This window comes from Nesoenas mayeri (genome assembly GCF_963082525.1).
Source record: "Nesoenas mayeri genome assembly, chromosome: 24".
Taxonomy (NCBI): Eukaryota; Metazoa; Chordata; class Aves; order Columbiformes; family Columbidae; genus Nesoenas; species Nesoenas mayeri.
Window position 1 is genome coordinate 4,428,706 of NC_137546.1, and position 72,089 is coordinate 4,500,794.

General features: G+C 42.6%; 6 protein-coding genes across 6 annotated transcripts; 5 read left to right on the forward strand and 1 right to left on the reverse strand.

Moving 5' to 3' along the window:
* Positions 1-706: 706 nt before the first annotated feature.
* LOC308049231 (arylacetamide deacetylase-like 4) lies at positions 707-6,291 on the forward strand (the record flags this gene model as incomplete). The annotated part of the gene is made up of 5 exons (XM_080358771.1): positions 707-751; positions 2,040-2,231; positions 2,889-3,105; positions 3,386-3,449; positions 5,514-6,291. The coding sequence occupies 5 exons, from the start codon at positions 707-709 to the stop codon at positions 6,289-6,291; spliced, it is 1,296 nt and encodes a 431-aa protein (XP_080214897.1).
* A 5,544-nt stretch (positions 6,292-11,835) lies between these two features.
* Positions 11,836-15,935, forward strand: LOC308049328 (arylacetamide deacetylase-like 4; the record flags this gene model as incomplete). The annotated part of the gene is made up of 4 exons (XM_080358905.1): positions 11,836-12,018; positions 13,280-13,496; positions 14,757-14,820; positions 15,161-15,935. 4 exons carry the CDS (start codon positions 11,836-11,838, stop codon positions 15,933-15,935), a joined length of 1,239 nt encoding a protein of 412 aa, XP_080215031.1.
* A 1,229-nt stretch (positions 15,936-17,164) lies between these two features.
* On the forward strand, positions 17,165-21,143 carry LOC308049329 (arylacetamide deacetylase-like 4; the record flags this gene model as incomplete). Its single annotated transcript, XM_080358906.1, has 4 exons — positions 17,165-17,341; positions 19,171-19,387; positions 19,786-19,849; positions 20,369-21,143. 4 exons carry the CDS (start codon positions 17,165-17,167, stop codon positions 21,141-21,143), a joined length of 1,233 nt encoding a protein of 410 aa, XP_080215032.1.
* A 1,918-nt stretch (positions 21,144-23,061) lies between these two features.
* LOC308049232 (arylacetamide deacetylase-like 4) lies at positions 23,062-25,270 on the forward strand (the record flags this gene model as incomplete). Its single annotated transcript, XM_080358772.1, has 3 exons — positions 23,062-23,524; positions 23,798-23,861; positions 24,496-25,270. 3 exons carry the CDS (start codon positions 23,062-23,064, stop codon positions 25,268-25,270), a joined length of 1,302 nt encoding a protein of 433 aa, XP_080214898.1.
* Positions 25,271-26,767: 1,497 nt separating this feature from the next.
* On the forward strand, positions 26,768-29,877 carry LOC308049331 (arylacetamide deacetylase-like 4; the record flags this gene model as incomplete). Its single annotated transcript, XM_080358909.1, has 4 exons — positions 26,768-26,935; positions 27,931-28,147; positions 28,348-28,411; positions 29,103-29,877. The coding sequence occupies 4 exons, from the start codon at positions 26,768-26,770 to the stop codon at positions 29,875-29,877; spliced, it is 1,224 nt and encodes a 407-aa protein (XP_080215035.1).
* Positions 29,878-53,749: 23,872 nt separating this feature from the next.
* On the reverse strand, positions 53,750-62,839 carry LRRC38 (leucine rich repeat containing 38; the record flags this gene model as incomplete). Its single annotated transcript, XM_080358940.1, has 2 exons — positions 62,091-62,839; positions 53,750-54,003 (listed from the first exon to the last, which is right to left on the reverse strand). The coding sequence occupies exons 1-2, from the start codon at positions 62,716-62,718 to the stop codon at positions 53,750-53,752; spliced, it is 882 nt and encodes a 293-aa protein (XP_080215066.1). The 5' UTR covers positions 62,719-62,839.
* Positions 62,840-72,089: the final 9,250 nt, after the last annotated feature.

The window sequence follows — 72,089 nt, forward strand, 5'->3', positions numbered from 1 at the left end:
AACTAACTACCATCACCAAAACCGCTCTGCTCCATTGTTACATTGCTTATTAGGACAGATCCACCTTTGCTAAACACAGATGCCAAGGTAATTGCCATTGCACATCAAAATAGCTGCCCATGGGATGCCCAGGAGTTGTGAAATATTTCATCACTGTTCTGCAACCACCTTGCACTCCTAATACCTTTGTACACACAAGTGCAGAAAGAGGGCAGTGCGACCTTCACCCTCTGACAGACAAACTGTCCGTAGGAAGAAAACGGTGGGTTAAATTCTTCATGTTGTCACTATGTTAATTAAATATGGTGACAAGTTAGCAGTTACAAAGCTCTGGAGCAACAAGTTGTTAGTCGTGAATTCTTGTTTTCCAGTCCCTCTCAGCAAAATGAAATTATGTTTCTTTGTGCTGTTGATAAAACAGATCTTTTGTTTCATTTTTCCTTCTGCAGGTAGGAGCAACTTACTCTTCAGAGAAAGAGATTCTCCCAGGAGTAATAATAACATTATAACATGATCAAGTTGCAAATGTTCCAATGTTTGAGGATTACAGGATTTGCTGGTTGTGCAAATCAGTACCAGGATTCAGACAGACAGAGGGTTCTTGGAGTCGCCTGGAGTCACTGTGAGGGAGTATTTCACATCTGTTGTATTTCATACCTGTTGTATTTTGTATCTGTTGCAACTGGCTCAGTTTTGTCTCCCGAGCATGTGCAGATACACAACAGAGAAAAAGCTAAAGGATGCCAGCCCAGTATTGACAAGAGTTCAGGCACTGACATTTAGCTCTTCACTGCAAATTAATAAGAAAAGGAGTTCCTAGGGTAGGAGACGATGAGATTTTGTGTTTGGGAACCAGTTCCTCTGGTCTGTCCTACAGGAGCAGGAGATAAGGCAAAAAAATTGGAAGCCGGAGAGAACATAGATTTGAAAGATTATTTAGGGAATGTTCTCCATCCTGGGACACAAACAAGCTTATAAATTGCTGAATCTACACTTGGAAAGCATTATGCATTACTCTGTGTAGCTGCAATGCCTAAAGAAAACAAAACAAAACAAAACAACCAGTTTATTATTTCAGGAACCAACTGGTTTGTTTTTGTTTTGTGTAACAGCATTTCCTAATGATCTTGTCCATGCTATAAGAAAGCTGAGCCTTATACACACCCCGGTCCTGAAGGGTCTGAATTCACTGCTTCCATTTCCCAAGAGTGTCCCAACCACAGGCAACGTGCCTTTCACCAGCAGCCCCCGGCAAGCCCCCTGTATCAAGTGCCACAAGGAAGAATTAACAAAAAGAAACCTGATTTTATACTTAGCACATGAACAACCTTCTGGCAAGGGAGGGAGAGGGAATGAGGACATTGGGAAATGAAAGTCCACAAGGAGTTGTTGGATAAAATAAACAGTTTGGGCAGAGGGAGCAGAACACAGAATCAGCTTCTTCTAAGAGAGTGTTACCACCAGATTCTAAAATGAAGTTCCTTCTTGTTTATTATAAACAATTAGCGAACAGTTTCTAAAGTGAGGAATCAAGTCTGAGGTCTTCTTTTCACTAGATTTAAAGGTGCAATGGCAGAGCAGTGTACGAAATCAGTCATCAAAGGTGACGAAATGTGTTTGTACCACTGAAACCTTGATTTCACTCAAAGGCTAAAGAAGCAAGGTGTGGAGGCACAATAAATCAAGAAACAGAGCAGCTCTGAAGGCGATTACTAAGAAATCCTGTTCCATGGGAACACCCAGAAGTTCAGAAATAATACAGACTTGACTGCATCCAAGAGATAGAGACATAACAACTTTGTGTCTTCTTATAACACTGACGCTACAAATGATCTACCAAGCACTGGTTCTGTGCTGATGGGCAGAGACTCATATTAGCTGCATATAGGACAAACTGCGCACGCAAGCCTGTCTCACAACTAATTCTTACTGTCTGTTTAATTGTACAGTTTGATTGCAGTATGTCTTCATCTTCCTATTAGCATTTTCAAATCTGGGATATAAAGAGAACTGCTAATCCTGTGCCTTTACCTTTGCAGCTGGTTGCTCCCTGTGGTTCCCAGCAGCGCAGGGCAATGGAACTCTTCATAGGGACTTTTCTTGCTGGTTTGACCGTCCTTGTGGCAGTAGCATTCTACTATGAACACTCTAAGGCCAAAGTCCCTCATGGATTTAGTCAGCGCCAAAAGCTTTACTTTTTTCATTACACCTTGAACTTCACATTGGGCCTGGTAAGTAGAACTTCATTAAAGCTGGAGTTTTTAATTTAATTGCTGATAGACGGGTAATGGATTGCTGATTGTTTTTCTGGATGGTTTATGTTTAGCTTTTTAATCCTGCTGCCTCAATGCAGTGCTGGAAGGGTTAAAAAGCTTATTGCACTGTCTATGTGGAACTTTTCCATATAACACAGGGCTTATTTAGAGAGTGATCAACTAAATGGTGTCTGTGATCTTTGTTCTCTTCTATACCTGTGTCGCTCTACTTCTGAGCCATCCAAAAAACAGCTGCCACATTAATCATCTCTTGCTGTTTGCTATGTCTCTATGACTTTCTCTTTTTTGAGATAATACACACAGCCCGGTCCTGCAGCCCTCAGGGAAGCGATCACTTCTTTCCACAACCTATAGGCCAAAACCCAACACCTCACTTTAAGGGAACACATATAATAAAAAACTGGACTTGAATCAGAAAGCAAAGCAAAACCGCAAATTCTGCTGGTTCTTGTCGAACTTCCGTTCACAGGAACTGTACAATTTAAAGCAATACAATTTAAAACAACACCACCAGATTAAAATTTCATTTGCACATTAACAGAAATAACGATGAGGATTATGTGTGGTTACACTGATCACAGATGCCTGTCATAACATTCCTTTTATCAACAGGCAAAATTTCTGGAAAAAGTAGGTATCATCTCAGAGGTCTCTTTCCTGAGGACTGCAATGGAAGGAATACCACCATTAAAAGATAAACATCTTCTTATCAAGGACTTAAGCTTTGAAAGGGTTCCAGTCAGAATTTACCAGCCAAAAGCATCAACCACTGGCCGAAGAAGAGGACTTGTTTTTTTTCATGGAGGAGGTGGACAGTTTGGAAGCATTCGTGAGTAGTATGTATAGTGTGAGCTGTAAATACGAATACTATGTAGTTTCTGATCTGATATAGTATTTCTTAAATGACAAGAAGAGTTGGTAAGTTAAGCAAGATAAATAACAAAAATAATTTCAGGACAGGAATCAGGACAGCTTCATGTTAAGCTGCCTTTATGCAGGTTGTGTATCCATTAATCACAGAATAGAGATAAGAACTTCAGAATATTTTTCATTCAACTTACTTATTTTCAAAGCAAGTTCCAATTCCATTGAAATATTTTCTTTCACAGGTGCCTATGAAAGAATGTGCTGCTATTTTGCTAGAAAAAGCAATTCAGTGGTTGTGTGTGTTGGGTAAGTGGAGTCAATCCAGACAGACGATGTAACAGCCCCAGTGCCTCCCTCGAGGCTCAGTCGTATCCAAACCCCCTGAAGTTGAAAACCAGCACCGTGTTTGAAGTGTGACTGTTTCTGATAAAAGTACAGTTGGCCAGGCCACCGAATAGTCATTTTAGTAGCAGTTCTGAAAAACTGGGGAGGAATATCCACATTTAACTTGCAATCAACCTGAGATGAACATTTAAAATAGTTTTCTGAGGAGCTCTAATGCATTTTTAAAAGAATCAAATTTTAAAAGTTCAAGAAAAGAGCTGATGTCTTGGAAACTGATTAAAATTGTACTAATTACTATTTACATCCTAAAATGCTTGAAGAACAATTAACTCTTATCGATCCTGTTTATAAAGAATTCAGCTTATAGAAAACCACTGAAAATCATTCATATTTTCATTATCAATTTTCTACACTCATATTACAAAATCACAGAATCACAGCATCCCAGAATGTCAGGGATTGGAAGGGACCTCGAAAGCTCATCCAGTGCAATCTCCCCATGGAGCAGGAACACCCAGATGAGGTTACACAGGAAGGTGTCCAGGCGGGTTGGAATGTCTGCACAGAAGGAGACTCCACAACCCCCCTGGGCAGCCTGGGCCAGGCTCTGACACCCTCACCAGGAAGAAGTTTCTTCTCAAATTTAAGTGGAACCTTTTGTGTTTCAGTTTGAGCCCATTACTCCTTGTCCTACCATTGGTTGTCACTGAGAAGAGCCTGGCTCCATCCTCCTGACACTCACCCTTTAGATATCTGTAAACATTAATGAGGTCCCTCCTCAGTCTCCTCTTGTCCAGCTCCAGAGCCCCAGCTCCCTCAGCCTTTCCTCACACGGGAGATGCTCCACTCCCTGCAGCATCTTGGTTGCTGCGCTGGACTCTCTCCAGCAGTTCCCTGTCCTGCTGGAACTGAGGGGCCACAACTGGACACAAGATTCCAGGTGTGGTCTCCCCAGGGCAGAGCAGAGGGGCAGGAGAACCTCTCTGACCTACTGACCACACCCTTCTAATACACACCAGGTACCATTGGCTTCCTGGCCACAAGGGCCCAGTGCTGGCTCATGGTCACCCTGCTGTCCTCAGGATCCCCAGGTCCCTTTCCCCTACGTTGCTCTCTAATAGGTCATTCCCCAACTTACACTGGAACCTGGGGTTGTTCCTGCCCAGATATCAGACTCTACACTTGCCCTTGTTCTATTTCATTACATTTTTCCCTGCCCAGCTCTCCAGCCTGTCCAGGTCTCTGATGGCAGCACAGCTTCCAGTGTCAGCCACTCCTCCCAGCTTGGTGCCATCAGCAAACTTGCTGATAGTGCACTCTATTCCCTCATCCAAATCATTGATGAATATATTGAATAATACAGGCCCCAGCACTGCCCCCTGAGGCACTGCACTAGATCCAGGCCTCAACTGGACTCTGCCCCATTGACCACGACCCTCTGGCTTCTTCCCTTCAGCCAGTTCGCAGTCACCTCACTACCCGCTCATCCAGACCTCACTCCCTCAGTTCAGCTGTGAGGATGCTGGGCGACACTGTGTCAATGCCTCACTCAAGTCAAGGTAGATCATGTCCACCGCTCTGCCATCATCCATGCGTCTTGCTATGTCCTCATAAAAGTCAATGAGGTTGGTCAAGCACGACTTCCCCTTGGTGAAGCCGTGTTGACTGCCCCTCTAACAATTTGTTCAGGAATGTTCACTTCAACTTCTAACTAGAATTGCTGATAACTGATTCATACACACCTGCCTTGCCGCCTGATTCTACAATAAGTCAGCATGTGCCTTCTGTCACCTAAAAGATAAGTAAAGTAGTATTTTGCAAAGGTAAAATAGAGTATTGACTCTCCCAAACATTAACAATAGTAGCAAATAATACATTAAAAGCAGTAATTAAGATCAACCCTGTCACTGTAATTATAATCTCAGAATATTTTCCAGTCTTCAGAATGAAATATATGAATGACAAGATCAGAAAAGGATCATTCACTAGATATGACGATGTCAAAACACTTCCCCTGCTATTTAGGTATCGCTTGGCTCCTGAGCATCCACATCCAGCCCAATTTGAGGACTGTCTCAGTGCCACCATACACTTTATGAAGACTGCAGAAGATTACGGAGCAGACCCTTCTCGCATTGTCATCTGTGGAGACAGCAGCGGTGGGACACTCACCGCTGCTGTTGCCCAAGCACTGGTGAATAGAAGAGATCTCCCAAAGCTGAGAGCACAGATCCTAATATATCCTTTAGTACAGTATGTGGACTTTGAATTGCCTTCTTATCAGCAGAATAAGGGAATCCTTGCTTTTTCAAAGGAACGAATCCTCATTCTTAGTTTGAACTATCTTAATAAAGACCTGTCACTCATGGAAGCGATACTTAAAGGTTGTCATATTCCAGAAGATTTGCAACTGAAGTATCAGAAATGGGTGAGTCCTGACTACATCCCTCATGAGTTTAAAAAAAGAGGGTACAAGCCAAGGACAACACACCCATTCTCAAAAGAACTCTATACGCTGGTCAAGCCTCTGTTTGACTTGGCTTTCTCACCACTGCTAGCTGAAGACAGCGTTATTGCCCAGCTTCCTGAGACCTTCCTTCTAACCTGTGAATTCGATGTGCTTCGAGATGACGGACTGCTGTACAAGAAACGATTAGAGGATCACGGTATAAAAGTGACCTGGTGCCACCTGCAAGAGGGATTTCATGGAATAATATTCTTAGCTTCCCTTGGTGAGGTGACGGCTTTCCGATCTGGAAATAAAGGCCTGGAAAAGATAGTAGATTTTCTAAGACTGATGTAAAATTCCACTTCTTGCTTTCCTTTCCTGATTCCTATCTCTCATTGCTTCCAAAGGTTTTTTAAAAAAACACCATCAATTCTCCTTTTCTTAAACCACCTTCCTAAATTTCTGCATTGCATCTGTCTTATTTTTACCCAATAAATTGATTTGGTGATGGCTTTTTGCTTCATTTTCTCATATTACAAGTAAAATCAGGTGAACTTACCTTTCTTTCCTCTGCCACCTCTCCAGAGTTTTCTCCTGTACCCATAAAAGATCTGGTCCCAATGGCAAGTGTTTTGCAATGCGGTTTATCTCAATAAATTTTTGGTAATATTTATAAAAAAAACACAATTTGAGGAGAATTTGGGGCAGGTAACAGGGCGTGAATGTGCAGGGTAAGTGCATGGGAAAAAGGGGAAAGGGAAAGCAAACTGTCATATGTCATTCTGATCACCAGATGTCAGTACACAATTGAGTGTTTAATGCCAGCAGAACAACTGAATAGACTGAAATATTTTTACTGAACCTGTTGTGCCTTCATAGACTAAACTGTACGTTTACTAACAAAGCATATTTTAAATAATAACAATTGTAAAGTTAGATTACCTGTTCTAAACCAACCCAGTTAGAGCAGTTTATTACAGAAGGCTAAAACTTCAATTATCTTCTGCTTCACTATCTTTATCTTTTTGTACTACTCTAGTTAAGTCAACATATGAGTGCAAGTATTTTGAAAAATAAACAGGCAATTAGAAAACATTCCAAATGTATTAACTCTAGTATTTAAAAATACTACTACTTATTTAAAAGCATTTAACATTATTCTCTGCCTGTGATGTGCATTTTCTGTACTGCTCCTGAAAATAAATAGGCATAATCCTGCAAACTATACCTGCATTTATTCCTGTCAATCTTCTGTCTCTGATTGCCCATCACCTCAATTATTCACTGAGTTTGTTGACTCTCTCATGATAGAGGATGAACTGCTAACCTAAATATTTAGAATAATGAGTCTTGGGCAAATCTGTTAACAGCAAATTAAGGCCAGTTGCAGTTTTTATATTTACATTCAAGCTACTTATGACTTAATAAGAAAACATTTTGGTGTGGTGACCTGTCATGAAATCCCAGGTGGATGTTCTGGAGCAGCTTATTTGGACCCAATTTGTGTGGAGCAGAGTTCACCCGTTCTGAGGAACAGGACTGCACAGTTACTGAGACACATAAGCCGAGATCTCACCCCCACTTCAGAATCACAGAACCATGTTGCCACGGTCCCAGTTGCCAGCTGGGGTTAAACCACAACAGCTACATAACGGAAACCTTCTGTCAAGGAACCATTTCAAAAAAATACCTGCTCTGAACTGTGCCGCACAGGATCCGAATTTTCATTGCTGAATGCTAATACACAATATTTGTCATCATTTTAGTTTGACTTTTTTATAATACAGTACAGCTTTTTACTGTAGAATTCGTTAGCAGATGTTTAACCCAGGAGTCATTTGGAAGGCATCGACTTCAAAGAACAGCTTACAGGAAGAAAGGTTAAAAATAAAGATTTATGGCAGACCAAATGAAAGATGGATTTCAGTCATGAGTAAGAGCAAAATGCGTAGGGGGCAGCTACTCATTTGGGTGGGGAGATGGAGATAACAAAAAGGGAGGACACCAAAATATATGTAGGAGGAGAGCTAAATGAAGCAGACAGATCAAGCAAATACCTTTGAGAAACAGTATCAAAGAGCACGTACTAAGTTGTCATTTCTTAAAGCTTCCTATTGTCACCCTAAAGGGCATACTAAAGCCACCTCACAGAGCCACAGGCTTACAGCTGTGAAGAGGTCTGAGATGCTTTCAGTCATTTGTTCACATAAATACAAGAAATGTGAACGGAAGGACAGTCATTTTCTTACACACTCTACTTGGTAAAACCCAAGTTAGTTAAATTGCACTACGAAGTCCAATTGTCCTACTAAGGTACCTAGAATGAATAAATTAATAATAATTTAAAAATACGACACTACCACACACACACAAAAAAATAACCCAGACAAAAAAAACCCACCAGAGTGTTTCATTTTGAAATGTACATTAAAAACAATGTATCAGAAGCTATTACGTCTGCTTTTCATTCTTCTTTGGAATACATTATTTTTTCCTGTTTCCTTAGCTTTATGCCTTCCAGATAGTTATTAAGCCTGGCTACACTTGATAGCATTACTATCTCAGTCATTATAGCTGCTCCTTTACCATGCTTCAGCTAATTCTCATAGTATTTCCTGTGTTACACATAGCAGGTCTGCAATACCCAACTAACTGCAGGCTGTGTTTCCCAACACGGCCTACAATCAGAACTGAAATGTTTCACAATGTTTTAGAGAACGACATTACAAGAGAAACAGTAACACATGACATTGGTATAACTCATTAGCACTGACTCCCCGGACACTACTGTCTTTAGCAGTGTTTGATTTGAAGGCTGCCTGCCTCTTACGCTGATAAACAACTGATGTGAATCTGATAAGTTTTATGTATTTTCAATCTACAAGAGGTCTGGGATCTCACATCTTCACAAGCCTTACAAGAACTGACAAGCCAGGGGACAAAACAGCAAAGACCATATTTCTTTAAATAGGTATTTTTATAATTCTTTGCCTTCCCATCATGACTATGACCATTAGAAATAGCTGAAAATTGCATAAACAGTGGCTCACTGATGAGAAAATGGGAAGAATTTACTGAATTATAATCAATTCTATACTCATCATGTGATATATTAAACATGTCAGTCTCCAGCAATGCTAATGGTTTATTCCCTTTCAGGCACTCCATGAAGTGAATATCTTCCACCTTTTGTAAACAGAAACACTTCTTCTCTTTCTGGCAGTGGGAACAGTTGTGAATATGAGCATTCCTAGAAGGACCAAGTAGCCCTGAGTCCATGGGAGTTTCTTGACTCTGGGAAAACATGGAAACTGTGGTAACAGGACAGGAAGGAAGGACTGACGTGCTGACACAGCACAGTTAGAACATGCTCTCAGCATACACAGAGTATGCTCTAAGAGTAAAATATTCAAATATTAAGACTAAAATATTAAAATACTATTCTGAAACCTTACTCAACCAATGTTTCTTTAACAACAGAAAGGCTATAATGCACACCTAAAAGATTTTTTTCAGACTGTCAAGCCTGTACAACAGATTGTCACTGAAGACAATCGCCAAGGCACAACATCAAAAAGCAAAGAAAAGCTTCAAACTGTCCCTTTAAAATGTATTTCTAAAAAAAAGACAGGAAGTAAATATTCCTTCCACTCTGTCATATCCATCAAAACTTCAAAACAAAGATGGCATCTCTAAGGTGTTTTTGTTTTCATTAAAGGTGTTTAATTATTGACTCACGGAAAGCTGTGAAGAAAAGACTGCTGCCAATACGGTGTCAGCAGCAGCTTATTCAGCCACAGCAGACATACACGTCCTCTTTGGCATGAAGCTTTCATAGTCTAGACTGATCTACTCCCAATATCAGGCGTCCAGTTAAATTATCAACTGCTCTTAAAAGTTACATTTACTGCCACTGCAGTAGTAAGTGCCTTTATGAGCTTCCTATTCCTGATTACAGGTTCAGCACAGAATTTCCCTCCCCTGAGGATTCAAACACAAGAAATCATCAAGAACGCTGAAATACAATATTCAAAGCTGATCTCCATATGGTAATTTATTTCAGGATATTTTGACTGATGGCGCAGACATCAGAAATAAGCACTAAGAAAGAACTGTGTTGTTCTGCAGTTTTCCTGGGAATATATGGCAAACCAAACACTCAATAAAACCCCAGAGGCTGTGCTATAATATCACACTACACAGAAACTATTTATGGAACCAATAACCAAACCCATTAATAGAATGACCCTGCTGCGTTGCAGAAGAAGCCCTATGGATAAATGTGGATAAGTTTAGGACAGAATGAACATTGACCATGGGCATCTGGGCTTGGTATCAACACTCTACAGTCTGACATGTAACGAACTCTGTCACTGTATCAGCTGTCATGACGGCTTTGCTTCAGAGAATCCCAGAATGTCAGGGGTTGGAAGGGACCTCGAAAGCTCATCCAGTGCAATCCCCCCATGGAGCAGGAACACCCAGATGAGGTTACACAGGAAGGTGTCCAGGCGGGTTGGAATGTCTGCACAGAAGGAGACTCCACAACCCCCCTGGGCAGCCTGGGCCAGGCTCTGACACCCTCACCAGGAAGAAGTTCCTTCTCAAATTTAAGTGGAACCTTTTGTGTTCCAATTTGAACCCATTACCTCTAGTCCTATCATTGGCTGTCACCAAGAAGAGCCTGGCTCCATCCTCCTGACACTGCCCCTTTCCATATTGATCCCCAGGAATGAGTCCCCCCTCAGTGTCCTCTTGTCCAGCTCCAGAGCCCCAGCTCCCTCAGCCTTTCCTCACACGGGAGATGCTCCACTCCCTTCAGCATCTTTGTTGCCCTGCGCTGGACTCTCTGCAGCAGTTCCCTGTCCTGCTGGAACTGAGGGGCCACAACTGGACACAAGATTCCAGGTGTGGTCTCCCCAGGGCAGAGCAGAGGGGCAGAAGAACCTCTCTGACCTACTGACCATCCCCTTCTAATCCACCTCAGGTACCATTGGCCTTCCTGGCCACAAGGGTCCAGTGCTGGCTCACGGTCCCTTTCCCCTACGCTGCTCTCTAATAGGCCATTCTCCAACTAAGACTGGAAATCTGGGGTTGTTCCTGCCCAGATACAAGACTCTACACTTGCTCTTGTTATATTTCATTACGTTTTTCCCTGCCCAGCTCTCCAGCCTGTCCAGGTCTCTGATGGCAGCACAGCTTCCAGTGTCAGCCACTCCTCCCAGCTTGGTGTCATCACCAAACTTGCTGATAGTGCACTCTATTCCCTCCTCCAAATCACTGATGAATATATTGAATAATACAGGCCCTAGCACTGCCCCCTGAGGCACTGCACTAGATCCAGGCCTCAACTGGACTCTGCCCCATTGACCACGACCCTCTGGCTTCTTCCCTTCAGCCAGTTCACAGTCACCTCACTATCCGCTCATCCAGACCGCACTCCCTCAGTTCAGCTGTGAGGATGCTGTGGGATTCTGTGTCAAATGCCTCACTCAAGTCACATCACATCCACCGCTCTGCCATCATCCATCCATCTTGCTATGTCCTCATAAAAGTCAATGAGGTTGGTCAAGCATGACTTCCCCTTGGTGAAGCCATGTTGACTGCCCCTAATGACCCTCTTACCCCTGGTATGCCTTGAGATGGCACCAAGAAGTCATTCCATCAGTTTCCCAGGGATAGAGATGATGCCGACCTCCCTCTTTTTTTAGTATAATAAAGTGTTGCCAGTAGTACCATTAGCAAAAGAGGGGTGGAGAAAATTAGTGTATTGCAACATTAATATATATGTCTGCTTAAGAACAAGTGATTAGTCTCCTGTGCCGTCATCTCAGAAACACCTGAGAACAAAACTTAAGACCATGTAGTTTATTTAGCATTCACTTCCATTGAAGTGAAATGGCATCTGTTTATACAACTTTAGCAATAATAGGAATATTTTTCATTTCTCCTTTTATAATACCAGCACTAGTTTTTTTGGGGTTACTTTATGATTTTTTGAAGTCTGAACTGCCACCCGGAATTGAGCAACCTCTAAAGCTTCGTGTGTTCAATTCATTGCTGGTTACAATCATGATCTTGGTAAGTTGATTCACTTTTATTGCGGTAGGATATTCGGGAGCTGGACGATAATGGCTTTAAGAAAAAAAAAGCAATTCACCCCTTGAAGCCTGTAAGCATTGTTATCTGAACCAAATCATGTTAAATTGACTCCTAAAACTGATATGACTAATCTAAAAAGCGTATTTAGATTGTTCAGAGCCTCTGTCAAGCTGCAGCCACTTTACATTGGAAAACTGTTTTACATAAAAACTAAAATAAAAACTATATGTCTACTGTAGCTATTTGATCTGCATGTACACATAATAATGCTACCCATTCAGAGGCAAGCCTATATTACTCCTTTTTACATTTGCTTCATTCTATCCTTATTATCCGCAATCAGACCTATATATTCATGGATTTATACATGCAGTGTAGTGTGAAAAACAAAATAAATACAAATAAAAATGGATAGGAATGGCGAGGTGTTTCTTCTGGTGTGGCTGGCTCCAAAAGTAAGGTAGAGGTATATTTAATAATGTGTATAGGTTTTGCTGCTGCTTTAAAAATGCCTGTGTGTTTGTACATTTATTCGCATGACAGTAAATATAATTCCAATATATCAATTTTCATTAACTCCCTAACATAGAGACCAATGAAAAATGTTTCAAATGGGAAGTAGAAATAAATTATTATGGAAAAAAAAGGCGATATTTTCAGTTTCAAAAGATTTGCCTATTTTTCCAAGTTCAGGACAATAACAAACCCACTGCTTTTCACAAAATTATGGGGTCATTTCTCAAATGCAAGTGTTACAAAATTAAGAAGCTACCAAGCTGGGACTTGTTCCTTCCACCTCTGAAGTTGTACGCTACTGTCAGAAACTTAGCACAGATGTGTTAGTCTTACAACATTAATTTCCTTGGGCTAAAAGTGACCACTGAATTCTGTCCCTTACAAATAGCAAACTATTTTGATATTGGACTTCAAACCAGTTGATTTTAAAGTTAACGCTTTATGGCACAGCTCTTCTTCTTATTTTTCGATACATAAAAATACACAATGAGCAAGAGGACAACTGTCTACGCAGAATAGGGTTGATGTGTTATTTTGTGGCAATCTTCAACATTTAATTCTATCAAAACTGTTCAATGACTTCTCAACTATCCCCGTAACTCCACTGAAGCACTGTCTCCAGTATCTCCTGAAATACAACACACTAAAATTAACCCAGGATTTTTTTTAAAGAGAGTTGGAACCCTTTGCACTAATCACTTGCCGAATTCTTTCTTTCCAATAGGGCAAGATCTTGAAGAAGCTGGGGATCTGCAGTGATTTAAGCTTATTGCGAGTTGCGCTAGATGGAATACCACCATGGAGAGATTCAAAACTTCTTATCAAAGATCTCAAAGTAGATGAGGTACCGTTGAGGATTTATCAGCCTAAAGGGCCACCTACTGGCAAAAGAAGAGGAATACTTTATTTTCACGGAGGCGCTGGCACGTTTGGGAGCATTAGTAAGAAACTAGAAAGTTTTCTTTTTAAATTCCAATCTAAACCTTTACATTTGTACCTTCAGACACGTGTCAGTTAATATCTCACCTGTCCTTCCTAAGCACAATAGTCTTTGCAGTCTCAATACCAACTGCAAAGCTCCTTGTGGAATTAAGTCTAGTGCACAATTAAGCGTCACCACATTTCTGTCTCCTTTGGGCACCAGGTAAAGCTGATGAAAGCAGCTCTTAGCAGATCTGAGGCTGCTAAATGCAGAACTGTGGTCCAGAAGATTCAGTTTGCTGGGGATAGAGCATGAAAAGAAAACACATGTGCTCAGGTCACTGTGAGGGAAGTTCAGCTCAGAGGATGCTCTCGTACCTTAATTAACTGCTAGCTGAAAATAAGGTATAGCAACGGTCCTGGAGCAAGGGCTGGAATCCATGTCTCTTCCCTCCTTCTTCTCTGTACTCCATCTTTTCTGGAAATATAACTTAAAATCCTTTTAGGCTGATAGGAACTCAGCATAGCTTACTTTCTGGAATAATCACAGCATCGTGAAAATGGCAATGCTGTTGCCAAAACCAATACAACCTGGCTTCACTCTTTGGAACAATGCCTGCGTTACTTCCCAAGGAGAAATGTTTAGTTTGGGATCTCAACTGGACTAAAGTGTTTTGTGTAAGCTTGGATAGGGCCTCACAGTCTAGAATTTAAGGTATAACTCTGCCTAGCACTCAACTTTTGTGTAGAAACACTATAAAAGTCAGTGTTTCTCAGCTTGCAGTCCAGGCATCAAAGGAAGTCTAAAAGACATAAGAGCATGGTCCAGGAAAGAATTTAAAGACCACATTAACCTCCCCCATAAATATATTCCCATTCATGCAAAGAAGGAATCAAAATGAAGGAAAATACAAATAACAAATGAGCATTAAAAATAGAATCAACATAGAGGAGTTTGATTCTCGTGGTGGAGACGTAAAGAATGCTTTATTTCTTTTTCAGAAAGGGAGACAAGCCTTTGATTGTCTCAGTAGCTGCTGGCTGTTCTGATCTCTTTCTGAGCAACCACGTCTAGTGTGCTTTGTCTGGAAGCCAAGGCACCTAACACGCAAATCTAGAGTTCATTGCAGGGGTCAGACAGGGAAGTTTGTGGGTTTTGAATCCTTCACTGTTCCAAAGGGTGAGAAAAGTGCTTCTGTACAGAGAATAAGTGACTGGACTACAACTCTTCAGTCTGGAAAAGATTTTAAAATGTCATTTCTGATAAACTTTCTCTTTAGGAGCCTTTGAAAGAATATGCCGCCATATCGCCAAAAAATGCAACGCAGTGGTTGTGTCTGTTGGGTAAGTGCTACTTTGGTGCAGAAGTATTTATGGTTAATTCAGTTCACAGTCGACACATTTCTGAATAATATGCTGAATATATTTGCTATTTTAGACTGTGCTCCCTATTTTTTGCTTTAGCCTTTAATTTGATTTAAGAATGTGCTTGTGGGCAAAGTATTCTAAAATAATTATAACACCATTAGTTTGTCTTTCCAACCCATACTAGTTAAAAAGAAATATAATCTTTAAAATTTAGAAAAAAAGCCCTACATAACTACCATACCAGTCAATCATGAAAAACACAAATTAGATTTTTGTAATTACATTTATAATAACCACACTATGTTTGACATTTCAGTTATCGTTTGGCTCCTGAACACCCATACCCAGGGCAATATTTTGATTGCCTCAATGCCACCTTATACTTTATGAGGAATTTAGAAGAGTATCATGTGGATCCTGCTCTCATCATCATTAGCGGTGACAGCTGTGGAGCTAATTTTGCCACGGTTATTTGCCAAATACTGCTGAATAAAAGAGATCTCCCAAAAGTACGTGCTCAGGTCTTACTTTATCCAGGACTCCAGGCGCTAGATTTCCATTTGCCTTCCTATCAGCAGAATGCTTCAGTCCCCATATTGTTTCGGAAGCTAGTTATCTACTTCTGTTTTCGTTACCTTAATAAAGAACCAGCCGTTTTGGAAGATGTCCTACAAAACTGCCATGTTCCTGAGAGTATGAAACAGAAGTATAAAAAATGGATAAGTGCTGACAATATTCCTGATGAATTTAAGATTAGAGGCTACGCACCACAGAAACCCACTTCATTTAAACCTGAAGTCCATGAAGCAATCAAAGAAATTTTAACAGGAACATTTTCCCCACTTTTAGCTGAAGACTCCATTATTTGCCAGATGCCTGAATCCTACATTGTGACCTGTGAGTTTGATGTGCTTAGAGACGATGGACTGTTATACAAGAAGCGATTAGAGGACAACGGCGTTAAAGTAACCTGGTATCATTCTGAGAGTGGTTTCCATGGAATTGTATCTTTCTTTGGTTATGGGATTTTTTCCTTCTTATCTGCAAAAAAGATAATGGATAATACTGTGAATTTCATAAACAGTTTATAAAGCTATTTTTCAGAACAAAGATGCTAGTCTTACATTATCCTTGGCAAAGAATGTAAACATTGTTGATCTATGTTTTGGATTTTGACTGGATTTTGTACTTTCTAATTTCTCCTTCTGCAATGACTCTCAATTATTTAAAGCACCACCATTCTAGAAAACATTATAAAACCATATCAGCATGATGGAGATGCAGCAGCGAGGCACCTGGCACATACTGTTTCAGCTCAGCTCTAGCATCTCGGCGTGGCTGGCACACGTTCCAGGCAAGCGGCAAGAACATCTCTTCCTGAAGATTCTTCAGCTGTCCAGAAATGCTGAAGACAACAACTGGGGTCAAATTCAGCCCCTGGGAGAGACTGGAGATGGTTTGGGTACCAGATGGAGAGCCCAAGAACTCAGGTTCTGGGAAGTCTTATGTCAGGTAGTGAATTTGCAGCTCTGCATTTTAATTTCTAGGGTTAGTTTGCACAAAGGCTACACTTCTCTTGAAAAAGTGTAGTCAAAAGAAAGGCTTCTGGAGCAGAAGTGCTAAACCGGAGCTAGTGTGGGTTTGATGTTGTCTGGAATCTGATAAATGATGGTTCATTTTGGAACTTGATTCTTAAACTGGAATTCCTAAACTTTAATGAGAGGTAAACTGAGCATGAATCTAAATTCAGCCTCCTGTGTTGTTTTTTAACCACGTTCTTCTTTTAGAGGAAAACACGAATGCAAAAAACCCCTGATATTGAGGTGATGAGATAATTTCATAAGTGCACCTTTCCAAAAAAACATTGATGACAATATATTTGGCCCTTTAGAGTGATAATCATCATATCCAGGCTCCTACCTTTGCACAGCCCTAGAGAACCTCTTCTGAATAATGTTTCATCAAGTCACAAACTCAAAGCACACAGATGCCCTGTGTCCATTTTCCATCTCTAATTAAAGATTAACATGGTTTATTCCTAACAATCTTCTTCCGGGTAAGGATTGGTTTCTTGCCAAAAAAATGGTATGATGCTAGCATGGATTTTTTAATCCATTTTGGACTTTGACCTTTCGTCAAATAAAGGGAAAGACAAGAGAGTGGGAGAGGGAAAAATACCAACTAATGTGTTTGTAAAAAGGAGGGGAAAGGTTTTCACTAGAGCAACCTTCTAACGAACAAAGAATCAGGAAGTAGGAAGCCAAAGATATCAGGGAAAGTTATATCAAAGACATTTCAGGTCACTTTGCCGCTCAGCAAAATGGCAGTTGCTTACATACTGCTGGTGTTATTCTTAGCAGTTTTTGTTGCCGGATTTATATTACTGGTCTTGGGGGCAATTAATTTTGATTTATCCAACTCGGACATTCCTTCTGGAGTGGATCGGCCTGTAAAGCTCCGAATCGTTCACATATCTATAATATGCACAGCTGTGGTGGTAAGTGAACCTTGTGTGATTTCTTGGGGAAGAATGGTGTACCTGTAGATTTTAAACTTAATGCAACGCTAGAGTCCTGCTTGGAATTAATTTTCAGAGAGAGAAGTGGGCATAACTCTCATGCTACATGTTGAATATAGAAGCTGAGCTTTACTTAAGAAACTTTTACCAGGTTTTTTGCACTACACCGCATGATTACAATCCTGCCTAGCTCTTACATTAGGCAGTATGAAAATGGTGCCTCACACAAGCATTTGAAAGCCTGACTGTGCTTCTACAATGAATTGTGCTAACCTAGCAATAATTTGATTAAGAACACTTATACAGGTTGGATCATTTCTATTTCTAGGTTCAGAATGTATCAGATGTCTTTGGGCTGTGGTTTCAAGCTTTTCGTGGACTTGGGGATGAGGAGTCACATATTTATTTTGAAGACAAAATTAGAAACTGACCATTTCAAAGCTGGTTTTGGGAAGGGGGAGTTTTTGTCACACCAGTGACAAAATGAGGTAATGATGCCCAAGAGGAGCTGAAGGAATCCCATCTCTCCCGAGCACTTTTATAACTCCTGCAGCAGCTAAGCATGGAATTGATGGGAACTATCCCAGCCAGCCCGACTTCTCTTGCCTTACCAGCATCCAACCTCAGGTGATCTCTGCTGACAAAGATCTTGCCAAATCAGAGGGATTTCCATGTGATGACAGATGTATAGATGCTGTCATGATGGAAGATATTAAAAACACATGAGAGAGCAGAGGTTGTAGATATACTTAATAAATTACTTACACACCTCCAGGAAGGGCAAACTATTTAAAACGAAATATATATATATATATATAATCTGTCAGAAATAATCTAGATTATAGTAGATTACAGTAATGAATTCTAGATATATAGTCTCATGCTTTGGCTGTGCACACATTGCAATCAGAAAGAGATTACTTAAGCAGCTGGACAAGCCAGTTCTCTTTTTATCATCTATACTCTACCCATTAGTACCAATAATCAGAATTGTACGCTGCAATGTAAACAACACAGGATGAAAGAAACAGAGCAAGCTGAATGTAAAGGGGAGACTATTCTTGAAAGTTTTTCCCTGTCTGCTTGGAAAATAGCAAATACAATAGAATAAATCACTTTATCATGTTCGTATACAATCAGAGACACTAAGACTAGCTTCTATAATTAATTAAAATCAGTATGTTGCAAAATGTATTAGCTTCTTCAGTCTCAAAATCAGACATAAGAGAACATCATAAACAGCTGATGTCACTGAACAAAAGGTCTTTCATAGGTAAAGATATTGAGAGTCATAACACTGTACTGACAATCCATTCAAATCTGGTGGTCTAATGAAAAATATTCATAACAAAATAGTGAATATTAAGAGCTTGATCCAAATCTTCATAAAGACTGAAGTACTGGTTTGGCCTGACTGAATAATATATTTCAAAAGAGATGTTATACTTTTTTTGTTTGGTTGGTTTTGCAAAGCTATGTTGGACCAGTAGCTCTCATTTGCATTTTTTTCAGAATAGCCAGTGAAAACCAAACTTGTTTTCAATGTTAGAAAGCTGAGAAAGCAAAAGAATATTATTTCACTAGTCTTTGTTAATGCTGCATTGATTTGGGATTGTGTTCTTCAGTGAACACTGCTCTTGATGAGACTTCTCATGAGGCTACTGTTCCTTGTTCAGTTGTACTACACCTGTACACCTACTCCACTAAAATATACAACTTAGACATCACATGTGTACTGCACATACAGTGCCTTTGCTTTGGAAAATAAAGTCTTGAGTGAACTCCCTATTCTATTTGTCTTTGAACAGGGAAAGATTTTGGAAAAAATTGGCATCTGCAGTCAGTTTAGCTTTATGCGGTACATACAAGATCGAACGCCTGTAGGAGTGGACCCAAAGCTCCTCATCAAGAACCTGTGGTTTGATAAGGTGCCTATAAGGATCTATCAGCCCAAGGTTCCATCTGCCAGCCAAAGGAGAGGAGTTATGTTCTTCCATGGAGGAGGATGGGTAGTCGGAAGTCTTGGTAAGATATCTAACAGCAAAAATATTACAATTTAGTTAAAGATGTATCTGCTTCATAAATGGTAAAGTTGATTATCATTTGATGTGTAGCAGTTACGAAGTTGGAGTGTAACCAGAGGTGCACTCTAAGTCTTGCTGTCGGAAGAAAGCATCTGCTGTGCACCATGTGCATTTTTCTTAAAGACAAGGACAATGAGATATGAGGAGAAAAATACAGTGAGCAAATACTGCAATAGGAAGATGAGGGTGTACAGGTCTGAGGAGCTATGTAGGAAGGGACAGAGAAAGGTAGATAGTATTTTCTTCTTGCAATTCTTTGACTTATGCAATATATAACATTAGTACTCTGGCGAAAAAACCCAAACCAAAACCAAACCCCACCAAATATGTTTCTTTCAGAGGTCTATGAAAACATATGCCGCTTTATCGCCAGAGAAAGTGAATCAGTGGTTGTATCTGTTGGGTGAGTCTTTTCTCATGCTGTATTTTAGAGATTATTTCCCATAGTGTGAGCATCACCTTACAGCTTCCCTGATCAGAGCAACAACCATTCCCAGATAAATGTTCCTGTGGGACTTTTCAAGCTTGTGATTTACAAATTCACTCTGCTCTTGTCTGGAGCCACTGGAGACTGACTCAGTTTTCATTGTCTATGCCACAAATAGAAAATTAAGTTTTCAATCAATGTTTTCCAATTCCAAACTCAAAATTGATAATAAACAAATAGTAAGCCATATATTCTACTTAATTCTTATTCAAGGAAACTCTGGTTGATGCTTACAGAAGCACTACCTGAATGACAACCTAATATCATTATCAATATACAGACGTAATGATTTGGATTATGAGGATATAGTTGCACTGTAACAAAGACATAAAAAAGAAATATTCTTATTTGTATTCAACCCATAGAAAGGTAAAGCATAAACCAACTACACAGCTCAATAAAACCTAGACAGAATTGTCTCTTTTTGTATATTAGGTATCGTTTAGCCCCTGAACACAAATACCCTGCTGCGTATGAAGACTGTCTCAATGCCACCATACACTTCATGAAGAATAGTGAGCACTACGGCGTGGATCCTGCCAATGTCATTGTCTGTGGGGACAGTGCTGGGGGCAATCTGGCAGCTGCTGTTTGCCAGACCCTCGCAGGTAGATCAGACCTCCCCAAACTACGTGCTCAGATCTTGATCTACCCAGGTCTTCAGGCACTGGACTTCAATTTACCATCTTACCAGCAGAATCGAGCAGTCCCTCTCTTATACCGAGAACATGCCGCTTTCTATGTGTTACAGTACCTAAATGGGAATTTATTGCACATGCAAGAGGTCTTGGAGGGCTCTCATATCCCTATAGATATTAAATTAAAATATAGGAAGTGGGTAAGTCCAGATAACATCCCTGAAAAATTTAAGATCAGAGGCTACAAACCACACGTGCTACTAGACTGGACACCTGAAGTTTTTGACAAAGTTAAACGATTCTGTGAGCCCACCCTGTGCCCACTGTTGGCCGAAGACGCTGTTATTCGGCAGCTGCCCGAGTCTTTCATCCTGACCTGTGAGTACGACGTGCTGCGGGACGACGGCTTGCTTTACAAGAAGAGACTGGAGGACAACGGTGTTCCAGTGACCTGGTGCCACCTCGAGGACGGAGTCCATGGCATCATAAGCTTATTTGATAAATATGTTTTGTCATTTCCAGCTGCAAAAAGGGGTGCTGACAATATTGTCAGCTTTCTAAAAAGCTTATAGAAACTATTTTCTTTCTTTCTACTGCCAATTTTCTGTGGTCTTTTATGCTTATAAACCCCATGTGAGAGGTTTTAGTAGGACAATCTGTTAACAATCAATTATGTCAATGTGATCACTGCAAAATATATTTTAAGAATGCTATGCAAGTTTCTTTTAGTGCTGTTTGAAGTATTCTATGTGTAGTCTGCCTATTTTAATGATCTATTTGGAGCAGACACTTGCTATTCTCTCAGTAAATATTAAAGATGCAGTAAAACTTAAAACAACATCTGGTCTGACCCATTTTGTTTAATTATGATCTATGGTTTCATTCTTCCTAGAAGATGGTATTTTGGTAAAGGAGAAGTTGCTGATATTACACTGCTATTCAATGCCTGTGTCTAAGATTCCCAGTCACTGACTTGCACAAGATTTCTACGGGCTGGGTAATTGGTATTTTGGACCTGAAAAAATGAAGTCAAAGCTGCAACTGTGCCCAACAAAGATACTCTATTAACAGCTTTGTGTAAATGTTTTCCTATGTTTATTAAAAATATGGGTACGCTGAAAAACTTGCTCCTGTGCTTAAATACTCTAACAGCAAAGCAAGACTGATGCATTTACTTTTGAAGAGCACATATTCGTTAGCTTTTTTTATCATGTTAGTTCCCGTTTTATTTTCTAAATGTCCTTGTTAAAACTATATATTCAAAACTACTTAACAAATGTCACGACTGAGGAAACAATATGTTGTGCCTGCAGATCAGATGCAAGAGGTAATTTAACCTCTGCGGTAGCTGCCTCTCCTTGTAAACAGCAACCCATCAGAAACTAGAAATTCATTCAGCACTTAACTCCTGTCTCTGAGCTGCCATTCATAACATCTGCAACCCGAAAACACCATGCAAAATAACAGGCCATGCACCAGTCCCACAATTAAGGTGAAGCTAAACAGGAAATTAATCACACTCTGCCACATCTCCAATATGATGTGTGCTGGCACCTTACGCAACATTTCCAAACACTTTTAAAGCCAGCAACACCCGAGAGATCTGTTCGAACTTGGACTGCTCTGAGGTTTACTATTATCTCTAAAAGCTAAAACAAATACACTTGTGAAGACACCTCACCTTTGGTTAAGTGAAATGGCATTCATTTATATATTGCCAGTGATACTGCTGGTGATTTTTACCGCTTCATTCATCCTACCAATTATAGGAACAATTCGATCTGAGTATTCCAACACATGCATCCCTCCTGGTGTGAATCATCCTGGAAAGCTCCGAATTGTCCATGCTTCTATGGTTATGACATCTGCTCTGGTGAGTTATTCTGCCATGTTTTCTGCCAGAAACGTGGTTTCAGTGTTATTTTTGTAAGGTCGTATATGTATATACTAGAATCCTGCTGGCTTCATAAAGACTTAAATGAGTCTTTCCTTTTTGGGGGGCTGATTTTAGAGGGTGATATTTGTAAAATCATTCTGTCAGACCTCACATAGTTTCAGTCAGGTTTTCCCTATTACACAGGGATGAAGCCAACCACAAGAGTCTAAGCTTTATCAGCTGTGCTTCCCTAATTCAGTTTAAATTAATTATTTATCGAAAGCGAGATTGCTTTGATGTCCATTTCAGCTAAGCGCAGATGATGTTTTCAGGCCATTCTTGGGGCCTTCCAGTAACACTGAGGGAAAGCCGGGTGCTTTTAAGCGGATAAAACCAGACTCACAGGGAACTTGAGAGGCACAACACCTGTGTTGTGAGCCTTTAAGTGGCACGAAGCTGGTGCGAAACCCAAGGATTGATGACTCTGAGAAAAAAAACACCTATTTTTATTCCTCCCCCAAGACATTTTGCCTGTCAGAGCGTGAGTGGAACGCACGGGCCTACCTGCTCAGGCGCACGGTGCCAAGGCGACCAGCAGCCTCACAGGGGCCACCATGGCCCTGGGACCACCACGGCTCCGTCTTCTGGGCCGGCTTTCTGGCGAGGCCCGGGCCGGAGCGGCAGAGGCTCTGGAGCAGGCTGACCCGCCAACACGAAGCCCGGGTGTCCCCTCGGCAGCCGCGGGCAGGCGGGCGCGGGGTCTCCTCACAGCAACCTGTGGTGTCCGGAGCCTCCCCTGGGGCGGCCCGCGGGGAGGCCGCGCTCCGCTCAGCCGGGCTCTCCTCTCTCTCTTCCAACAGGGGAAGATTTTGGAGAAGATCAGGGTGTGCAGCGAGTTCGCCTTCGCCCGCTACGTGCTGTCCGGGAGGAGGCTGGGGCCGGAGCCGCGGCTCTGGCTGGAGGACGCCGAGTTGGGCCGGGTGCCGGTGCGGGTGTACCGGCCCCGCGCGCCACCTGCCGGCCCGCGGGCGGCCGCCATCTTCTTCCACGGCGGCGGCTGGGTGTACGGCGGCACCGGTACGGCGGGCAGGGATGCTGAGCGCTCCGCAGCTGCGAGCTGCTGTTGTTATCCTCTGGAGGCGGGGGGGGGGGGGTGATCCTGCCCCGAGATGTGGCAGAAAGTCTGAAATCTGGCCGAGTTTTCCCGTCATCTTCGGGCAGCTCGGTGCGCCGGGTGAGCCGTGAGGGGAGGCGGCAGCGCTGAGGGGACAGGGGCGGTGTGGGGGTCGGGAAGGGCGGGAAAAGGAGGTTGCTAGAGCGGGCAGCTAACAACCCCCCAACTTTTTGCAGCTACCTACGAAGACATCTGCCGTTACATTGCCAGAAAGAGCGAGTCAGTGGTTGTGTCCGTTGGGTGAGTTATGTCAGTGCTACCCTATGGAGGTCCTGCTGCTTTGCTCAGAACCCCAGTGCTGCACGTCCTGTGCGAACGCTCCTCAATAAACCATTTCCCCGGGGTCCCAGATGGTCAGGCAGAATTTCAAGGGGGCTATTTTCATTTCTTCTCCTCTGCCCCGAATCTGCTAATGCAGGGAGAGTACAGACTCCAAAGTGAGGTTTGTGTATCTCACAACACAGAGCTACGCTGACACCAAACAAAATTGTAACACTAATCATACAGAAAAATATAACTGCCTCATTATTTAAATAAAGAAAAATAAAACAAAACAATTGTCCAGAGAAAATACCCTAACACAAGGTGAGGTGCAGACTGATTGAATTACTTCATCCACAAGCCACAGTCTACACCAGAAAAGTAAAATGAACTTGTATCACTCAAGTTCTAATCAGAGCTGATCTCAGAAGACTTAAACTATGCTACATCCTCACAACTTCATCCCAGTGGCTATATCTGTGATAACTCGCTGGACAGAAACCTGTTTAGCAGATGACACCCCCCAAACAACACAGGGAAAGCCAAGGTGCTGTACAAAATTTGTGTTTAGTTATATTTGCTGCTCTTATTTTGTTGCCTTTTTGTGTATTAGGTATCGTTTAGCCCCTGAACACAAATGCCCTGCTGCGTATGAAGACTGTCTCAATGCCACCATACACTTCATGAAGAATAGTGAGCACTACGGCGTGGATCCTGCCAATGTCATTGTCTGTGGGGACAGTGCTGGGGGCAATCTGGCAGCTGCTGTTTGCCAGACCCTCGCAGGTAGATCAGACCTCCCCAAACTACGTGCTCAGATCTTGATCTACCCAGGTCTTCAGGCACTGGACTTCAATTTACCATCTTACCAGCAGAATCGAGGAGTCCCTATGGTATTTCGAGAACGTATCGCTTTCTTTGCTTTGCAGTACCTAAATGGAAATGCACTGCACAGGCAAGAGGTCTTGGAGGGCTCTCATGTTCCTCCAGACATGAGGCTGAAGTACAGGAAGTGGGTGAGTCCAGATAATATCCCCGAAAAATTTAAGGTCAGAGGCTACAAACCACACAAGCCCCGTGAATTCAATGCTGAAGTTTTTGACAAAGTTAAAGGATTCTTTGACTCCACCGTATCTCCACTGTTGGCCGAAGACGCTGTTATTCAGCAGCTGCCCGAGTCTTTCATCCTGACCTGTGAGCACGACGTGCTGCGGGACGACGGCTTGCTTTACAAGAAGAGACTGGAGGACAACGGTGTTCCAGTGACCTGGTACCACCTCGAGGACGGATTCCATGGCATCATAAGCTTATTTGATCTTTATGTTTTGTCATTTACATCTGGGAAAAGGGGACTGGACAGAATTGTTGAATTCATAAAAGGACTGTAAAACCAATTTTCCCTCTTTATGTTTGTTCCACTGATGTTTCCATTTAGGCTCCTAAACCTCAGGTAGTACTTTACAGCAAAAATGTGATACCTTTTGATATGTAAAATACCAATTTTGATATTCATGAACTTCAAATACTGTCTCAACACTGGTCTTTGTCCTCATGAGCCTATTGACAGTTCAGTCTCTACAGTTTTAATGTTTTCCATATGTTGTGTTTCCATCCCTTTTCTTTCAAATCAGCACCTGATTGATTTCTTGTATTTAATTACCAGATTATTTACTTTATTTGGATTAAATAACTCCTGTAAATTACTGTCAGGATCTTTGTGATATCCATTTGATAAACTCCAAAGCATGAGTTCATTTTATCTAGGTAAAAAGTACAGGTTAGGTACATAGTGAGTTGGAGGAAAGCTCTGGAAAACCAGATCAAGGTCTCAGTGAGGAGATTTTACATGTATTCAGCGGGTGTGGCTGATCCACATCTGCAAGAATAGCTGTAGGAGGCCCGAGTTAATTTGGGACACCTTGCTGGAGGCAAGGAAGGGCTGTCCTGGTTTTGGAATAACCATAGCTCTGCAAACTCCTGCTTAATTTGCAGTGTCTCCATTATGCTCGTTGAAGCTCAAGGCAAGAGATACTGGTAGAGAGCAAACACTTAGGTCAGGTTTTAGAAAGACAGTGAGTGAACTGGGCTCTTGATCTGTGTGTACTGGAAGGTTTACCTCAAAGACACAAAAAATAGGAATCAAAATGTTTTTAAGTTCTTTCTAAGAGAGGTACCCTGATAATATTCTTTTTGTTTTTTAGAATTCATGCTGTGATATTTCTCCATATTTTGAGTTTTCTTTACAGGACAGGGCACTGTATTCCTTGACATGATGCTTCATTACACCCGGCTGATGGAAGCAAGGAAAACTAGTACTGAGCATACACGAAATAGTAAGATTGATGACATTAAAATCCTAAGGAAAAAAAGTAATCCCAAGACTGAGGAAATCAGATTTTTTTACAAAAACAGGTGCTGTCTTCCGTTTAGATTTCAGACTGCAAAGGCTTCACCTGTCCTTAGACAAAGAATCCCTGCATTTAAGGACAGACGACACGCTCCCGGCGATGAGAAGACGAATCCATCAGGAACGCGGGTGCCCTGGCAACCCCCCGGCGCTGCGGCTTTTCCGGCTCCTTTCAAACGGCAGCACCGGGGACCCCCCCGGATCCCCCGCAGGACGCGGCGATGGGCGCAGGTCACGCTCTGCCTCCTTGAACCGAGATTACACCGCTCCTCAAGCCGCCAGCGCGGCCTCCCCCCGGGGCTCGGGGCCGCCCGCACCATGACCCCTGCGGCGGCTTTGCAGAGCTGTCACAAACGGCCCGTGACGCCGCCGGCCGAGGCCGCGGTCGCGGCGCGGAGGGGGCCGGGCGGGCGGACGCTGCCGGGCCCCGCCGCGGGCCGGGGAGCCCCCGGGAGCCCCGCGGGGCGGCCGCCGGGCCATGGCGCTGCTGCCCGCGCTGCTGCTGCTGCTCCTGCCCCTGGCAGCGCTGGCGGCGGCGCTGGCCGCCGTGCTCCTCGGCCTCCCCAGCTACGACATCCCGCCCGGGGTGAACCAGCCCGCCAAGCTGCGCCTGGTCCTGGCGGTCCTCCTCGGCACCGCGGCCCTGGTGAGTCGCGCCCTCCGGCGCGCTGATGGTTTCGGCGGGCGGGAGGGTGTTTCCAGCCGAGCCGGGGGTGGGGGATACACGGTTCCGCAGGTCCGGCCCCGCCGGGGTCCCCCCGCGGTGAGGGTGGGCAGGCACCCCCCGCCCGATGCATCAAACCGCGAACCGCGCTGGAAAGCAAAAAAAGGAAGGAGACTGGGTGATGATCCGCACGCCCCCGCATCTCATGGGATGCGTGGGGCTGCGCATCATGGGGGGAGCGCTCCGGCGGACCTTGCTCATATCTTGGGCAAAACTCATTTTACGTTCAGAAGTAGCGAGGGGCTCATTAACAGATATTGCCAGCCCGCGGTGTTGGTTTAAGTCTCGAATTCAGAGCTGAGCTGCTCTTATCTCTGGTAAGAGCCCTCACCTTGAGGCGAAGTCACCTTGCACAAGGAAAACTGCAGCTCTTCAACTGCTCCTGCCACGGCTGACGTTCGTGGTACCAAAGCCGGTTAGGGCTGCTTTACTTAATCCCTGGACTCCCTTTTCCAGCATTGCATAAACAGCATTAGAGCTCGCCTGAACTCTTCCTCTGTCACTTGCTCTATCTTTTAATTTAAATCTTCGGTTTTCTCCTTTAGCCACAACATCACCTTTGCTATCACACAGACCTTCTTTTCCTCCACACTGTTTCTTACACCATTTGCATCCTCTTGAAATTCCCTGACAAAGCAACCCAGCTCTCCTGAACCCCACTAGCAGGTGACAACAAGGGAATGGATAAAGACAGACTCTCATTGGGCATTTAAAATTGGGATCTTGTTTAGCAGCTGAACTGTAATGGTTTATTTGTTTGATTCCATTAATTAATTTGGTTCCCAGCTACTTGTTTGTTCACTTCTTACATCAGATTTATGTTCTAGTTTGCAAGATCACTGGGAAATGAAGCCTCTTGATTTTGCTCAGTAAATCCGTTGTACTCAAGACTTTTCAACTTCTTTTCTCTCTAACAGGGGAGGATTTTGGAGAAGACTGGACTTTGCAGTCAGATCACTTTTGGCCGATACGTGCGGCAGGGCCGGAAACTAAGGGTGGACCCAAAGCTCTTTATCCAGGATCTGCAGTTTAACAAAGTTCCTGTGAGGGTTTATCAGCCTAAAGCTGCCTCTGACGGGCAAAGGAGAGGAATCATCTTCTTCCATGGAGGAGGTTGGATGTTTGGAAGTCTTGGTAAGATATCTGCTGGAGGAGTTGTAGTAATACAGAAAGAACACTCATCTTTTTGTAATATTGAAATAAGAGGTTTTAGTATGTGATTTGGGAGGAAGTCTGAAGACAAACACATGCCTTTCTGGAATGATGTTCCCTGGCTGTTTCAAGAATGAGGGTAATCGCAAAGCACTAATGAAAATATGTCATTTCTTTTCCAGATACCTATGAAAAAGTATGCCGCTACATATCCAGAGAAAGCGAATCGGTAGTTGTATCCGTTCAGTAAGTGAACCCTTCCCAGATCTATTGTTTGATTATTGTTGCTTTGGTGCCACAGCAGAGCTGCGCTGGGTTTGGAGATGTTATTTTTTGCAGAGAAATTTCTATAGAGTTCAGTGAAGTCCATAAAGATGCAAATAGTTATAACAGATTTCACAGCTCTTCTCTTAACTGTTCATGCCCCGATACACTCGGAAACAACCCAAATGGAAATATTTGGCACGCTAAGAAAATCTATAAAAGCCAATAAAAAACTTAGATTAAAAAAGTCTTCCTTGTGCTGAACATATGGACATGTAATAAGATGCTCCAAGCAACTGTGATGTATAGAAAAAGAGAGAATAATCACACGCTGTATTACTCTCATTTTATACATAGGAAGCAGAGGCTCAAAATGATTGAATTATCTTGTCAAGAATACACAGGGTGATTTCAGCATGACTAAGGAATGTTCAAAGGCTCTGGCAGGCTCTTCATCAGAAGACAATCCTACTTTACTGAGCCTTTGTATTTGAGCAGACAATTTACAGCTTATCTGCAATCACTACCTGAGGAATGCCTGCTTAGGAGGTACCAAGTATCCCAACCTGGAAGAAAACCACCCCAAAATGATAGGGCTGGAAAGACAGCATGGGGTACCATTTCCTGATTAACACATTTCCTTCTCTTACACTTGCCTCTTTTTGTGTATTAGGTATCGTTTAGCCCCTGAACACAAATACCCTGCTGCGTATGAAGACTGTCTCAATGCCACCCTGCACTTTATGAACAATATCGAGCACTATGGCGTGGATCCTGCTAATGTCGTTGTCTGTGGGGACAGTGCTGGGGGCAATCTGGCAGCTGCTGTTTGCCAGACCCTCGCAGGTAGATCAGACCTCCCCAAACTACGTGCTCAGATCTTGATCTACCCAGGTCTTCAGGCACTGGACTTCAATTTACCATCCTATCATCAAAATCGGGGAGTCCCTCTCTTATTTCGAGAACGCGCCGCTTTCTTTGCTTTGCAGTACCTAAACGGGCACGCACTGCACATGCAAGAGGTCTTGGAGGGCTCTCATATTCCTCCAGACATGAGGCTGAAGTACAGGAAGTGGGTGAGTCCAGATAATATCCCCGAAAAATTTAAGGTCAGGGGTGTGAAGCCACTTACACCCACTGATTTTGTAGCCGAAGTTTATGAGACAGTGAAAAGGTTCTGTGAGCCCAACCTGTGTCCACTGTTGGCTGAAGACGCTGTTGTTCACCAGCTGCCCGAGTCTTTCATCCTGACCTGTGAGTACGACGTGCTGCGGGACGACGGCTTGCTTTACAAGAAGAGACTGGAGGACAACGGTGTTCCAGTGACCTGGTACCACCTCGAGGACGGATTCCATGGCATCATAAGCCTATATGATTATTGTGGTTTCTCCTTTCCATCTGGGAAAAGGGGATTGGACAGCGTTGTTAACTTCCTAAAAAGCTTATAGTAAACAAACACCTTAGATTCCACGAGTCTGTTCATGCCTCAATCTAGAAAAATATCTTTTTAGGATATTTAATATCAGGTGATGGGTAGTCAATCAAGGGCAGCCATAATCAAAGATAACCAAGGCTCATCAGAACCTTATTCCAGCTGTTAGTTGGAACATGGAATATGCAAAGCTTTTACAAGCTTGTACCATGCTGCAAGCCCTTAGCCTTTAGCTATGTCAATAAAGAATTATATTGTTTTGAATGGACATCCTGGTTTGTCCCACTTGTTTAAAATAAAACGCGTCTGTGTGAAGAGAGACTGTGTGTTGTGCAGGTATGTGTGGTGTGTTTGCACAGAGAGAGTACCACTGATATCATAACATTTCAAGACATACTTTGCGCTCTGATTCTGAAACCTATTAGAGAAAAAAGCCCCGCTGACTTGAGTGGGTTAGGAACCATTGTTTTGCTCAAGAGTGAATGTGATGCAGCCTAGAATGTGGTTGATGGAACAACAGTCGCCATGGGGACAATGAACAGATGGTTCTATGGCCAAGCAGTTCCACGCATCACCCGTGGTTCTCAGCACACCGTTCCAACAACCAGGGGGGGTAGTGCTGGTGAGACAAGGAAATATGGATGGAGAGAACTGGTGGAAAGTTAAACCCAAATACTCTACTAAAGTTCTCATTGGAAACTGGGTGGAAGACAGGGCACGGGTAAGAGCAGGGAAAATATGTGAGAGAGTGGAGCGGGTCAGAATCAGTGCTCTGGAGGCAGCATCCTGCTGCAGCCGTAACAGAGGCCAGGCTTGTCTTGGAAGGCTGATAAAAGGAGAAGGATGAGCATCTTGCTTAGCCTACATTCATTCATTTTGTTAATGATCTGCTATTCTTCTCTAAGCCAGGACAGAAGCAACGCCCGAGCGTGGGTTTTATTGTGCCATTCACAGCGAACATAACCACAGCCAATTAAAAATACTATAGCACTTTTTATGGCAATCCCTTCAGACTGCTGTACAACTTACATATAACAATATACACAACTTAATAATGTTATAACATTATACAAGATAGGCTCCATTACCCCTTCCATAACTTAATACTTATTATTAGTTATATCAGAGGATCTTTAATTATTTGGCTATTGGTTTCATTTGCTTCTATAAACAAGAGCATCTTTGCTAGCAGAGCTGGTCGACAGATCACAAGCCCTAATTAAGAGCTGAGCAAATTATCACCATTAGACATTTAACTTTGTCAAAACATGCCAGTTATGTTCAATATTGGAGCTGTCGGGGCAAATCCTCCTGGCTATGCTAGAATGACTTGTTTTAGGTGCTAGTTCAGGTGTAAGTATTGAACACCAAACCATGACTAATTTTTCAAGGGCTGTACAGTATCTTATATTTACAGCAAGGAGTCAATCCAGTCTTTTACAATTGCACCAGCTGACTTTACCATCTGAGAAAGAGTACATAGTACAGACTTGTGTCCAAATAAGTGCTTTTTAAATGCGTAGATGAAGGAAGCAGCACTGGAACAGAGCTGCTGTAATTCTCAGATTCCCTCAGCTCTACTAAGTGTTGTGTATCTTTCCAGTTGGTGAAATCCACTGAGAAACCTGGCAGCAGCATCTACAGCACAGACTTCGTTTCTTTCCCAGATCACAAACCAGACCAATTGCTGAGGAGAACCCTGGCCGAGAAATACGAGGCAAGTAAAGGGAATTTCCAATGTAGGGCTGTGTGTGCCGGCATTCCGAACAGCAATGATCCTTGACTAATACTTCAATCATATTTCCCACAAGTAACACCTGCTAGAATGTCCCTTTCTCCGAGGTGCCTCTCCACGCCCAAATATTCTTGTCATTCTCTCCTGATGGACAGACTATATAGTGCTAGTGCACACTGAAACACTTAAGCAGCGCAAGACAATCGGCTTTTCATTCGCAGCCTTCCTAAATGTATCTGCAAACCCTTGATGCATGTGTTGAAATCAGACTAATCAGATCTCATGACATACAGATGTAGGTACTTAATTTAACCGGAAAATTATTTTACTTGAAATGCAAATGGTCTTATTTTCAGGGATTCAATTACAAGTAATATACGTACTGTCATTTTGTGGTATCACTGGTAGCACAGTGTGACTCAAAAGCATGTCGAGCCATCTCAATGCTGGATGGAAAGACAATCAGCAGGGTTTCATCTACGTCTCCTTTCAGGGCCTGCCACTACAGTACCTCTTCCCTCATCATGATGAACCAAGAAGCCGATATTTAGTATCGGAGTATGATGATAAATACAACAGACACGGTTATAACCCTGTGCTGCCTCCCCTCCGCACCTGGAATGGACGCAGGCTCTCCTGGATTCCTCAGAAATCAGATTTCCCCATTATTGGTAGGTTTGGGCATTATTAATTCAAAGGGATGGAACGTGGTGCAGTGGTCAATATGTAGACTCAGAGCCAGGAACCTCCTTCGGTTTTAATTCTAAAAATGGGTCTTGCGGTGCATTTTGGCTACTTTCCCACCCAATCAGTAGCTTATTTTTCAGATTGATGAAGCGGATATGTTATCCATACAACAATACTTAATGACCATAGCAAGCACTGAACAGATTTCTCTCCCCCATGCAGCAGTGCAGGACACAGCTGAAACGAGGAGAGCTGTGAGATACAACCAGCGGGGGAATTCACACAGTCGTACTATGTTTCCCAATTTAAGTGACACGTACAGCTCTGTTAACTTTTAAAATATCCACCAGAGAGACTATGAAGAATCAGGACTCCTTACATTTATGGCATTACTGCTGTTCTATCGATATCTAACAGTGATTCTCCCTTCCAGGCAGAGGGTAGACATACATGCCCTGGGAATAAAATGACCAGTGTTGTCCTTAATGTGCTGTCAGTACAAATATTCCATATGGCAACTGTGGAGTAAAAACACTAGGACCAAAAATTTAATTCTATCATTTTTCTAACATTTAATCATTTCCTGTCTCAGAACCACCCACCAACTATGGCCTCCTTGAGTACCTGATGACAAAATGGTACAAGAAGGAAGCTGGAGTGATGAACAGTGTCTACACCGTCTCCTACCAACGCCCACCCATTTCTCCTTTTGATATTTGGCAACTGAAACATCCAACCAAAACTCGGTACGTCCCTTCCAGCCGGGGACGCCTTCCCACGAGCACCAACAGGATCCTGGACTACGAAGGGGGTCAGAAATATCTGGAAGCCGTCAGTGAACTGGTGAGAGCCAGGAAGCCAAGGGAAGCCTCTGCGTAAACTGCTTAGGGTGATCTTAAGTACTACTTAATATAGCTTGTTACTGCTATATATGAGAGTGACCTATTCCACGCGGAATAAATGAGAACTGGGTTATATAGGCGGAGTTGCTGGGTTCCATTCTGGGAATATTTCAAAAGATATTAAATCACTGAGAACAAAATTTTCATCTCTTGGTTTCCAGTCAATGAATCGTTGCCGTAAGAAAAAACAAACCAGGGTGGGATTGAACCAGAAAGGATATAAATCTCTTAATTGATTTATCCTTAGTTGTTTCTTTCATTTTTACACAGCTTGCTAAACATTTCTTTAATGAAAGAGGAGAAAAGAAACTTGTGCTACTCCATAATACGTCTGAAACATCCAAGAGTAAAGTAAATATAAGAAATGGCTGCATAAGTAGGGACAAGGTGAACCAAGGCTTCTCCCAGCGCGGTGAACGAGCAGACCTTGATTGCCCTTGGCTGCACACACCGAATGGCACTTAATAGTAGATAAGCTGCAAAGTGAATTGCGTTGGCTGACCTTACATTACCTGAAAGAAATAGCTGTAGGTGGCCTTTATTCTACTGGATAGGCCACCCCAATATGTTACTCATTCAATAAAGTATGTGAACAATCTACATAAAGAATGCTGACAGAAGGTCCAAATTCTTACTGCACTGATGTCCCTTGCAGGGACACGGAGGATTGTGTAGGGGCAGAGTCCCACCAGTCTCAATATGCCTAAGTTAACCATTAAGCAGGGGTCGATCCTGCTTACTCACCCCAACAAAGGGTGCGTAAACGTCCCAGAAACCTCGTACTCACTCTATAATCCACGCTCACATTTCAAAGGAGCCACTTGTCTTCAAGAGCAGCTAAAGGGGGCAGAAGCGCAGCAGCACGTCACGAACCTGATCTGTGTGATGAGCTGCCTTTGACAAAGCCATTCCCTCCATTCTTTTTGTTTGTGTCTTGTTTCCTCGTGACTTAAGATCTACACAAGTTCCAAAGGCTATTTGTGGGAATTACTTCGCAAAGGAGCAAGGTTGGGATATTAAAGAACTGCTGCAGAATGGAATTATGTTTTTCTATATGTAACTGTGAGGTAGCTCCCAAGCTGGTTGGTATAGAGAATAAAGGAAATAATTTTGCAGTTGCAGGGACGGAGGCATTTACTCTGGGTATTAGAAGAAGGGTGGTCAGTAGGTCAGAGAGGTTCTTCTGCCCCTCTGCTCTGCCCTGGGGAGACCACACCTGGAATCTTGTGTCCAGTTGTGGCCCCTCAGTTCCAGCAGCACAGGGAACTGCTGGAGAGAGTCCAGCGCAGCCACCAAGATGCTGCAGGGAGTGGAGCATCTCCCGTGTGAGGAAAGGCTGAGGGAGCTGGGGCTCTGGAGCTGGACAAGAGGACACTGAGGGGGGACTCATTAATGTTTACAGATATCTAAAGGGTGAGTGTCAGGAGGATGGAGCCAGGCTCTTCTGGTGACAACCAGGGACAGGACAAGGGGCAATGGGTTCAAACTGGAACACAAGAGGTTCCACTTAAACTTGAGAAGAAACTTCTTCCTGGTGAGGGTGGCAGAGCCTGGCCCAGGCTGCCCAGGGGGGTTGTGGAGTCTCCTTCTGTGCAGACATTCCAACCCGCCTGGACACCTTCCTGTGTAACCTCATCTGGGTGTTCCTGCTCCATGAGGGGATTGCACTGGATGAGCTTTCCAGGTCCCTTCCAACCCCTGACATTCTGGGATTCTGTGATTCTGTGTATGGAAGGACCTGAGTTCTATGTAATGATGACCCATAGGAAATTGTTATACAAATAACATTCTATTTCTTTTGCGGCAATAGCATTTGCTAAGAAGGAAAAAATCTCTAGGCACAGCATTTTATAGGAAGATGCTCTTTAATGTCACATACTTTTACTCTTTCAAATTGCAAAACCCTCTAAGGACGTCAGCCTCGTTGCGCAGAACTCAGCTGTAAACAGACAATACAAAGACAGCCCCTGGCCCAGAGTGCTCCCAGACCTACAATCGTTTAAATACTCTGTTGGGATTTAAAAAATACATTGAACAAACCAGTCCATTTTTTTAAACTAAGCACTCGGGATTGGCTGCATAAATATGTACTTACCTGCTTCAGTGCTGTAAATATGTAATTTAGGCTGCTGCCTCATGACATATTTTGTGTCTAATTTAAGGAACTGTATATTTGGACAAGAGGGTCTGGACGCCTGTCAGGTAAATATTACAAGCTGTAAATTTTCACAGCAGATTTAACACTAAATTTAGTTAGCACTCTACATAAAGAGAACATTGACCTGGTGGGAGCCCTTGTCCTTGACAGCGGTTGGCCTGCGCAGCAGCAAAGGATCCCTGAGGAATGCTGCCCAAACCTCCCCTACGTTTCATACACCGACATTCTGCCCGGGCAGCGCCGACATCCTTTATATCAGCATTTCAGCTTCAGCTGCCATGGAAGCTCAGAGCCTTGTCCTCCTTAGTTCACCTCGAGGTGGGGAACGCTCCTGCCACACAGAAAAGTGCTTATGGAGAAGAGGCTTAGAGGCATTGATTAAGCTTCTTGAGTGTCTCAGCCCAGCAGCCAATACGGGGAAAATCTTGGATTTTAAACATTTAAAATAAAGCGATTTTGAATCCCTACAGTGATGCAGAAGCTACGGCTTTGCACATGCTGGTTGTTGATAACTGCCCACAGAGCCAGCTTTCTAATTTCAACTCTTTGCTTTGAGGTATCTAGAGGAACGCTATAAAAATCCCCTGGTTCGTACAAGCAAGGCTGCATTTTTCTCCTGTTCCCCCAAATGCTTGAGCTTTGAAAGGACCCTTAGTTACGTCAATGGTCTCACCAGGCAGGCCGCTTTCCATCAATATTCCTGATATTGTGTTGTCAGTAATTTTACTTTTAAATATATACTTAGCACAATCCAAGTATTTGCTTTTGTAAAACAGGTGTGGACTTCATCACCATGTATATCACTGCATACCGCATGGACAATTCTCGTTACTGCTATTTAAATAATAAACATTGAAATAGAGTAAGTATTGAAAGGAAATCACTTAATCTAACCTCTCAAGTGCTTTAGGCTTTACTGCAGGAATCTCACTGGTGAGCACAACCTCGGTAAGATCTCGAGCAGGTTAGGGCAGACCAAGGCTCGGTCCACAAGGCAAACACGGGCAGTGCAGCCGCGCAGGGAAGCAGCAGGTGGCAGGATTTGCTCTGGTTCCGTTGGCCCTGAGTCCCACACCAGGGTGCTGTGGCTTCTCTGGCACTAAGAAGGGCTCCTGAGGAGCTGTCACCCGGCCTGTGACAGCCCCACCACCCCTGGGTACCGCAGAAATCCCAGGCTAACCAGAGGGCTGCTGGCGCTCTCGTCCCCCTCTCCGATTTAAGGAGATAAGCACCCTCTGTTTTCTACAGAGTCAAAATTTCTGCACCATATCTCTCTTTAAAGGATGTAGCTTTTCCCAATATTTTGAATTCCCTGGAGACAAAAGTGCCATCGCTACTGTTCTTTATTTCTCCTACAGTAGAAATGAGGTCAGGGCAGGGTGGAAGGTAAACTGTGCTTGATTTTATGCACAGGTAGTTGTTAAATGGCACACGACTGACAGACAAGGCAGCAACAGCTCTCGCTCTCCTTCATGAATACTTTTTTTCCCTGGAAATAGTCAATGCACTTACTACAGGATCCGTGTAGTAGATGTCGACGCAAGCCAGCCCAAAATGACCTGCAGTGCTCTAACATGAACCATCTCTACCATCACACAAATTCATGTGATGTACACCCTGGCCGCTTCCACCTTTCACACCCCATGATGCCATTTTTGAAGACACTCCTATATCCAAGAAACGCTGCCCCCCCCAGTTTTCAGGGGGAAACCAGCCCTTTGTGGATGATTAAATACACGGAGACAGGGCGGTTCGCCTGCAGAGTCGGAGGAACAACACAGGCGTTTTGATCCCTATTTCCATATTTTCAACACTCGACTAAACTTTCTTCCCACAAAATGTTTGCGTAGACCGAACTGTTCTGCTTGACTGTGCAGACAGGATTGTCAGCCTGCATTTACATGATCGGGGTTGTTGGTCTGTACCTGCTTCCCCGATTAACGACTCTTTTCTCTCGCTGGTCATTTCACAGACACGGCTTCTTATTTTCTATTTATAGCGACTATTTGCAAAGCCACCTCAGTCAGCGGCACTGAAATCTCATAATCAGCAAACTGCTACAGGGGAAAATATGTTCCAATTAATATGAAATGAGAAATGTGCCTTTTTTTTTTTCCCTTTTCAAAGCTGCTAATGAAGAAAATCAAAATAGCACCTTCCAGCGAGCTGGTGACAGACCTAAGGTGTTCAAAGTTTAAATGTGAACACAAAGCGAGGACTCTCAAGCCCCCAAATACCAAAGCCATTAATGTCAAAAATGCCTGTGAGGTTTCACATGGCCTTTTAAAAAGTACACACTGGCACCAACCCCCTGAAATAATGGACCAGCTTGTTTCCAAGCTGGAATAAATTTCCTGTTTTTGTAAGGTGAATGCAGCTCTGGCTTATGGTGCTACTTGATCACAGGCATCTGCTTCTGCCTCCAGCCAGGACAGCCGGCGCAGGGGAATTTATTCAGAGCGCTCTAATTTTATTCAGATTTGTATTTAGCTTCAGACAGTGCGAAATAGCAGCTTTTAAATCATGTCTTTTACAGAGATTACCAGTGCGGAATGAAAGCGGGAGAATTTGCCAGCTTCATAGTTAAAATAATGTTTTTCTTGCCTTAAAACGTATTGAGTCACAGCAAACTTCCAGCCCTTTTTAAGGCCTATTTTAAGGAGACCTGCTATTGACGATTATTGTTGTCCCTTTAGAATCCTGCAATGGTAATTATTTCCTTATTTTCACGTATCTGATGGAAATCCTATGCCAGGATTGTCTATATAAATATTGACATGCAGACTTACCGTGATATTAGCCACTGTAGGACTAAGTTTAACTATCGAAGCAAAAATTTGCTGTGAAAGTAGCAGTTATCATCATGGGTCCTTAAACTCTGCTGGAAAAGGCATCATAACATATATAACACAGCATGGACGCGGATTATATTGCTGGGGGAATTACAAATTCTACAGCGTGAGATGCATTATGTACAATATGGCCCACAGTAAACTGAAAACAGTGGAAAGATTTCCAGCTGTCTGCAAAAGACCTATGGTCAGGCTGTTAATACTCAGTTCTTAGAACTGCAACTCCTGGGATTACAGATAATTCTATTTCTAGACTGTGGTGACTCACAAGAAATGCCCCTTTTCTTGTATCCGCTCATCCATTTGCACTTCAAAGTTCTGGGGGACATTCTTCTCCCTCCCTTTTTTCTTTATAGATTAAATCCCACCCTGTCCAATTAGTCAGGCTCAACCTTGACACCAAGAATTGTCACCATGAGGCTATGGTGGCACCAAATGGTTTTTCTCTGGTTTCAGGGCAGAGTCCCATTGTGCAAGCTGGATACCCCGGTTCCCTCTTCCCAAAATGTTGGGGCTTTCCACAAGTGATCACAAAACGTTCTAGCAAAAGATACCAACTGCAGATCATCTGTGCTCAGTTATCCAAGCAAGCATGTGCTGCTATCGATGTGGACACGGGTGGTTCTGCAGACAAGTCATGGATGTGAGTTCAGCAATAGGAACACAGCAACTTTTAAGTGGAAAATCTACATATTTGTGGCAGTCCAGCTACAGGTCATGGAGATCGACTTTTTGGTGGGTTTTGCAGATTGTGCCACATGCTGTACAGCTGAGATTGGACAATTTCTCTGCACTTAACGCAGTTAACAGCAGTGGTAGGTCAAGCAGTACCGGCACCCATCCTCCCAGCTTGTACACAGCAGCACAGCATTACCAGCTTCAGCATCAGCGTTTCTCTCCTCCAAAATCATTCTGGCCCCATTGAAGCCAGAGGTAGAAGTCTAATTTATCAAAGTCTCTGTGAGACATGCAAAAAGATCTCAAATTTGTCATTTCTTCCCCTGTCACAGATACGGAAATACAACAACTACCCACAGCTTTTGCCGTCACAAGTTTGATGTCAGAGACAACTGCCTTCAGGTCTTAAAGTGAAGCGCAAAACGCATGTTTGAAGAGGTTATTTAGACACTTGGCCTCTCCGCAGTCCAACACGCCACCCAGGAAACAAATTCCAAGAACACGTGCCTTTAAGAAATAACCTTTACAAAAAGACAGCTGTTGATGCTGCACATCTCAGCTCAGACGCTTGGTCCGTCAGCCTAAACCTACCACAGGCTGTGGCCACCTACGTATGGAAGCCATATTCCATCATCAGCTAAATATATGTCTATTGCAATAGAGGCAGAACACAAGAACACCCTGCAGGTCTCCACTTGCTAAACTAAGGGATCAATTCCCTAATTCAGCTGGGAGAAGTAATTAAAGTGGACTAGAATTCCAGCCAGCAGACAAACAGGGTTGTATTGTCTGTGTAGCCCAAAATAAACATCATGTGAATGCTCTGCTTGGCCAAGAAAATGGAGACAGTTAGGAAAAGGAATCATCACCTTTTGTATACTGATCTATAGATTCATGTGTTTGGCCCTAGCTTAAAAATGTGGGAATTACAGTTGTTTAGGGGATTTGGAAACAAATTTTACTCATTTGCTGGTCAAAACCTCATACGAATCTAGGGGGTTCTACCTGAACTTCAAGGGATTTTATGTTTTCTGTCCATATTTAGAGCTCTCAGGTGTATTTCAGCCAATATTGGAGCAGTTCCTCAATTAGTGGGGAGGGAGTGAGCAGGAGAAAGAGAGTTCAATCTGAAATGGCCACACATGTAATTTTACCTGCTGGGGCAAACACCTTTGCCCGAGCAAAGGCAGCCAAGGCTCATAGAGCAGCTGCTTCGCTGAATGAAGGGCAGAGAAACTGTTAACATTCCTAAATCCAGAGCACAATCTATGTCCATGTTGGAACACAGCCTGGGATGCTGACAGTAAGTCAGCAGGTAGGTTGGTGTTATTTTGCATTTTGCAGATACGCTTTTTAAACCAGCATCTCCTATGCTTTCTCAGCCTGGAAATTGCCTGTTTCTCCTCCTACTTCTACTTTTGTGATAATGTTTTATTTGAACCTTGTTCTCCTTTTAACCTGGGCCCTGTATGACCCCAGGAGATGCTCTGCCTTCGACTGGGATGGGCAGGTGGTTCTGCAGAGGTGAAACACCCGTAACCTCCGAAAAGGGACAATGTGAGAGGGGACGCACAGTCTCATGTGGGTGATGCCTTTTGAGCACATCTCTAGCAAGCACATTTCACCAAAATTAAAAAAAGCCTATGATTTTTGCTGATAATTTTTTCCCTTTCACACTCAGCCAAATGTTCCATGAATTTGGAATCTCCCAAGCTTTTCTTTATTTAAAGAGCTCCCAATATTATTTTCCAGTACGGTCAGCATTACTGTGGTAAACACGGAGCCTTTCATAACCTTGCTGTGTGTGATCCCTTCTGAAAGTCACTCTGCAATCAAATGTACGGGGATTTCATAATAGTAATTTGCCACACTGTCAGAAATAGGCTTATCGGGCTGCTGTCATTGGTATCATGTGAACGCCGCTCAGTGTGCTGTGCCCTTCAGATGAAAGGCAGAGCTCTGAGCCAGTGGCAGAGGGAAAAAGAAGGGAGAAAAAGGAGGAGTAAGAGAACATTAACTCTTTAAAGTCAAGTGCAGCCTCAGTGTGAAGGAAGAAGCTGCAGCGATGCTGTCTGTGGTGTGGGCACCTCTTTAATCATCAGTAATATTGACTAGGTAATAAATCACATTTTTTTTTGCAGCCCACCTGAAACCTCTGATAAATCCATTCCTGTTGTATCTCACTCTGTGGATTGTGGCATCTACCGATTTCCAACGCCATAAGAAAGACGTCATTCCCAATGCCCGCAGGCCATTAGCAGATCTTGACTAGTTGTTCAGGTTTAGAACATGTATTTCCATCCTTTCCTCTTTTTTGCAAGTGTTTCTGTGAGTAGTACCCAAGCTTTTCCTGTAAAAACTCTTAGAGAGTTGGGATTCACAAAAAGAGCTTTAATTAGAGCAGCAAACCTTTAAAAGGGTCCACACAGCTAAAATGGTGCTTTTCTCCAATCCTTCTCCTATACAATCACACACCCCGCAAACTCTCGAGCAATTTCCATGGTTGTGCCAACAAATCAAGGAATAAAAGAACCATCGCGTAGCTTAGATTGACCAAACCAACTTGAATGACAGAAACTTGAGTGGTTTTTTACAGCAACAAGTGTCACTGATGAGATTGCTCTTAAAGATTATTTAGAAGCCTGTTTTTATAGAGTAAATAGGGAAAAAAATAAGCCTGGTCAATTCCATAAATTCTATTATAGCAACAAGCATAAACTACAGGCTTAATACTGCAGGATTGTTTGGGCGATGGATTAGCTGCATTGTGCCTGGAGAGGATATATCTTGGTGGATAAAGCTTTAACCTTCATAGTGGTTCAGGGTATTTCTGAACAGCACGGAAAGGAAAAGGAAGAGGCAAAAGAACTCACTAAACCAACAAAATCCAAAGCCATAACATTAGTAACATCTATAATGTCTCAGCTCATATTTTTAAACTTTTTTCTCCACAGGAACTCATCTTATACAAGGGATCTGGTCTTCAGGTAAAGAGGTAATACTAGACTTAAGATGTAGGATTTTCAGACATACTGAAATTATTTGGATGGCTCCATTTTTGTGCCATCAGGCAGCAGGTGCTCAGCACTTCATGGTCGGTGCGGCAGGATGCAAACCCCCCTCTCTCCCCCTCCCTCCTTCATCATGGAAGGAGTAGACACATCTCCCTCTCTCTCTGCTATTTGAGACCAACAGCTTCTTTTGTTTGGCCCCACAGCCCCCTGGCCAGGGTTGTTAAGAGAAGGGAGCGCTGAAGCGCCAGGGAGCCCCTGGGCACCCGCGGCCAGTGTGGGGGATGTTTGGAAGCTTCGGGGGCACCCACAGCCAGTGTGGGGGTGCAGAGAAGCTTCTGGAATGCCCACAGTCAGATCTGATCAGGCTATAAAAACGGGACTCTCATTGAGACTCTGTCCTTTGTCACGGATCTCTTGGAGTTACAAGCCAAGCCACTGCCATCTGGAGCCACCACCTCCCCTCCATCCTGTTGTACTAGTTGCTGCCCCTTTATAATTTTCCTCAACTGATATTCGAAACTGTATTCAGGTCACTTTTGGAGTGCTAAAACCCTGTTTCACACCGGTTTAATCAAAGTTGTTTTGGACCCTGTTGTCCCTTAAATGAACCTCGGGGTGCCTCCGTGGCAGTCAGGTTCCTTGGGATATCACAAGCTGCACGCTCTGAGTCAGTATTTACTTTAGAAAGTGTTTGCTCAAGTCATTTGGTTGTTTTAAGAACTCCAAGTATTTGAGACACCCACGGTGACATTTAGATGCTTTGTGAGGGACTTTCCCGTGAATGAATCAGCAATGCAAAATCATCAAACTAATGTATCTCTGATGTAATAGTTTTGACACTCACTGTGGCCATCTCTTCCAGTAATGCTTTTTGTTTCATTCAGACCACTCCAGTCTAATTTTCTAAGTGACTCTGAAGAAAGACAATAAAAACCTTGCTGGCTGATGACAGCATCTCCTGTAATAGCTCCATATCACATTGAGGTATATGTTCTTTACGACCTTATTTATCTATAAACCCAAGAAAGTGCCACAATTCGGTCCGTGGATGTTTCAGGCTGGGTGGTTCTCCATCCTTTTGCAAAGGACACACGTGTGGTTTGAGGTTCTGAGATGGCACAAAGAAGGAAACCTCACAAAACCACAGTGGAACTGCACTTCAAACCTGGCACGTCCACTGCTGTGGAGATGAACAGCAAGTAGAGTACTTTGTGGGTGTTTTGTGCCTGCAAAGCATAGTGTCAAATTTACTTCAAAATACTAGGTAAGATTTGAATACTGTAGCATGTACTAGGCAATCCGTTAAAATAGAATTAATCACTGGATTTTATTTCTGTTGGCTCTTATATGTTATATTTTACCATAAACACAACTCCTGAATGACTCAAGTACTTCATTAGTAAAATTAAGTATTTTGATCATGATTTTTGAAACTGCATAGGGGGTAGAGAGATAACATCGAGAATGATACCTGGTCATATTCCACGGACAATCAGCCTGAAATGTAATGCCAGGGCCCTCTATAGAAATTATTGATAACGAGCTCCCCATGAGGGTGTACCGTTACCTCCCGCTCGCCCTCGCGGACCCAGGAAATCTGGTTTGTGGACAATAGTCTGCTTTGGTTGGTATAGAAATGCCTTCAACTATGTTGTCCGGCTCCTTCTGATCCTGGGGTTAAATTAATTCAAAAGAGCGCCTGCCAGGATCAAGCTCTGAGCTTCTGTCAACATGTCTTTAGAAATGCATTAACAAGTTGCTCCACATGTATAATTAATAGAGACGAAGGAACCCTAGACTGTCAGAAAGTCTGTACTCCATCCCACGACATCTCTTTTGCTCCTTGATACTTCCTTCCCTTTTTGATGTTATTCCTAGAACACTGATATAGCTCACCGTATATTACTATGGGAAATGTCTTATAAAAGCAATAATATCATAATAGAACTATTTTGCCTCTATGTGCATCTTTCGTACAGTGAGCTCAAAGTGTTTGAACAGAGCTTGATTAAAAATTAAGCATCTGTACAGCTGCGTCAGGTAGGTAAGCAGGATCATATCCATTTTACAGATGGTTAAACACACAAGAAAGGTTAACTGCCTTGTCCATGGCCGCTCACTAAGTTGGCTGCACTGTTGGGAGTGAGAACTCAGACCTGCATAAATAATCAATTTCTTGATTTGGTAGCTAATGCACAAACCAGAGGAACAGTGTTTTCAGTTTCACTGAAGTTAATTTTCTTCTAAAGGCTCTTTTAACCAAGGGAGATACACCCAAAAATTTAATTACTGTCAACCAAAAAATTCTGTTTCATCTCAAATGAAAACTTATTGAACTTTTTTGCTAAACTCTATATAGGTCAAAGTCAAGGAGAAATGTGACATTTTGAAATCACAAGTTGTTTCCTGAGGTGAGTCAGTCAGAAATCATTTGTTTCACCAGTGAGTTTTGACAGGTGAACTGGTACCAACCTGGAACTGCTTTGAATCAGCCTAAAATCAAGAGTGACAAGTTCTTTTTCTTCAAAGTGACACTATTAATGAAATATACTTTACAGAGTTAATATTCCATCCCATACTGAATACAGAAGTCCTCTTTCTGGCCCCCAGGACGCATCCGTACCCCTGTGCTGAGGCTGGGCCGGGGTTTGGAGAAGGGGCAGAAGGCAGAGAAAACGAGCGCAGTGGAAAGTGGGATGTGAGTGATTAAGTCTGTGCAGCTGGTAGACACAACAGCTGTTACTGTTACAGTCCTGAGAGCATTTCATTTATTTTAAAACCCCATCTCTAAAGCTTTAATATCCCATCCATTTAAAATCGCTTCATCTGAAGGTGGCAGCAGGGGAGATCATCTAGTAAAGAAAATGGAAAAAAAGACAAGTCTTACGTCAGGAGACCAAACTTCTTATACTTTTCCATTTAAGAGTACACATCCCTAATTTTCTAGTGCTGTAATGCAAGACAGACCAAAATTCTGGCGACTTGACAAAGGCTCATTTTTGCTAACAGTAGGCAGGGGGAGAGCAGTTTTATAACCCAAAACTTATTTCCACTAATGAAGTGAGTGCCCTCACTGACACTTTCCCATTCTGAGCTGGGCTGTTAAACAGAAAAATGGACAGTTGCCCTCAAACTTTAAGAATAAAGTCTCAGGAAGCTATGGTGATATAGATATGAATCAGGCAAGGAGAGAGGTTGATGAGGAACAGCAAAGGAAGGCTTGGAGAGTAGAATAAGCACTGGATTTCCGCCGCTGCCTGTAGATTCGGGGCAGGGTCTCCCCCTGGCTGCAAAATGGTATGTGCTGGAGGTTTGCGGGAATGGTGTATCTTGCTGACAGTGAAATCTCAATTCCTGCATCTAAGAAAAGAACAGATGGACTCCAGGATGGGCAAACAGGCAACAAACTGAATGGCAAGCTTCCCTTAAATAAATACACAGACCATATGTCCTTGGAAGAATCCAAAGGCATTTTGCATGATAAAAGCCTATAGAGTACGGGGTCAGGGGAGTCTGCAGTAGCAGAGTGATTTAGATCAGGTTCTAAAAGATTCAAAGTGGTGAAATAAGTGGTAAATTTGAAATCTATTATTTTCTGAGGAAACCCAGCTTTGGAACTGATTCCCTGTGTGAACATGGGTTTTACAGAGAAACTATGCCAAGCCTTGGTTTCTGTGCATGAAATACAGTGAAAGGGGTACGTAAAGTCTTGCATGCAGCGCTGTGCCAAAGTGGGTGATCTCGCATGTGCACTGCATCCCAACTGCACCCAGCGATCCTGCATCCCAACTGCACCCATCAATGCTGCATCCCATCTGCACCCAGCGATGCTGCATCCCAACTGCACCCAGCGATGCTGCGTCGCAACTGCACCCAGCGATGCTGCGTCCCAACTGCACCCAACGATGCTGCATCCCAACTGCACTCAGCGATGCTGCGTCCCAACTGCACCCAGCGATGCTGCATCCCAACTGCACCCAGCGATGCTGCATCCCAACTACACCCAGCGATGCTGCAGTGAGGAAAACGAGGTAGCAGTAATGACCACATCTTAAAATCGTTTCCACATATATCTATTAAATCAAAGATCATCTAAAACCAAAATAAAGCCAAGCAATCAGTTTAAGGCTCCTATCATTTGTTATAACATTTGGAGAAGTACTAAATTAAACCAGCATGGCAGAGATACTTCTCCGACAGCTTAGTCCAGACAATGCAATTACCTCTGATTTTTGTTTTGATCAGATCAATCCTATGTGCTAGAAAATCCCTCCCTTCTTACACCACATTCCTGTTCCTAACACAACCCTGAAGCGATGAGTGAATGTGGATTCTAGAAATGCCCCTTCACCAGCCTGGCTCACACAATCCCTCCTCCAGCCCCTGCTGAGGACACGTATCTCTGTACTAATTGCTCTGACAAGACTTAATTTTCCTCAGTGCAAAGATTATTATTATATTTGACTGTGGTGCTCTCTGCAACCTTTCTAAGGATCCTACCGGGCATGGGCACTGGGGTAGGTTACAATCTCGCTTGGTTCTGGTGGGAGGAGATGACTCACTGTTTGTTCTGCAGGACTACAAGGAGACACCTTGAAGCGAAAAATTGCTTTGAAGTGCCAGCTTGCCTCACAGAGCAGATGGCTGGGCTAGGCCGAGGTTAAAGACGCTCATTATAAACCCATCAAACTAGGACATAGATATACAGTGATTATCAGATTGAGGAAATGGGTTTGGAATGATGACTTTTGAGTTGCTGCTCAAGCTACACGAGGCTGCAGACAAGTTTTGGTAAGTAGGGTCAGACCTTCCTTTCACAGGCTGGAGAGCAATACACTAAATCCAGAAAGGATCTGGACAAGCGACACGGCCTCTCTTTGCATAGAACGTCTGCAATCTCCAGATAATGCCACCTATAATCTGGAATAAAATCAGCACTCACCCTGCAATGCAGAAACCACAAACTCAGGTTCCTAATGTACATACAAACCACCACTGCAAAGGCCCACACAGAGTTATTTTCTTTCATTCTGCATGAAAACATAGAGAATAAACACACACGCACACATGACTGCAGTTTCCATTGTCCAGGCAGTATCTTCATTAGGTAAATCAGCATATCTCCGTAGTAAAGTTAGAGACCTACCTATCTTTATGAGATAAGGACTGGATACCAAATAATTTAGCAGTGAAATCAGAATCAAGGGCAACATACAATGATTTTTATCAAAACATATGGGTTAAACAGAAAGCAATTATTTCCTTTGATACACTCGCAGTCTCACAAAACACACACTGCCCAGTGGTGGATAATCTGCATCCTACGTGCCAATAGTGAAGAAATGATCCTGCATTAGATACCTTCCTCCGGAAATAAACTCAGTCTAATGACTTCGGTTCCCTCAAGGAATAATATAAATTAGAGTCTGTTAAATCTGTAGTCACTGTCCTGCCATATACTATAATGTTCAGGAGTTTAGGGTTGGAACACTTTCTGCTTTCATTTAAAATCCTGCATTAGAGGGTTTATTTTAATTTGGTTGTTTAAAAAAAGCCATTCCAGACTGAATAATCTCTAAAGCAGCTTTTTCTCCCTTTTTTTCTTTTCTTTTTTTTTTTTTTTTTTTTTTTTTTTTTTTGAAGAAGATTCGTTTGAAGCTGTGGACAATATATCTAACTTAGCACTGACAACATTGTAACACTCTTGGAAACAGAATTTCACAGAATCACAGAATCCCAGAATGTCAGGGATTGGAAGAGACCTGGAAAGCTCATCCAGTGCAATCCCCCCATGGAGCAGGAACACCCAGATGAGGTTACACAGGAAGGTGTCCAGGCGGGTTGGAATGTCTGCACAGAAGGAGACTCCACAACCCCCCTGGGCAGCCTGGGCCAGGCTCTGCCACCCTCACCAGGAACAAGTTTCTTCTCAAATTTAAGTGGAACCTTTTGTGTTCCAGTTTGCACCCATTGCTCCTTGTCCTGTCACTGGTTGTCACAGAGAAGAGCCTGGCTCCATCCTCCTGACACTCACCCTTTATATATCTGCAAACATTAATGAGTCCCCCCTCAGTGTCCTCTTGTCCAGCTCCAGAGCCCCAGCTCCCTCAGCCTTTCCTCACACGGGAGATGCTCCACTCCCTGCAGCATCTTGGTGGCTGCGCTGGACTCTCTCCAGCAGTTCCCTGTGCTGCTGGAACTGAGGGGCCACAACTGGACACAAGATTCCAGGTGTGGTCTCCCCAGGGCAGAGCAGAGGGGCAGGAGAACCTCTCTGACCTACTGACCACCCCCTTCTAACCCACCCCAGGTACCATTGGCTTCCTGGCCACAAGGGCCCAGTTTAACAGGAAACGGAATGACTGTGAATCTTTTGAAGATGCAAACTAGATGGTCTTTTTTCCTTTTTATTTTTTTTTGATTAATACAATCAGAAGGCAACCGAATTCTTCTGAACAAAGCAAGGGCCTGCACAGTGAATCAGCATTGAAAGGCAGAAGTTTCAGGTTATTAGTTAGGACACTGCAGCTCTAAACCCATATTTAGCACTAATTTACTGCAAATATTTCACACTTCCCTGCCAGCATACAGGTTTTAACATCACCGAGTTAAAATTTAGGTAAGTACTCAACAAAGTAACTCAAAAATAATGGTCACCTATGAAAATACTGGTCCTTAATCCAGCTATGCCTGTTTAATGGTATGTCTCATCTCTCTGGTTAGCTTTGTATTTTTAAAAACATCAGACACTGTAATCATACGGAATCTTTTGGAGTTCAGACAAGTGTTTTCCCATCTTCGAGTATACAGTTCATTATCGTTAATAAGGGCATCTCTATGCATTTGCCCAACTGATCAACATGACCTTAAGGGATTTATTCTGGTCATTTCCTGTGACCCGAATTCACATTTGAAGCCAGATCTTCAAAGGATAAAGAGTAATACTTTAACCCACTGCAGATTGCAAACCTAATCTACTCGAGAGAGCGACAGTTTATCCATTTGAGAAAAACTGGTGGGCAAAAATAGGCTAGAATTGTTTGTCAAATATATTCACAGTCATTTCATTTCCTGTTAAACACCACAAAGACCAAACATGATTTCCACTGCAAAGTCTGTCAACACTCACCCTAATTAAAGGGCACCCCCCCCCAACACCAGCAAGCTGTCCCTTGGAACATCAGTTAGCTGGGCTGGGTCACATTTAGACCCCAAGCCAAGGTCACAAAGCCGCCTCTCCTGCTCAATTCCCCATGCTTTTTTGCTCATCCTTCCAGCTAAGGGGAGTTCTATTAACAGAAATTGGGGAAAAAAGCAGCTTAAAGATTGAAACAATGCTGCTTTGAAGCAAACTTGACTCTCCTGAACAACTCTGGCCCAAGCTGTTTCGCTCCTTATTTGCTGCTCACCTCCCTGCAAACTTGTCACTTCCCACAAAACTAACAGTAGAAACCCACTCCAAAGTGTTTACTCGTGTTTTTTGACAACTCCCCAAAAAAGCACATTATGTGCCGCTATGCCAACGTTACACAATTTCACATAGCTCCATGGAGCGCTGGGTGGGGTGTGAGAGCTGATGGGAACTGGAGTCACACCATAATTCAGGCACGCTGCTTTGCAATAGAAAGTCTCCTGTTGCTCTCTATCAGCTTAAAATCCAATCGTTTTTTTCCTGCTAACTCTTTATGATGATAGATGGATGGTCAGCCTAAATAAAACTGCATTTTTCGTAACGTTAACAGATAGGACATGAAATAAATGTTTCTGGTGGCTTATGCCTATTACAGGCTGCTCTGCACTCAGAGTCCAGGGCAGATCTTACTCTCCAAGAAATTTAACTTCCTAACGTATATTTCTGGGCTTTTTTTTGGAAAGAAAATGCAAAGATTCAGCATTTCAACATCACAACGAATCACTCACAATGCCTTACCTCCACAGTTGCCACAAGAGGTCGGTAGAACAGGTTACATCACAAATTAGAACATTGTTCTCTGAGAGGAATGGTTGGATTGGGAAGCTATAAAAACCCTGCTCCTTTATTTTGGGGGCGGGTATAAGCTGAACTTTGAAATGTGACGGCTACTAGCCTTGGCAACTGAAGTAATTTACTCACGTAGTAGGTAGGTAGCACATGATGGATCAATAAAAGGTCCCGCATAGAGTTGCTCCCGTGGGTTTGAAAAGTCAGCGCAGAGGAATCTCCGCTGGGAGGAAGGGCTGGCGCGGGCTCAGCATCCCCACCAGGCTGCAGCTGTTCCGCTCGGGCTGTCTACGGGGTGACAGTTACAGCAAGCTCTAGTATTGTTACACACACCTTCTCCCTACCACGCAAGCGTGTGCACCCTACCCGCATCCATAGGTTATTGCATGCAGTTCTTCCCACAGATGCAAGACCAGAACATTTTTGGTCACTTCTAAGTATGTCAGGCTACGTTTTAGCTGTCAGTGCACAGTGGGTCACTCTCTACTGTGTATATATATATCTGAGGTAGGTTGCAGTATGCTCCTCTTTATGAGCTTCCAGAACTATCCCTTCAAGGTGCTTTCCCAATGCATTTTTTATGCTGCTCTAAAAACCAATCCATTAATATTCACATCTGAGTAAGAATCGCAGCGAGACTGAAGCTGCCTCAAAAAGGTGCCGGCTGATCGAGGATGGAATGCTAGGTCTGGGCAGTCACTTCAGGTGATCTTTATTTTAATATTCTGTGGATTAAACACTGTTTTAACCCCTTTAACGCTTCTAAAAAGACTCTAGTTCAATTATATCATGCAGATTTGCTTTCTTGCACATTATTTTGGATCCTCACACATACCAAGACCCAGCATTTCATCAGGGAGACGTATCCGCAGGCAACGTGACAGCTGCTTCCCGGCTCTCGGAGCCTGCAACATTCTATTTGGGTCACGCACAGAATCTTTCCTTCCCCTTGAAGCAGGTAAAATGTCTGCTCGCTTCTGGCAGGGAGAGATATCACTGCTAAAGTAAAGCCATTTTAGAGGGAAGATTGTAAATGGGGACAAACTTGTGAGCGCACATTTGTGGTCACCTCCAGGCAGTGCTGCTGGAGCTGGTGAGGTACTGCACAGGCAGCTAAATTCAGCTTTTCTATTTGGCACCGTCATGACTTCACTGATTTTAACAGGGGTCACCAGAGTCTGGGGAGGGGGTGCCCACCCACTGGATCCTTGCACGGGATGATCTCCCACATCCCCAGAGCTGGAGATGGGATTACTGCCCTGTTACTGCCTTTGTGAAGGTAAAACTGCAATAATAATGCAGCCTTCAGGTCACTTTCTACTCATGATGAAATTGGCTTTCCAAGTGTTGCAGGGGATCATTACGGTGAGCACCAATTCTCGCAACATTCCCACATGGGAACAATTCGCTCTGAGGATTATATAAAATAAGAAAAAGCCCAGGAAGAACAAAATCCAAGTTTTGTCTCACTTACTGGCAACTAAAGTTATACCAAATCAATATTAATAGTTGGTAACTGCTGATTCTTACAATGAATAAATATTACTGACTGGATGAGTTCAATACTTATGAAATATATATTACTTAGTAGGGGAAAATATCATTAAAGTTTCTTATCTGAAAAAAACACATACTTTGCAAGATCACTTTGATGTGTCGAGTATCCAGAATGGCAGGTTCATAAATAGAGCTTTACTAAGCCTCGCTCTTCAGCTTGCACTGGATTATGTGGGTGTCAGCTTGGTCTGTTCCTTGCTGTTCTGAGGGGCGCTAAGTTCCAAATCTAATCAGCGCTTTCAGGGCTTTAGGTTGGGTTGAACAAAAAGCTACAAACTATAAATAAATCTAGATCTTCATTGTGAGGCACCACGGTAGGAGGAACCTGCAAGTAAGAGCAGAACCCAGTCAAAAGAGTTGAGTTTGAGATGTGGCCTCTGCAAAATCACTCAGCCTTACAGGATAACGAAACAAAACCATAAACGAGTTACCAAAGGAAGGGCAGACATTTGCTGAAACAGTCACTGCTAAGTTCGGTAGAACATTCTGCTAACTGCTTGTGAGTTTTGAGTCCATCAGAAAACTTGCAGACAAAAAAAAAGTGTGACCCAGTTTCTTGTTCCATGACTGAACAATTTGCACGGCTCTAAATATAAAACTGGTGACAACATAGCTGGATTGGTTGCAAAGGGAGCATGCTTCAGGCAACAAGGGGTGTATTTCCAACCAGACTGCAAAACCTGTCTTATAAATGATACAGGAATCAGGCACGTTTTTTCTCCTCTTTCCATACCCACAAACAAACAAACATGAAAGTCCGTGTTGAAATTATAAATATATTTGTGTGATTTATAATCATGGCACTACACAGTGAAGATCATGTCATTTCATTTTTCTTGAAAGAATCAGAATAGAATAAGACAGTATTGATATAGAATATTCTCTTGCTGTCCCTACTTAATTCTGTTCCAATGTGTTTTCAGAAACAATAATCTTAACCATGGTAGCATTAAGTCGCATTGAGTAAGCTGCCCATAAAAGACCATTCATATTCACTGAGCAAGGCAATATTTTAACCCAAAGACTGTTTGTTTTAAAGAGATAATAGCATTTACAGTGGTTAAATAGATGCTTTTTGTCAGATCTGATTATTTTATAATAGCATACAGTCCTTAGATTGTTTATTACTATGTTACTCCTTACTTTAAGCCCTCACAGCTACTCTAGATAATGCTTTAAATACACAGAGCTTTAAAAAAATATTTCCATTACAAATATTTTAAAAATATACTTATCCCAAAAGGCTTTCCAGCACTATTCCAAAAATCTCTTGTAATAAATGTCTTTTTTAATTTTAACAAAAATATCTACTGTTATATAGAAGAGCTCAAGTCTTGACCAACCTATAACACAGTCAGAAACATCCTGGGCCAGATTCCACTCTTGTTTATACAGTTGCCAATTTAGATCATGGTGTTCCCTTTGCTTATGTTACTCTGGTATAATCAGGAGCAGAATATAGCCCTTAGTATTTTAAAATAACTAAATGGACTGGATGCTGCAACAGTTACTTGTGCCTGGCATTACAGGGAAGGGAAATCCTTTACTTCACTGCATCTAAAAATGTAAAAGAATGTTGTATTTAGTATTGGTGCCAGGACCAAAGAGGCGCCAGGCAGCTGAAGTGAATGACTCACATCTACAATCGCTTGCACTTATAGAAAAACCCCCATTTTTTTGGCTGAACGATGCGTGCAACTGCTGCCATTAAACAGAGGATGAATGGTTATAGAGAACGTTTGTAGAAGGAAAACGCCAACGTTCATATAACGCTTTCTACAATTCTAGGAATCACCTTAATTGCATTTTGTTACTTAGAAAGTTGTGTGAGCTTAAGAGAATCTCCCAGCACTTAGATCTCGGAAGGACACTATTTTAAATTGCTTCTGCATTTTCCAGCTGAAATGCCTCCATCTAGCCAGTTCTTTTTGAAGCACATTCGGAACAAGCTGTTAAGTGCTCAGAGGATTCTGGATCTCAGCAGAAGGACAAGCTGGAAGCTGTCGGTTCATCTTTTAAAACTCTGGGATTTTATAATATTTTTTGCCTTTCCACCTTTTTCCTCTAATCTTCAAATTGAAATGCAGCGCTTGATTAAGCAGGATAGAAATTACCCTGGTCTCATGGCATCACGTTACAGATGTAAGCAAAGCTAACAGTCTGGGATGCAAAGTGCAATTCCTACCTGTGATTAGAACACATCCTGACATTGTCATTTCATTCGATTCATAGTTAAAGCTTTTACTCTACTTGGTTGCTTCCTACACTTTGGCTGATGATCTAGTAACTTATAAACCAAGGAAACTTAGGTATAGAGACTAAGTTCAGTCCTCACTGTCGTCTTCGTCATCATCGTCATCTTTACTGGGAGCACATCTTTGGAAGCAGTGGACTAGAGTTGCTAAGAAGAAGCTTGAGAGAATAGCAGCAATGGAGACTGCGACTCCAGAGAAGATGATGATAAAAAGGTCCGTCAATGACAAACTAAATTTGCATTCACTAAAGCTGACCTCAGATAATTCATTCAGAAAGATTCTTCTGTTTTCTACAGGCAGGGAGCACTGGATTTCATGGAGACCTGCAAAGAAGAGGAAAGGGAAACAGATCAGCGGAATACTGATGAATCCTTCAGCTGCTTCAGTCAGAGAATGAATGGCTGAAGAAAAGTTTTAGGGTTAATTCTTGGTTTATCAATTAGTACAAAACTCAGGAAAAAAATGGAACAAAAACTGCCTTTACGTAACCCCCTTGAGTGGCTCCTTGAAATGAAATTCTTTCACTTTCAGTCCTCCCGGAGCTCAGGTACGATCTGGGAACAGGATTTTGAGGATTTAAGAAAGTGAATGCTGAACCCTGGATGCATCTAAATCTGGAGACATGGAAACACTTCCCAGCTAATTCTGACCTCAAATCCTGACTCCAGAACAGGGTAACAGGGAGACTGAAGCTCCTTCCACACCTTGGCACCTTCTATACTACTTTTTCTTTTGTCTTTTTCTTCTGGTCCAAACAACAGCTTAGGTTTAACCACTTGACTAGTATTCCTATTAGTAATTTTGTTTATTTAATTCTGTAGAACTCGTTGAATTTATTCTTTAAAAAAAACCAGCCAGGCTTCTCGTAATGGGTATCTATCTCAAAGAAGATTGTTACTTAGTGCTTGGCTGCAGCAAGAAAACCTTTGATGATAGTTATATATATATCTCATTGCTCCCACAGCATGTTCAAAGAGTTGTTTCTTCATACCAAACAAATCTGTAAATGAAATAACATGTGTGAGTGTGTTATAAATACATAGCTTATGTTATTTTAGTCAGGGCCATCACATAATCTGTAAGAACTCCAGCTGTCCCAAGGACAATGTCACCCACTCTGTATCTTGCTGCTACATCATCTGAAGAAGCAGGTGTACTAGAGCGGCAAACTAGTGTGGTGTTTGCTTTTAAAAAGGGAAAACTTTGAAGTTCCAGTCAAGGGACAGGTGCTAGATTCTATATAGGCCTGACTCTTAATGCTTGGACTGTGAACTGGCTGAAGGGAAGAAGCCAGAGAGTCGTGGTCAATGGGGCAGAGTCCAGTTGAGGCCTGGATCTAGTGCAGTGCCTCAGGGGGCAGTGCTGGGGTCAGGAGGATGGAGCCAGGCTCTTCTTGGTGACAACCAGTGATAGGACAAGGGGTAATGGGCTCAAACTGGAACACAAAAGGTTCCACTTAAATTTGTTGGGGTGAGGGTGGCAGAGCCTGGCCCAGGCTGCCCAGGGGGGTTGTGGAGTCTCCTTCTCTGCAGACATTCCAACCTGCCTGGACACCTTCCTGTGTAACCTCATCTGGGTGTTCCTGCTCCATGGGGGGATTGCACTGGATGAGCTTTCCAGGGCCCTTCCAATCCCTGACATTCTGGGATTCTGTGACTCCTTGTATGTTTCTGTCGTTCTGATTCCTCTGCTAACTACAGCTTTTACTGCAGAACTTCTGAGATTCATCATTACCTCAATATTATGGTCTGTTAAACCTCAGAGCCAGATTTCCCTGCTACAATTTTGAACGCAAAGTTAAAAAAAAAAGAGAAAAAGAAGAGGAGGCAGAGGGTGGAATTTAGCTGTTCTCTCAGGTTGCTGAATGTAGCTGACACAGCTTGGAAATGTTTAAATGTGGCATTTTATTTCTTGCACAGTATTTTACCTCCAGCTATAGTTCTCTTTAGTCTATTTAAACACTGTCACTAACGTACTGGATGTATTAATCAGAAGTGGGAGAGGCGTTGCCTCTGAAGAGAGATGAAATGTCATTGGAAATAGTCTCAATCTATGAGAACAATAAGACTTTAAAAAACCTTTAAAGGTTTTAAGACTTTAAAAGACTTAGGTCCCCCAATAAAACTTATGGTCAAGTGGCCTAGAGTCTTACAGAGATCCACACCAGAGGGTAATTAACAGCTTGTCTCAATGCCTAAATATAAAGTTTAATATTAGGTGTTCATATCTGCAAATTCTGTCCTCACACCTTCAAATCCGTCAGAGATGGAAGTGCTCCAAAAAACCTTAAGATGGAAGAAAGAGAGTGAAAGGCCAGTGCCAGTCAGATCATTTTACTGAAAATGACTAGGATATCAAATTATGTATTTATATATGTATATATATATAGAAACAGATTTGATGCGCTTGTTAGGGCATCTAATTTCTGTTAGGAGTTTCTGCTTGAACAGAATAAAAGCTGCAAAATGTGTGAAATGTCTTAAGGCTTTTAATTCCTTTCCAAAAAGCAGATATAATGTTCTGTACCAGTGATGTGCCAGCATGTGCAGGATGCTCAGGGAAGAACCGGGTGGCTGTAATGGCCAGAACAGCTTGTCCTTCCGAGCTGAAGCTCCCTCTGCTTCTACATTAGCATGTGGAGGTACAGCAGCCTTCTCTCCATAGCTGATGAACAAACAGGTACTGATAAAGAATAATAAGAGGACCTACAAAGTGCTCAGTTGTTCTTAGAAGGTCAAATGACACCTGTATTCTCACGTAACTATGACACTTTGTTCTGAAGACAATGTTAAACATTTTCAGGGAGCCCAGTGGACTAGTGCAGTAAGACGTTCTTTTATTTACAGAACAAGATTAGTGATAGTTCTTAGATTGGAATGAGATTATAGAAAGAGCCTGAGAAGCAAGAGATGATCAACTCATGGCACAGTCTTTCTAAACAAGCGTACAAAAAGAATTCCACTCTTCTTGCTACACTGATTGACTTCTGAATCTCGTAACTGTGCTTTTAGTACCGAATTCAGCCCGAGTTTCCTGTTCCAGAAAGCTGCTTACAGTCTCATTGGCACCTACTCTGGCATTTTTCCTGCCTCCTCTCACCACCATCCTTCTCTCCTTTTCCATAGACACCCTTTACCTGGAAATGTGCCACTTTCCCAGCATTTGCCTACCCAACCGTACCAAGGAGGCACCAGCTACACAAGTCTTGCAAGTAGCCAAAGAGCATCTGTATCAGTACAAACACAAAAACCCCTTTGAGCATCTTCAAAATTCATAGCCTTGTGCACACAACGTTCCAAAGCGGAGCAACATTTCACCAAAAGAAAAGGAAAACGTGCTCCTCGCTACAGCCTTTGTGTTGTGACATGGGATTTGCTGCCACTAATGAACTTTTTCCTGGTAAAGTTCAGCAATTAGCTTCCCTTGGGATGCAGCTCTGCAAGCAGACTCAGTTTTGCTGTCTTCGAGCTTCTTTTACCAGTTCTGCTTCTAGTGGTGTGAATGGAAACGTCGGCATTCAGGAGGACAACGCAAAGACCCTGAGCACCAACCCTCGCTTCAACTTGTGCTACTTTAACTTCAGCCATTCCGAATGTCTCTTTCCTTTATATATCACACAGGCAGCACAAATCTGTTGGGAACTCTGTTGCTGAGTGAATTTTTCAAGTCTTTCTGGACATATCAGTGTATATAGGCTACTCACAAAACTGCTCAGTCTAAACCTTCTCATCAAATTGCTAAAAGTCTTTCTAATACTGTTTTAATAGAGGGCAGCAAATTATTTTATCCTTGCAATGTATAGTGGGGAACTTAAACAGTCTGTATTAAACACAAAAGGCTGAGAAAAACACTATTGCATCTAGTGTGAAAAGCAGAGACATCAACTATTTCTTGCAATGTCAAACTCTACACAAGTTCTTGAAGAAGTTTTTCCAAAGATACTGAGGAGAAAAAGCGTAAAAAGCAAAACGAGGGCAAGATGACAGAAAGGAGACACCCCAGTCACACTCCTCGGAATACTTACACTCTAATTGAAAGTAATGTTAAAAATGCATTAGTCATTAGCAAACAAGGTCATGGGCACAGCTGCCCAAAGCGTGTTCACCGAGAGTAAAAATCAGCCACCGCGATCTCTACAGAGCACGTCAATGGGGCCACTGCGGGCTGCTTTTATTTCTTTTTGTTACACAAATTTTAGCTGACCTTAGTTCTGTAGATGAACTGCACCAGCGAGCACCTTTGGCTGGACGAGCCCTGGCGTTTCAAACAGTATTCAGTGAAGATTTCTAGGCAAGGTAAAATGGGATACAGAAGCTCTTAAAGCAGAAGGAAGCCCTTCCAAACACGAGAAAGTACTGAGTGATTTTAAGCTCCCATTGAAGTAGAAAACACAAGAAATCTCAAAAGTGACTCGTCCCCAAAAAATGATCCAATATTCTCCATTTCCATGCCCCTCCTAATGGGGAGCCTTTCATAGGAAATACTGGACACCACGCTGCCATTCAGGCTTAACAAATGCCTATAAAATCAAACATCCTTCTACAGAAAACCTTTGTAAGTTTTATGACTTGACCATTTTGACCCATAGTGAACACTTTATCTTCTCTGGGAAAAAACCCCACTATTATATACTCTCCGCATATCACTGTTTCATTGACCTTCACAGTTCCATTGTCTATTTTGCACCACATACACTAATTTGTTTTTAATCAACTAATAACCAAATCAGAGAGAAAAAAAAAAAAAAGAAGTGCTTTGGTTTTGGAATATGATGAAAATGCTGGTTTTAATATCTTTTTACAAGTATAAAACTCTATTTGCCATCTTAAAGTGCTGAGCTTAACTGCAAAACTTTCAGCGCAGTTTAATGAGTCCGCTTGCAAATCTGGCAGGTGAGACTATTCACTCGCTGCCAATTAAGCCTTTATTTAGAAATTTAGATTAGATGAATAAGTGCCGGGATCTGTAAAGTGATTCAAATCCCAGCTGTTTGTGTGAAGCGACAGGTCAGATGTGCAAAGGCAGCTCAGCTGGGAAGAGCCTTTACAGGCAGCAACTCAGCCAGGTCAGCTCGGTTAGAACTTTACAAGCTATTTCTGGTAAGATGCCAGAAAGAAAATGGACCTGGCCTTTGCCAAACTAATGAGTTGGAGTATGGCTTTTGTTCAGATCACCGCATTCTCTGAGGCCTTAATCACAGAGGTAAGAGCTTCAGGATCAATCATGGAGATTTCAGTTCACAAAACTCCAATTTTTAAATCAGCTTGGTGTTTCTCCTGCAAAACAACAAGAGAAGCTTTGACTAACGTGCCATTTTACTGCAGTGCTAAAATTAAAAGGTTGGGCTTAGTAAATAGGGAACAGTTCGAGTGGTTTGTCTCAGACACGCAGACGGGGCACATTAAACTATTTTCAATGTCGTTCAAAGTGAGGAATCAAAATGAATGCCCAGAACTAAAAATGTATCTGTTAATGTATTTCCCCCAGCCGTTCGTCTCCTGGTTCTTGCTGCCACTTCTGAGTCCCCAGGGACTGCTGGGCTCCGGTGACACTCGCCAACAGCAGCCCTGGATCCGAATTCATCCACAGACTGGTTGGAATGTGCTGCTTTTCTGCTTGGGCACATCCTTTCCTGTCTTAACCCATTCTGAAGGATCCCAAGCCAGCATGAGACACACCAATGTGTACAGAGCCTTCAGTTTCTTTGCAGTGTTTTGTACTTTTCATGAAAGGACTTGGGGTCACAGATGCAAAGGTGTCATCATTCACCCTTCCACACTCTTTCCCTTCTCAGTAAAACCAGGTTACAACGTCTGCTGTCTAAAGGCTGGGGAGCTTCAGTCTGTGATGGAACTGTTCTGCACTGCTCAGCACAGCTTATTCTTATGGAAAACTAAGAGAGGAAAAACACCAGCCAACACTTTTTACCTTCCTGCTGTTTCCTATTTGTATAGGTCAAGCGACACAAATGCTCGAGCTGCTGCAGAATTACAAAGGAAAAGTGTGCAGCCAAGATAACCAACCTTTTTTCTTTCTGAAAACGTACCCCTATCTTTTTATTTTGCAGCGTTTCCAGACATAATGCCTGCTGCCCTATTTATCTTGATGGGTTTGCTGCAAGTACACTTCTGTCTCCAGCCTTACAGCACCAGGAGGAAGCCAGGGAGTCTGGACGCTGAATCCTTCAGTGAGTTGCTCTTGCCACCCCTCTCAGGAAAGGTCAGGAGAACGTGGCTTTGGACAAGTACAACCAGACAAGTAATGCTAATGTGATTTGTTCCTAATGGCTATAAAGCTGCAACATCAACAAAACCTGAAAATAGATGTAAAATGCAATCAAATCATGATCAGAAGAAGTAGTTTTATGCTGACTTGCCAAAAGTTGTTTTGAAAGGCACTCAATTGTGACCATACGGTTTTTAAACGTTATCGAGACAGTCTGCCCTTTTTGGGTTTGGTTTTGCTCTCACCTTCATGAATACTGCTTTGCTAGTTTATTAGAGAAGACAGGCAGTGTTTTTGTGGCAGCAGCTGACAACAAGCGATGAAAACGCTGACTTGGCACGCTTTTCTGCACACATGCACTGGATCTCACTGATACGACTGGCTGCAAAGATGTCAGGGGACTCGCTCCTGGGGACAAATGCAAATCATTTGCTTAGGCCATGTCACAGCTCCGAGAAAACCAACCATCTGAATATTCGCTCCTTCCCTCTTTGCTTTCCCAGGTCAAATTTAACTGAAAGTCTGGAAGATCTGGATGAGTTAGTAATTTTGGAGCTATTTGGCTGAAAACAACTGTGGATGACAGAAAATGCTGTGAGAAAGCATCTCTAAGCTTGCAAAACACTGAGAAGCACAGGCAATACTATGGGAAAGTTCAATCACTTGGTACTTCCAGACATAAGTTCAGATCCGCTTTAAAACACTGACAGGGCAGAAGAGAGACGTGCTGAGACACTCTCAAGCTGAACAGACTCAGTCTGGATAAAGGGAAAAGAGCTAAAAGTTCATTAAAAGAGACAGAAAGCCCAGGGAAAGTGAATTGACATTTAGCATGAGAGATGGGCAAATACTTGGTTCAAAGAGAGCAACCTTTAGCTAAAGCATCAGAGAAGGTGCGAGAACAGGCCCAGGTTTGGTTTAGAAAGAGTCAAGATGAAAGTTTCATTGAGGTAGACAGGAAAAAACCCGACGCTTTCTCCTCAAATGACTTAGTCCTTAAAGCAGCTGCTTTACAGCTAAGAATATTTAGGGCAACCTGGATGAGCACATTAGAAAAAATGCTACCCAAGGTCATGAGCATAGGAAGAACTTGAATAACTGACTACAGACTGATGATAAGAAAGGAGAGAAGAGACCTCTGAACTTTGTATGCTCACTGTGCTGTTCTCCCTTTTGGTCTCAAATCAAAGAAACAGTTGGTTGACCTCAACCTGTTCTCCTGAGCTCTTCTCCCCCAGCCTTTTAGCTCTCACCATCTTCTGCACAGACACCCCTCAGACCCAGCCCAGACAGCAGGGATTTCATGTCGGGTAACACTTGTAAACCCTCCGCAGCCTTTCCTGAGTTTTTACGCCCCAGGCAGTTTGCCTTGTGCCGGCAGCTCCATGGCATGAGCTCCTGCCCAGTGCTCCTTGGGAGCCATGAACTGGGAGATGATCTCTTGCTAAAGCTGGATTAAGGATTTGGGCTCGAGTGGGAAATACAGAGCGGGAGTCTGGATTCCCTATCCACCGGAGTCTTCATACTTTTTTTTTCCACCACCATGTGTTTCTAAAAATTACCGTCCAAATACCAGAATTATACATCCTGTATTTTGTTCCAGAGCCATTTCAATTTATTCCTAATATTGTGTTATTTTAATGAGTCAAAAATCCAGCTCCTGCAGAGGGTTTCAAACACAGAGTATCACAACAAAATCCTTCCAGGGAAGGGCTGACAATCACAATTGCATAGAATGGGGATTTAACTCTTCTGTAGCAGCTTTATAGCTGATCAGTAAAATGAGAGAAAAATCAGTTTTCCTAAGGAGCTGGCACAGAATATTTAACTGCTCAAAGACCTCATTGTAGAAAACACATTTACCAGAGAGAAACTGAAGTCTGGAAGAGAATCAGCTCTGGACTGAACGTATTTGAAAAGGCTCTTTCACTGCCTATGTAAGTTTGGTCTATAAATCAAAATTATTAGGGCTTAATTTTTAAATTTTATTGCTTAACTGGGAGGAGGACCTGCTGCTAAAAAGAACCCAATGCCATCTTAATGGACTCATTTGTTGAAAACATGCAATTACAGTTTGACCAAAATGCAGTTTGGGTCACTGCAGGCGACACACAGACTATTTGACCGAGAACCCTCTGAGTCACACAGACACACACGTACTGCGCTGGAAACCACGGAGCTTTACCTTTCTGGAGCTTAGACGCATTGTCCTGTATCCAGCTGAAAAGATTGGCAAAGTCACAGTCACACACCCAGGGGTTGCCCTCCAGGCGTATAGTCCGCAGGGAGGGAAGCGCTTCTAGGGCTGCCACGTTGAGGCTCTGTAAGTTATTGTCATTCAGTTCTAACACTTGGAGCTGTTCCAGGTTCTCAAAAGCAGCCTCGTCCACATCCACCAGGTTATTGTTTCCAAGGCTCAGTTTTATCAGTTTTTCTGCTGATTTGAATATCCCAGCGTCAAGTTGGGTTAAATTATTGTAGCTTAAGTCTAAATACACCAGTTTGGTAGAACTGCTAAAAGTGCCCTCTTCTAAAGAGGTGAGGGAGTTATTCCTGAAGTCCAAATAGACTAGATCTCCATAAAATATAAAGAAATCAGCTGGTATCGCCTGAATGTTGTTATCAGCTATAAGAAGTTTCCGTACATCCAATGGAAATGGATTGGGAACACTTGGGAGTCCTTGATCCCGGCAGTCTATGGTGTGGTAGTCCATACAGCTACAGACAGCAGGGCAAAAATGACCCACGGGCAGGAAAAGCAGGCAGACAAAGACAGCAAAAGGCAGAAGGCAGAGAGGAAAGCATGGCAACATCGTCAAGGATTCGAAAGCTGTGATGAGCACCACTTCTAGGAGAAGGACATTTTGCTCAGCTGAGCAGCGGTGCCTGGTACTTCTGCGTGTGTGTGATTGTATCCAGGAGATCACATATCATCACAGATCCGGTAGCAGCAGCCTGGGGAGGGGGAGGGAGAGAGACTGGAGGAGAGAGGGAGGGAGGCAAATGTGAGGATTTCCACTGTCAGAATGTGATAACGCTGCACAGTGCAAGGGAAAGCGATGATTGGGTAAGCGGAGCATCTTTCAAAGGACTCCCTTGCTTTTGTGAGCTAAAAAAAGCCCAGAGCCTGTTTGCATATTTGCTGTATATTCCAGCAAACGGGAAATCACACCTGGTCCTGCAACTCCGACAGCAAGAGCTTATGCTTAAAAAGCCCTCCAGGTAATAAACCCTGATGAAATCAATTTGTTTCTTTGCATGAGCCTTCATCAAGGTGACCAGTACCCCCCCAAAATACAAGTGAGGCTCAGGGAAGTCTCCTGGTGACTGCTAAGGACTGTTTGCCCTTTCATTTGTGAAACGGGGAGCAGAGGGGCAGCAAGGGTGGAGCCCAAGACAAAGAACGCTGCCTTATGCTGCTTCTGGATGCCTTCTCGGCTTTTACAGCAAGCATGTTAACATTATTTAAATATGACTCATTATCGTTTAAGCAAGAAGTATAACCCACTGTAGCAACACGGAATATGGTCTCAAAAGTGAGGGTTTTTCTCCTTCCTGTTTCAATGACCGGAACAGCTACTTTCTAACGTGGCACTGTAACGCCTGTTGGGCCACATAAAAGTACAAATTATGGAACAAATCTTCAGCTCGTTAAAGCCAAATGGATTTTCTTCATTTTCGGGGGATTGAAATATTTGACAACCAATCTCCTTGTCTCCCGTGGGTCAGCAGACATGATTTTGCAACAAGGCATCTGTGTTTTTCTGACATCCCCAAATCCACACCCAGAAAGGCAAGCGCTGCGCCAGCTGCGAAGCTTAACTCTTAACTCCATCCCTCCCTCTTGCTGCACATCAGAAGCGGGACTCCAGTGCTCAGGCCACACCAGCATGCTACAAGGGAAGATTTCTGTAAAGAGATTATATTGGGGTACGTATGTCCTAAAGATTAGAGCACAAACTCAAATACCTTTGGAAAGCTCATTCCCAGGTCAAAAAAAAGGTGAGTAATCTCAATTTAAGGTCATATTTCATAACTGAATTCAGAGCATGTTTCATCCAGGACTAGGTACAAAACTTTCCTGCTAAGACAGCCTATCCTCCCAAGACACCTGCACTTCAACACTGAAAGCAGTATTGTCAGCCTCTCCTTCACTAAGCTCACGTATATTCTTCACATATTACCCCCCGTAGGGAAAGCACTGTAAGCATCACCGTCTTTGCAGCTTATTCTGTACACTCATCCTCTGTTTGCAATCTCTGCACAGAATCTGTGGAGCTTTCCTGTCTGAGAGGTTTGTGAAGGGGCTGGCAGGAGAGCTGGGATTACTGTCAGGCTCTGGTTATTCTGGGTTAGGTACCCTGTAGGTTTCTCAAACATTCGTTCACTTGCCAGACACTTCAGGCAATTTTGGATAGCGGGAAGGAGATTCTGCAAAGCTTTCTATCTAATAAGATATTAAAGCTTTACTTCTTTCATCTTTTATTCACATCAGTCAGTTACAGTAGCGTGTCCTACTAAAGAAGGGGCTTGTCTGCTATCTGCTAAGTGCAGAGCACCCTCTTGTGCCCTATAGGACACTGGTCATTCCACAACCACTCTGATCTCTTTTGATAAGCTATTAGCAAGTTTCATCATACTCCTATAGTTTACCTACACTCTGAGCTTCACTTCTTCCTCTTCCAGTGGCCTATTAAAGAAACACAAATCACTCAATGCAAGAAAATGAAAGATATAATCCAAGTGGTGTTCTTATTTTCAGACAGGTATCACACAGCAAGCCTAATGAATGCACAGGCCTGAGAAGGGAGCAGAGCAATGTTCTAGACAGATAACGCATGTCAGGACTTAGTTTTCAACTAGCACTACGATAAAATACAAAACTGCCCCAGTGAGTAGAGTAGCCTCAGAAATAAAGATTTGTTTATCATCTATGCTTCTTCAGCGATCCCAACAAAAGTCCTCATAGGTTTGCCACCCGTTATCCAAAAACACTTCCAGTACTAAACTTACTCCATACAGTCTTGAAAAAGCACGAGCTTCCCAATTAGAAACTGACGCCAAACAAAAAGTAAATATCCTTCTCTCCACGCAGATGGGATCCCACACAGATCAAATCTCAGCTCATTTATCTACAATCCTGGCTCCCCTAAGGCAGGAGGGACACAAAGGGTTTGAAAACCATGCTTGTAAAACAAACAAGATAACAATTTCATAATCAAAGAACTATGGAGGAGTTTGTGTCAAATCCTGTTGCGGAGAATGAGGAAGCGAACGCAATTTCTTTCCATACCTCCCAGCTCTGGGAGTTGAATAAGCACAGGCCTAGGCAGGCTAAAACAATTGTCTTTCTGTTTCTTTAAGTTTCTATTCAGGATACTACTAAGAGAAATCTCTAAAATAAGAGTGACAAACCACCCCAATTCTGGATCTTTAGTGTGCTTGCAGTACCATAGCATGGCAAGCAGTAAGACACCAACAGAAAACCAGTCACGTCCTTGCCTAGTGAAGAAATAGCTTTGCAGAAAAATGACGGAGGGTTCATCTTTTTCTTAGAAACTTGAAAACTGTCCATCCTCATTCATCTTTTTGAACAGCTAATTGAGCATATTTTTCCATGAAGGAGTTATTATTCCAGGCTTATGCTTCACTGAGTTAAGGCACCGAAGGCACCGTCACGTCTGGGGCTGCCGTCCCACATGCATGGAACGACCGCAAAGGGCTTTCCTCGTTATCACACATCAGCAACGTGGCATGGGAACCAATGCTCAAACTCGAGTGACTAACAGCATGTTAATCAATGAAACACTGAAACCAAGTGCTAAACAACAGCTCTGAACAAAAGTCTCATTTTAATCCAGATATTTACCATTATGGCTTTGGTGCTTTTTCTTTTGAGAAACATCTTCCCCTGCTATGACCAGGCGTGTTTTGAAGAGAGCAGCCAATGTCCACCTTTGGGCAATTTTCCCTCTGATCTTACATATAAGAAGGCCTGAAAAAGCAAAAGAAAAAAAAGGGTATATTCCTTTGTCTTACAATGTATGCGATGATACAAACTGTGAAGTGAACTGAAGCATGTATTACACCTGCCCTGTCCTTCACTGCTGCTGTCGCTGCCATGCCACCGCGAGGGAAATTACATCAAAACCAATCAACATGGCAGCAGCAATGATTGAATTTGAAACCTTTAGACATTGCTGTTCAGCGGCCAAATGAGACCAGCCTAAACCTATCAAAAGACTTCCATCATCTGCTCTAGAAACACGGCTTACGCAGACATGTGGTCACTATCTTGTTGTAAACCATTTACAATCACTAAAGGCATTCACGAGAGATGGAACAGTGTAAATTACATTTCCTTTTTCCCCTCAGGAAGGAGTTTGTCCCCAGCCACTACAGTACAGTCGACCGCTTGCCCTCTACATAGTTTTGTATGCTAGTCCAGAATTACCACAGCTTTAAAGCAAATCAAAGCTGACTAAAAGTGAAGGTTCTCCTGAGCTGTTGATCAGCGATACGCTCATGTGTATCCACTGCTACTCTGGCATGGAAAAGCCACAAGTAAAGCTGGTCGCGGGTTTCTTCTCAAATGCTGCTTATCTGGTGTGATTCACCAAAGGGTCTGTCAAGATCTGAAAAAACCTGGCGGGATCAGAGATTCTTTAGAAGCTCGGAGTTTCTAAATAAAAATATAAGAAATCCAACATCGGAAAATTTATGAAATTCAGTGACTTTAAAGCAGCAGCTGGAGTTGAACATAACTTTCATATCAGGAACTTGTTTCAACCTGCACCTTGGTCTCGAGCAGTGAATCTAAACAGAGAAGGAAGCTCCAGCAAATTCTCAAAGCCCCAAGTGATCACAAAATTTAATCCAGCTCTGATACAATGCTAAGCAGACTGTTATTTTAACCCATGCTTGTCATTATTAACGTCGCGTATCTCCTTCAAAAGACAGGAAACTAATAGCTCTCAGGAACTGACCTTTTCCCCATCGTGCACTCCACAGGTTCTCAGCCCTCTACAGAGAACAACCGCTGCCTTTATCACTTTATCAAAGCGTCCAGGGGCTGAACGTGCCGCTGCGCAATCTGGCTGAGTGGAGGGTAAAGGGTGACAAATGGTGTATGTTGAGCGAAAAGGAGGCAAGTTTTCCTTTCCTGTAAGGCAGGAAAAGCAGAAATTATTCTGAAATCTCTAGGAAGCAAATCTGTACTCTCTCAGTTTTAATTTGTGCTCTGTGCCACCTAGAAAACCCTTTGGAGAGCTCTCTCTGTTCTAATGAACAGCAAATGGATTTACAGCAATGAAAAGAGTTGACAGCTGACGTTTATAAAAACACCACATACCTTTTGTGTATAAAACCCCTGCGGATCATTAGGTACCAAATACACACCCAGCAAGAAAACAGCTCCAGTTACAATGGCACGGCCAGTTTAATTGGAGATCAAGGTCTTTCCATGACTCCTCAGTTTGCTTTCATAAGGGGACTTCACAAAGACATCACAATTTACCTTCCTTAGCTGTATTAATTTAACTTATTTTATGTGATACAAGCTTATCACAACAGTGGAAAAAAGCAGTCTAGATCTTTTAGATCTGTTTTCTAATGCAGAGGAGAAAAATCCCAAGACAATCATTTGTGCTTCCTTCCCTTCTCCCATCTCCCACAGTGACTATCGCTGCATACACATCATGGGTTTAAATATGCAGCAAGTATGTTTGTGTCAGTAGGAATTCCAAGCATCAGTTGAATAGTAGAAATAATGCAAATAATTGTTACACCCCTCTTTGTTGCCCTTTAACATAAAAATAATGAAAATATATAACTCGGTGCTTAAGAGATCAGACTCTAATTTCAAAATTGGGCTTGAAAAATGCACTCGGAAGTGCATGGCACACTCATTAAATATATGCACCATTCCCACAAGTGTGCAATTCCATATTTGACAGGTTATTTCTGAGCAACTGGCTTTCTGCAAAATAACGACTCCATAGAAACGCGTCCATCTCTGCACTGGAACCACACAGCACTGAGGTACAAAGGGACAAACAATAGGTCAGGGCTTGAGAGAAGACCAGGAACACCAGAATCCTGCACAACATCCAAAGGGAAGCAAACTGACAGAATAAGGGTGTGCAAATGTATATTGTTTTTACCTTTAAAGTAATATGTTGAAAAGACTCATACACTTTTTGTCATCTTGCAAACATCTTTTGCATAAACTCATTATAGTCACCAATCTCTTGGTATAAGTGAAGTATCTACAGTCCCGTTCATGGCAGATGATGCTGGTCATTCACTCATCTCTACTCTAAAGGGATCTTTCCACCCTCTTACAAGTTTCTCTGGCTATACAGAAGTATAGTGTCCCTTAGGGAATGCAGCGTATTTTGACTTAATGCCTTCTGACATTTCACTCGCCTGGTTAAGAAGATGGGTGAAATGTCAGGTGAAATTATATCAGCAAGTACAGCAATCCCCGAAAGGGAGATGTTTGGAGCCTTGTAATGCTGCCTCTGGATTTGCTTTTCAAAAACACGTTGATAACCGATGCTATTTATTACAATGACTAACTTTCATAATGGATTCAGAAATTACTTACTTCACTGACAGCCAGCTGGGGGTATTTCTCTGGTACTCTGTGATACCAGATGCAACCTCCAGAACTTAGAGTCACAGTTTGGATGGTGTATTTGTCATCACTGGCACAGCTGCTCCCTTCAACACAGCTGCTTTCAGCCTATGTGCTGATACTGCAGGGGAAGTTTTAAACATTAGAACTTGAGTAGGACCCTTGTATTGGGAGGTGGAAGTGTCTGAGTACTTGGCTGCACAACTGCAGCACCCAGGAGATGTCCCATAGCAAAACAGTGCAGGGAATTCACTGCCCTGCAGCAGGAGCCTGATCTGGTCTGGTTGTGTAATGACCCTTTGGATGATCTCCTTTGTATATTTACTGACACAGGCTTCTCTGATTTTGGGGTCTGCCTCATTTCGGAGCTATTAAAGCTGAGGAACAACACCAAAAGAAGGTAAAACACAGAATTTCCTCCCTGAGGAAGTGAAGTTAATGGGCATTAGTGCTGGCATTACACATAGTTCACAGTCACCACAGTCTCTGGGATGGCTCTACGTTTTCTTTCTTTAGTAATATCAAGAATAAATACATCTCACAAAAATACAATGAGTCTCTTGAATCTCAAATTTGAAGAGAACCCAGAAGAAAAAGTGTGTTTGCTTCAGGCTCTTGTAAATTTTCCAGGAAGTTAATGGCACGGAGGATGAATATGGTAAAAAATACTGTTCACATGGTACCACGTGAAATGTTCTATACTCTCCATTTTCTCAGGCTGTGCTATAAGCAGAAAGATATTTTTAGGGCTCATGGAACGGCTGCAGACTGAAAATAGAAAAGCCAAAAATGTCCAACAAAACACTTTCAACAAAAAACTAAGTTTGAAATTTCATTTTAACTGCTAATTTATGTTTCCTCTTTAGAAAGTGTCTTCAGTTTTTAACAAGGGATTTTATTTGTTATTTCTTACATTTTCTCTGTATTCCTCAGTAGGATATCACCTTCTGAGTTTTCCAAAAAGTAATCTCCTACAACGTATGGTCCGAAATGCCTTATCTAAGCATGTAATGAAAAGCTTCAATTTCTTTCTTGATACAGACACACAAATTACTTAGTTCCTTGAGTGCAGTGAGGCAAACACTTGCTAAAATCACACGTGGCTTCTTCTGATACAGACGTTATGTTATAAACACTGTATTTGCTTTTCCTGCAAATACAAGCCCAGCCTTCTGCTTTTCCTTTTTCATGACGGTTGTATTTTAAGGATGATGGTTTGAAGTTAACTTGTCAGTCGGTGCATGAGCAGTTCAATTATTCAAAGCTACCACAGCCAGCACTATATCAGTGTCAAAGCACTTATGTGACTGTCGTGGACACAGGCGTGGAAGAGCTGTCAGAGCATTGATACAGCACCTGGGCAGCCCTCCCCAAAAAACAGGTTTGGAGTGTTTGGAGTTACTAGTGATGAAAGATTTTGGTGGTGGTGGGAGGGGAACTTAGCTTAAAGTTACTTTTTATTATATTGTTATTGTTGGCTCCCTAAAAGTGGGACCTTTATTCTCACCAAAATGACACAAGAAGTCGCCTGTTACCCAGAGAAGGGTCTTCCCAACCAGGTATCACACAGCACTCTGTGGTAGGGCCACAGGAATATAGTTACAACCTATATCACTGTGAGGCGTTATAACAGCTAGTTTTGGAGTAAGCTGATCGTTCCAGTTGCATTTTTCATGCTAAAAAAAAAAATATCTAATAAAGGATTAGTTAATGCAAGTGTTCAAGAAAGCCCTAATGATTTTTAGTTTGCCTTTAGACTTATTACTTCTCAGAAAATATAATATACTGAAATATTGTCAATGATAACGTGGCTACTGGGCATTGCTCAGAAGAGCAGACACCTTATTGTCACTTTTAAACGTACGGTCTGATGCTGCTGCCCCGGTCGTTACCTTCAGTGCCATAGGACAGAGGCAGGAGGGTGCAGGGTCACAACTGCTGAGCCAAGAATAGAGCTCCATAATTCCTGAGGAGCTTTCTGGAAGATTTATGCACACACTGTTTTATGCAACATATTCTATGGGTTAATAAAGTACCGGTCAAACTCCCTGGATACATGTTCTAAGGCAAAATGTTCTACTAAAAAGCAGTCTTGACCCTTACATACAGGCTATAAGATATATGGATCTAAATCCCTTATTTTAGGAGCAATCCTTGCTACAAGAGATGCTCTATGATCAAGTCCTGCAAGCAATTAAAATCATTCATTTCTTTGCATTGTACTTGTTGTACAGCTACCTACGCCTACAAATACATGAATCATGGTCTTCCAGTTCAGTTTCCTGCAGTGAAACCAAGAAGATATTAACAGTCCAATGAAGAAAAAAACCTCTTGATTCACTACTTCTAGTTAATGAAATAATTTATAGAATAGCGACAGGGCTGTCCCCAGAGGAAGAATGTGCAATACTTATTTCCACTTATTTCCACTCCTGATCTGTGTAAACTTGGAAAAGTCACTACAGCACTCAGTGCCTCCATTTCCCCACTGTTACATATGGGAATAACTAGAAGCAGCAATAGGACGAAGCTTCAAAGTTAGATGATATTCACCTCAAACGCTTTCAGCATTTCCTTTCTAAAAGGCAGGGCTTTTAAATATTTATATTTTAACAATACAATAGTGCCTTGATCCGAAGACACACGCAGATGGCTTGGGGCTATTAAAGTGGTGAGCAGACCTCCAAGAGAGCAACTGTCTCATTCTCCCGTGTGTCCTAGAATTAGTTTATGCAAGGCAGGTCCTGAAAATGCAGAGCAAAGCATGAAACATTTATTTCCTAATTGAAAGCATGAATTAACTTACCCCTCAGGTAGGAAAATCCTGCATTTGAACTGCCTTCCCTTCTCTCCCTTGAGTTATTAGTGGCAAGTTAATATCACAAAAAGTGACCTCATGCAATGGTTTGAATAATGCAAAGATAAGGTCTTTGTGAATTCCAGTTTAATCACATTCCTCTAGGTCAACTTTGTACACAAATCCTGCCCCACGCTGACGATGCCCAGACAGCTGACGGCTGCTTGGACACAGGACGGCCTCCCATAGCCCAGGGACTGCGCTGGGTTCTGCTCAAACACCAGGCAGGTGTCATCTCAGCCACCTTCTCAGGATTGCACTGTGTTAGTGTGCTGAAAATACACCAAGAAATGTGTATTTAAACAAAAAGAGGACACGCAAATTTCTAATGACAGACATTTGCTTTATCTGTATAAACTGTATAAAGCAGTGAGTCTTTGAAAGTATTAACAAAGAAGCTCATAGAACCATTCTGTAGTAATTGAGAAACTGAGTACACAGTGCGTGTGTGTTTTCCCCCCCTTTTGGCTCCATTGCTGTCTTGCTTTCCTTATATAACTGTTCTTGTTAAAAGAACACTCCTGACCTGAGAAAACCTAAGTCAACCTTATAATTTTTTGTTAAATACATGGTGGTCATTCACAGGTTTAAAAGTAGTAAAGAGTGGGCATTCCACATTTAACTCTGAGTCACTCCATTGTATGTCACGTAGAGACAACTGCTGGCAGACTTCAGAGAGACTTTTTCTG